General features: G+C 36.6%; 1 protein-coding gene and 1 long non-coding RNA gene across 2 annotated transcripts; both read right to left on the reverse strand.

The window, feature by feature from the left end:
- Nucleotides 1-28,499: 28,499 nt before the first annotated feature.
- LOC120548175 lies at nucleotides 28,500-36,303 on the reverse strand. The gene is made up of 4 exons (XR_005637148.1): nucleotides 35,939-36,303; nucleotides 34,285-34,750; nucleotides 33,964-34,123; nucleotides 28,500-28,664 (listed from the first exon to the last, which is right to left on the reverse strand). It is a non-coding gene; the product is annotated as an uncharacterized LOC120548175 (long non-coding RNA).
- Nucleotides 36,304-36,706: 403 nt separating this feature from the next.
- On the reverse strand, nucleotides 36,707-38,083 carry LOC120547810. Its single transcript, XM_039783505.1, has 2 exons — nucleotides 37,296-38,083; nucleotides 36,707-36,810 (listed from the first exon to the last, which is right to left on the reverse strand). The coding sequence occupies exons 1-2, from the start codon at nucleotides 38,071-38,073 to the stop codon at nucleotides 36,707-36,709; spliced, it is 882 nt and encodes a 293-aa protein (XP_039639439.1). The 5' UTR covers nucleotides 38,074-38,083.
- Between the last annotated feature and the right edge of the window lie 34,006 nt (nucleotides 38,084-72,089).

A 72,089-nucleotide genomic window follows, 5' to 3' on the forward strand; every position in this document is an offset into this window, starting at 1 on the left:
TGGCCTTCGGTCTTCTGACCCACACGCTATTCGCGGTATTTCTCTGCTACCGCTGTTCTGGCCTTCGGTCTTCTTCTGACCCACACGTTATTCTGTGGTATTTCTCTGCTACCGCGTCCCTGGCCTTCGGTCTTTCTGACCCACACGCTATTCGCGGTATTTCTCTGCTACCGCGTTCTGGCCTTCGGTCTTTCTGACCCACTAACGCTATTCCGCGGTATTTCTGCTACCGTTGCTCTGCTCGGTCTTCTGACCCACAACGCTATCGCGGTATTTCTTGCTACCGCTGCTCTGGCCTTCGGTCTTCTGACCACACGTATTCTTCGCGGTATTTCTCTGCTACCGCTCTGGCCTTCGGTCTTTCTGACCCATACCCTATTCCGTGGTATTTCTCTGCTACCGCTGTTCTGGCCCTTCGGTCTTTCTGACCCACACGTTATTCCGTGGTATTTCTCTGCTACCGCTGCCCTGGCCTTCGGTCTTCTGACCCATAACGCATCTTTATTCCGGTAGTATTCAGGGGACCCCGCCTGGCTCGGTAGTAGTAACACAGAAATGGTAAGGGAGAAAAGGGGGAAAGAGACAAACCTCATCCCCGTCCCTACTAAAACACTTTATTATAATACACACTGTTCACATCCGCCTTCTTGTTTTGTCTCTTTGCTTCTTCTTCTTCTTTGACCTTTTGTACTCTTTGTACTTTTGTTCAGCGGCCGGTTGTGACGCCGCGTACGGTCCGCCCGGTGTACTCTAAATTTGAGCTGCATAATTTCTCAAACACGCTGAACAAGAGGCAAGCGCGGCACGCCAGCACGGCGGTTTGTGCGGATGCGCCGAGGCAATGCGGTAGCACGGCTGCACGCCGGAAAGTACGCGGTAACACGATAGCACGTGAGGCACGCTAAGTAGGCACGCAATGTCCCCTAGCGGAAGAGATGGAAGAAGAAAACACAAAAGAGGAAGAAGAAGAAGAAGAAGAAGAAGAAGAAGAAGAAGAAGAAGAAGAAGAAAGAAATGATGATGATGACCACAGCGACTCTGCCGAGGAAGACGTAATGGTCATCCGGGCGGGGTGCGCCAGAAGACGCATAGAGACAAACACGCCGCGGCTGACGGAAAAAAAAGACTGCCACGGAGAAAAGCGACTGCCGCTGGCCGTCGCCACGCACGCTGGAGAAGAGGGACTACGACGCCACTGACAACCGGTGAGACTAACGAGGACAAGAACGTAGGGAGAAGACATGGCAGCAGCAGCCCAAGAGGGTGTAAGGCAAAGGGAAGAAGAAGAAGAACAAGAAGAAGAACAACAAGAAGAAGAAGAAGAAGAAGAAGAAGAAGAAGAACAACAACAACAACAACAACAACAACAACAACAAGACAAAGACAAAGAGGGCCAAGACGAGGAGGAGCAGGACGGGGAGCAGGATGAGCAGGACGAGGGAGGAGAGCGAAAGGTTCGTGGTTCCAAAACGGTGAAATAGAATGGTCCTCGACGACGACATCCCCGGACGCCGACTCGCCACGCCGCCAATACCGTAAGAGGAGGAAGAGGGACCAACAACTGGACGATGAACGACAAATAACATGACCAAGACGGGCGAACGCAGGAGCAACAACAGGCTCCAGAGAGCCCCGGACCCACCGAGGCACGCGAACGACACGGCCCGGTGACATACTTCCACGCTCGACCTGTTGGTCACGTGGCGCCATACTAGAGATCGCTGTGACCGCCACGTAACCTCGAGGGCCCCAGGAAATGCGGCTAACGACTGGAAAATGACGGACGCGACGGAGCGGCCTACCTCGGCTGCTGCCTCGCCGGAGTGTACAGGTCCCAAACGAGGCCCTGGAGAACCTGTGGCACGAGGAGAGCCGGTAGGGCCATTTCCGCTTCACAATGTCGCGCTGAAGCGATTCCACGCGCTCGCGACTGCTGCGCATTCGGACGCATCACGTAGACGAGAGGCCCCAGACGACTTCGACAAACTGGCGGCCATAACGGAGACGTGGACGCTTGCGCGGGCGGCTCCTCCCTTCTACAACCCGGCCCGTCCGGACTGTGGACGAAAGCAGCTGGTTCCCTTCGAGGTGAGTGTCGGTCCCCGCCTCTGGGAACTCGCTGGCCATCGGGCGGGGCCTCCGACCATCCGGCGCGGCTGGAACAGCAGCAGCGCAAGCAGTAGCAGCAGCAGCAGCAGCGGCAGCGGGTTGTCTTCACAGAGTGGTCGGATAGAGTGGTCGGATAGCTTGCGCGCAGCCCTCCCACGGACGCTGTACTGCTACATAATGTGGCGCTGTGGCCACCTGACCAGAGTTTGGTTTCTCCGCCGCTGCTGCTGCTGCTGCTGCTGCTGCTGTTCATCCAGCCGGGCGCTTGCTGCTCAAAAGCCTTCCAAACGGACGGGAGTTGCCCGGACTCTCGACCCTGTGTATGCGGCAACCCCCGTGAAGTTTACAAAGCTTATGTGTGTGTGTGTGTGCGTATGCGCACCCCGGATGTTTTTAAATTTTTATTGTTCTTTTGGTATCCTTGTTTATTTTATCTCTTTCTGCTTCTCATTTCGCCTTTGCACTCTGGTTCCTCCCCGGAGTCCTTTCCCTTCCTCCTTCTCATTCTCCGTTTTGACGACACTCGATAGCATCGCACAATAAGTCGATGCTCTCTTCCGCCAGTACATGCCCAGCAAGCCCGCCAGGTACGGACTCAGTCGCGGGTGGCCTGCGCGACGCGGCTCCAGCTACGCTGGAACAAACATGCTGCCTACACGGTAAAAGTCTGTGAGCGGCGAGCCCGAGGAATCGGTGATACCGCGGTGATGGACCTGACCGCGGGCCTGCGCCGCGCAACGTCACATGTGACAACTTTTTCACCTCCTACGAACGGGTCTGGCGCGGTCTCCACGAGGGGCGCCCACCGCCGGGTGGGCACGATGCGCAAAAACAAGCCTCGAGCTACCGCTTACGCTCTGCACACCAAGGGCCCGCGGCGTCTTCGTCCCAGTTTGCCTTCACGCCCACCGGCCACGCTGGTGTCCTACGTGCGCCCAAGAAAAACAGGAACGTGGGTGCTGCTGAGCACGCTGCACACGGGGACTGCTGGTCAGCGCCTCCAGGGCCGCCAGCCCCGACATCATCCTGCACTACAACAGCAATCAGGGCGGCGTGGACAACCTGGACAAGCTCTCGGGCACGCATAGCTGTCGCAGGAAGACGGCGCTGTTGGCCCCTCGCCGGTTCCACAACATTCTCGGACGTGTCCGGCTCGCAACTTTGGATACTCTGGCGGAGAGCTCAGGCCCGAAAGGAGTGGCGCGGCGGTAAGCTCAACAAGGCGCAGGGCTTTCTCGAGCAGTTGGCAGGGTTCGCCACCGGGCCATCGAGACGCCGCATCTCCCTCGACGCCAGCGTCTGCCGCGCTGGTCTTAGCGCTGCGCGCGGCGGCAGGTCAGGCGCCGGGCGGGGTGGTACCCGGTGTCACGCGACACCGTAGCCACCAGCGAGGGAGACGTAATTTAACGGTGGAGGAAGAAGACGATGAGGAGACGAGACGACGCAGGAAGCGGAACCAGAGTGCCCAGCAAGCGAAAGAGGTGTCAGCTCTGGTGCAAAGAAAAGGACCGGGAAGACACACACCGTGTGCGGTGGCTGCCAGAGATACATCTGGCAGGAGCTGAACACGGTCCTACTGCGCTGACTGTGTGAGGCAATAGCTCTCTTGAGTCGCGCGGCGGTTTGAGCTTCGTCGGTGACTTTCAAATAGTAGCCAGGGTCCCGGGACCCGGGGACGCAGGCGCAGGCGGTGACATGGAATAACATAGAACGCGTGAGGGTCCCGGGACCAGGGACAGAGGGCCAGGGCCAGTAGCAAATGCATAGAATCACAATAAGCCAGGGTCCCCGGGACCCGAAGGACGAGGCCGCGAGGCTAATACAAAACGTGAATAAACTAAACAAGTTCCCGTGACACGAAGGACAATACAAGGGTTAATATGTTCATATACCACGTTCATATTTTGATACACCAAGTCCATATTTTGATAGTGTATATTGCAATTTAATGTTTTGATACACCAAGTTCATATTTTGATACACCAATTCCATATTTTTATATTCTATATTCTAATTTAATATTTGATATACCAAGTTCATATTTTGATAGTGTATATAATAATTTAATATTTTGATACACCAAGTCCATATTTTGATAGACCAAGTCCATATTTTGATAGTGGTAGTACTATTACTTAAATGTTTTGATACACCAAGTTCATATTTTGATACACCAATTCCATATTTTTATATCTAATCTAATTTAATATATTTTGATATACCAAGTTCATATTTTGATACACCAAGTCCATATTTTGATATACCAAGTTCATATTTTGATACATCAATTTAATATTTTGATACACCAAGTCCATGCTTTTGTTAGTGTATATTGCAAATTTAAATGTTTTTATACACCAATCTCATATTTTGATACACCAATTCCATATTTTGATATTCTATATTCTAATGTAATATTTTGATATTCCATGTTCATATTTTGATAGTGTATATAATAATTTAATATTTTGATACACCAAGTCCATATTTTGATAGACCAAGTCCATATTTTGATAGTGTATATTGCAATTTAATAGCTATACACCAAGTTCCGATATTTTGATACACCAATTCCATATTTTTATATTCTATATTCTAATTTAATATTTTCATATACCAAGTTCATATTTTGATACACCAAGTCCATATTTTGATATACCAAGTTCATATTTTGATACATCAATTTAATATTTTGATACACCAAGTCCATGTTTTGTTAGTGTATATTGCAATTTTATGTTTTGATACACCAATTTCATATTTTGATACACCAATTCCATATTTTGATATTCTATATTCTAATGTAATATTTTGATATTCCAAGTTCATATTTTGATAGTGTATATAATAATTTAATATTTTGATACACCAAGTCCATATTTTTATATTCTATATTCTAATTTAATATTTTCATATACCAAGTTCATATTTTGATACACCAAGTCCATATTTTGATACACCAAGTCCATATTTTGATAGTGTATATTCTAATTTAATATTTTGATATGACAAGATAACATTTTGATACACCATGTCCATATTTTGTTAGTGTATATTCTAATTTAATATTTTGATATACCAAGTTAATATTTTGATACACCAAGTCCATATTTTAAGTGTATATTCTAATTTAATATTTTGATATACCAAGTTAATATTTTGATACACCAAGTTCATATTTTGATACACCAATTCCATATTTTGATAGTCTCTATTCTAATTTAATATTTGATATACCAAGTTCATATTTTGATACACCGTCCATATTTTGATATTCTATACTCTAAATTAATATTTTGATATAACAAGTTGATATGTTGATGCACCAATTCCATATTTTGATATTCTCTATTCTAATTTAATATGTTCATATACCAAGTTCATATTTTGATACACCAAGTCCATATTTTGATATACCAAGTTAATATTTTGATACACCAATTTAATATTTTGATACACCAAGTCCACATTTTGATAGTGTATATTGCAATTTAATGTTTTGATACACCAAGTTCATATTTTGATACACCAATTCCATATTTTTATATTCTATATTCTAATTTAATATTTTCATATACCAAGTTCATATTTTGATACACCAAGTCCATATTTTGATATACCAAGTTCATATTTTGATACACCAATTTAATATTTTGATAGACCAAGTCCATATTGTGATAGTGAATGTTGCAATTTTATGTTTTGATATACCAAGTTCATATGGTGATACACCAAGTCCATATTTTGATAGTGTATATTCAAATTTAATATTTTCATATAGCAAGTTAATATTTTTGCTACAGCAATTCCATATTTTGATATTCTACATTTTCATTTACACACAAGACTTGGTGATACACCAAGTCCATGTTTTGATAGTGTATATTCTAATTTAATATTTTGATATACCAAGTTAATATTTTGATACACCAAGTTCATATTTTGATACACCAACTCCATATATTGATAGTGTATATTCTAATTTAATATTTTGATATAACAAGTTAATATTTTGATACACCAAGTCCATATTTTGATATTCTATATTCTAATGTAATATTTTGATGCACCAATTTAATATTTTGATACATCAAGTCCATATTTTGATAGTGTATATTCTAATTTATTATTTTGATATGACAAGATAACATTTTGATGCACCAATTCCACATTTTGATATACCAAGTTCATATTTTTATACACCAATTTAATATTTTGATACACCAAGTCCATGTTTTGTTAGTGTATATTGCAATTTAATGTTTTGATACACCAATTTCATATTTTGATACACCAATTCCATATTTTGATATTCTATATTCTAATGTAATATTTTGATATTCCAAGTTCATATTTTGATACACCAATTCCATATTTTGATATTCTATGTTCTAATGTAATATTTTGATATTCCAAGTTCATATTTTGATAGTGTATATAATAATTTAATATTTTGATACACCAAGTCCATATTTTGATAGACCAAGTCCATATTTTGATAGTGTATATTGCAATTTAATGTTTCTATACACCAAGTTCATATTTTGATACACCAATTCCATATTTTTATATTCTATATTCTAATTTAATATTTTCATATACCAAGTTCATATTTTGATACAACAAGTCCATATTTTGATATACCAAGTTCATATTTTGATACATCAATTTAATATTTTGATACACCAAGTCCATGTTTTGTTAGTGTATATTGCAATTTTATGCATTTTGATACACCAATTTCATATTTTGATACACCACAATTTTATATTCTATATTCCAATGTAATATTTTGATATTCCAAGTTCATATTTTGATAGTGTATATAATAATTTAATATTTTGATACACCAAGTCCATATTTTGATACACCAATTCCATATTTTTATATTCTATATTCTAATTTAATATTTTCATATACCAAGTTCATATTTTGATACACCAAGTCCATATTTTGATACACCAAGTCCATATTTTGATAGTGTATATTCTAATTTAATATTTTGATATGACAAGATAACATTTTGATACACCATGTCCATATTTTGTTAGTGTATATTCTAATTTAATATTTTGATATACCAAGTTCATATTCTGATACACCATCCATTTTTTGATATTCTATACTCTAAATTAATATTTTGATATAACAACTTGATATTTTGATGCACCAATTCCATATTTTGATATTCTCTATTCTAATTTAATATGTTCATATACCACGTTCATATTTTGATACACCAAGTCCATATTTTGATATACCAAGTTAATATTTTGATACACCAAGCCCATATTTTGATAGTATATATTGCAATTTAATGTTTTGATACACCAAGTTCATATTTTCATACACCAATTCCATATTTTTATATTCTATATTCTAATTTAATATTTGATATACCAAGTTCATATTTTGATAGTATATATTGCAATTTAATATTTTGATACACCAAGTCCAAATTTTGATAGTGTATATTGCAATTTAATATTTTGATACACCAATTTCATATTTTGATACACCAATTCCATATTTTGATATTCTATATTCTAATGTAATATTTTGATATTCCAAGTTCATATTTTGATAGTGTATATAATTAATATTTTGATACACCAAGTCCATATTTTGATACACCAAGTCCATATTTTGATAGACCAAGTCCATATTTTGATAGTGTATATTGCAATTTAATGTTTTGATACACCAAGTTCATATTTTGATACACCAATTCCATATTTTTATATTCTATATTCTAATTTAATATTTTTATATACCAAGTTCATATTTTGATACACCAAGTCCATATTTTGATAGTGTATATTCTAATTTAATATTTTGATATGACAAGATAACATTTTGATACACCATGTCCATATTTTGTTAGTGTATATTCTAATTTAATATTTTGATATACCAAGTTAATATTTTGATACACCAAGTCCATATTTTAATAGTGTATATTCTAATTTAATATTTTGATATACCAAGTTAATATTTTGATACACGAAGCCATATTTTGATACACCAAGTCCATATTTGATAGTCTCTATTCTAATTTAATATTTGATATACCAAGTTCATATTCTGATACACCATCCATTTTTTGATATTCTATACTCTAAATTAATATTTTGATATAACAAGTTGATATTTTGATGCACCAATTCCATATTTTGATATTCTCTATTCTAATTTAATATGTTCATATACCACGTTCATATTTTGATACACCAAGTCCATATTTTGATATACCAAGTTAATATTTTGATACACCAAGCCCATATTTTGATAGTATATATTACAATATAATGTTTTGATACACCAAGTTCATATTTTGATACACCAATTCCATATTTTTATATTCTATATTCTAATTTAATATTTTCATATACCAAGTTCATATTTTGATACACCAAGTCCATATTTTGATATACCAAGTTCATATTTTGATACATCAATTTAATATTTTGATACACCAAGTCCATGTTTTGTTAGTGTATATTGCAATTTAATGTTTTGATACACCAATTTCATATTTTGATACACCAATTCCATATTTTGATATTCTATATTCTAATGTAATATTTTGATATTCCAAGTTCATATTTTGATAGTGTATATAATAATTTAATATTTTGATACACCAAGTCCATATTTTGATAGACCAAGTCCATATTTTGATAGTGTATATTGCAATTTAATGTTTTGATACACCAAGTTCATATTTTGATACACCAATTCCATATTTTTATATTCTATATTCTAATTTAATATTTTCATATACCAAGTTCATATTTTGATACACCAAGTCCATATTTTGATACACCAAGTCCATATTTTGATAGTGTATATTCTAATTTAATATTTTGGTATGACAAGATAACATTTTGATACACCATATCCATATTTTGTTAGTGTATATTCTAATTTAATATTTTGATATACCAATTTAATATTTTGAAACACCAAGTCCATATTTTAAGTGTATATTCTAATTTAATATTTTGATATACCAAGTTAATATTTTGATACACCAAGTTGATATGTTGATGCACCAATTCCATATTTTGATATTCTCTATTCTAATTTAATATGTTCATATACCAAGTTCATAATTTTGATACACCAAGTCCATATTTTGATATACCAAGTTAATATTTTGATACACCAATTTAATATTTTGATACACCAAGTCCATATTTTGATAGTGTATATTGCAATTTAATGTTTTGATACACCAAGTTCATATTTTGATACACCAATTCCATATTTTTATATTCTATATGCTAATTTAATATTTTCATATACCAAGTTCATATTTTGATACACCAAGTCCATATTTTGATATACCAAGTTCATATTTTGATACACCAATTTAATATTTTGATAGACCAAGTCCATATTGTGATACTGAATGTTGCAATTTTATGTTTTGATATACCAAGTTCATATGGTGATACACCAAGTTCATATTTTGATACACCAATTCCATATTTTGATATTCTATATTCTAATTTAATATTTTCATATACCAAGTTCATATTTTAATACACCAAGTCCATATTTTGATATACCAAGTTCATATTTTGATACATCAATTTAATATTTTGATACACCAAGTCCATGTTTTGTTAGTGTATATTGCAATTTAATGTTTTGATACACCAATTTCATATTTTGATACACCAATTCCATATTTTGATATTCTATATTCTAATGTAATATTTTGATATTCCAAGTTCATATTTTGATAGTGTATATAATAATTTAATATTTTGATACACCAAGTCCATATTTTGATACACCAATTCCATATTTTGATATTCTATATTCTAATTTAATATTTTCATATACCAAGTTCATATTTTAATACACCAAGTCCATATTTTGATACACCAAGTTCATATTTTGATACACCAATTCCATATTTTTATATTCTATATTCTAATTTAATATTTTCAAATACCAAGTTCATATTTTGATACACCATGTCCATATTTTGTTAGTGTATATTCTAATTTAATATTTTGATATACCAAGTTAATATTTTGATACACCAAGTCCATATTTTAATAGTGTATATTCTAATTTAATATTTTGATATACCAAGTTAATATTTTGATACACCAAGTTCATATTTTGATACACCAAGTCCATATTTGATAGTCTCTATTCTAATTTAATATTTGATATACCAAGTTCATATTCTGATACACCATCCATTTTTTGATATTCTATACTCTAAATTAATATTTTGATATAACAAGTTGATATTTTGATGCACCAATTCCATATTTTGATATTCTCTATTCTAATTTAATATGTTCATATACCACGTTCATATTTTGATACACCAAGTCCATATTTTGATATACCAAGTTAATATTTTGATACACCAAGCCCATATTTTGATAGTATATATTGCAATTTAATGTTTTGATACACCAAGTTCATATTTTGATACACCAATTCCATATTTTTATATTCTATATTCTAATTTAATATTTGATATACCAAGTTCATATTTTGATAGTGTATATTCTAATTTAATATTTTCATATACCAAGTTCATATTTTGATACACCAAGTCCATATTTGATAGTCTCTATTCTAATTTAATATTTGATATACCAAGTTCATATTCTGATACACCATCCATTTTTTGATATTCTATACTCTAAATTAATATTTTGATATAACAAGTTGATATTTTTATGCACCAATTCCATATTTTGATATTCTCTATTCTAATTTAATATGTTCATATACCACGTTCATATTTTGATACACCAAGTCCATATTTTGATATACCAAGTTAATATTTTGATACACCAAGCCCATATTTTGATAGTATATATTGCAATTTAATGTTTTGATACACCAAGTTCATATTTTGATACACCAATTCCATATTTTTATATTCTATATTCTAATTTAATATTTGATATACCAAGTTCATATTTTGATAGTGTATATAATAATTTAATATTTTGATACACCAAGTCCATATTTTGATAGACCAAGTCCATATTTTGATAGTGTATATTGCAATTTAATGTTTTGATACACCAAGTTCATATTTTGATACACCAATTCCATATTTTTATATTCTATATTCTAATTTAATATTTTGATATACCAAGTTCATATTTTGATACACCAAGTCCATATTTTGATATACCAAGTTCATATTTTGATACATCAATTTAATATTTTGATACACCAAGTCCATGTTTTGTTAGTGTATATTGCAATTTAATGTTTTTATACACCAATTTCATATTTTGATACACCAATTCCATATTTTGATATTCTATATTCTAATGTAATATTTTGATATTCCAAGTTCATATTTTGATAGTGTATATAATAATTTAATATTTTGATACACCAAGTCCATATTTTGATAGACCAAGTCCATATTTTGATAGTGTATATTGCAATTTAATGTTTTGATACACCAAGTTCATATTTTGATACACCAATTCCATATTTTTATATTCTATATTCTAATTTAATATTTTGATATACCAAGTTCATATTTTGATACACCAAGTCCATATTTTGATATACCAAGTTCATATTTTGATACATCAATTTAATATTTTGATACACCAAGTCCATGTTTTGTTAGTGTATATTGCAATTTAATGTTTTTATACACCAATTTCATATTTTGATACACCAATTCCATATTTTGATATTCTATATTCTAATGTAATATTTTGATATTCCAAGTTCATATTTTGATAGTGTATATAATAATTTAATATTTTGATACACCAAGTCCATATTTTGATAGACCAAGTCCATATTTTGATAGTGTATATTGCAATTTAATGTTTCTATACACCAAGTTCATATTTTGATACACCAATTCCATATTTTTATATTCTATATTCTAATTTAATATTTTCATATACCAAGTTCATATTTTGATACACCAAGTCCATATTTTGATATACCAAGTTCATATTTTGATACATCAATTTAATATTTTGATACACCAAGTCCATGTTTTGTTAGTGTATATTGCAATTTTATGTTTTGATACACCAATTTCATATTTTGATACACCAATTCCATATTTTGATATTCTATATTCTAATGTAATATTTTGATATTCCAAGTTCATATTTTGATAGTGTATATAATAATTTAATATTTTGATACACCAAGTCCATATTTTTATATTCTATATTCTAATTTAATATTTTCATATACCAAGTTCATATTTTGATACACCAAGTCCATATTTTGATACACCAAGTCCATAATTTGATAGTGTATATTCTAATTTAATATTTTGATATGACAAGATAACATTTTGATACACCATGTCCATATTTTGTTAGTGTATATTCTAATTTAATATTTTGATATACCAAGTTAATATTTTGATACACCAAGTCCATATTTTAAGTGTATATTCTAATTTAATATTTTGATATACCAAGTTAATATTTTGATACACCAAGTTCATATTTTGATACACCAATTCCATATTTTGATAGTCTCTATTCTAATTTAATATTTGATATACCAAGTTCATATTTTGATACACCGTCCATATTTTGATATTCTATACTCTAAATTAATATTTTGATATAACAAGTTGATATGTTGATGCACCAATTCCATATTTTGATATTCTCTATTCTAATTTAATATGTTCATATACCAAGTTCATATTTTGATACACCAAGTCCATATTTTGATATACCAAGTTAATATTTTGATACACCAATTTAATATTTTGATACACCAAGTCCACATTTTGATAGTGTATATTGCAATTTAATGTTTTGATACACCAAGTTCATATTTTGATACACCAATTCCATATTTTTATATTCTATATTCTAATTTAATATTTTCATATACCAAGTTCATATTTTGATACACCAAGTCCATATTTTGATATACCAAGTTCATATTTTGATACACCAATTTAATATTTTGATAGACCAAGTCCATATTGTGATAGTGAATGTTGCAATTTTATGTTTTGATATACCAAGTTCATATGGTGATACACCAAGTCCATATTTTGATAGTGTATATTCAAATTTAATATTTTCATATAGCAAGTTAATATTTTTGCTACAGCAATTCCATATTTTGATATTCTACATTCTAATTTCATTTTGACACACAAGACTTGGTGATACACCAAGTCCATGTTTTGATAGTGTATATTCTAATTTAATATTTTGATATACCAAGTTAATATTTTGATACACCAAGTTCATATTTTGATACACCAACTCCATATATTGATAGTGTATATTCTAATTTAATATTTTGATATAACAAGTTAATATTTTGATACACCAAGTCCATATTTTGATATTCTATATTCTAATTTAATATTTTGATGCACCAATTTAATATTTTGATACATCAAGTCCATATTTTGATAGTGTATATTCTAATTTATTATTTTGATATGACAAGATAACATTTTGATGCACCAATTCCATATTTTGATATACCAAGTTCATATTTTTATACACCAATTTAATATTTTGATACACCAAGTCCATGTTTTGTTAGTGTATATTGCAATTTAATGTTTTGATACACCAATTTCATATTTTGATACACCAATTCCATATTTTGATATTCTATATTCTAATGTAATATTTTGATATTCCAAGTTCATATTTTGATACACCAATTCCATATTTTGATATTCTATGTTCTAATGTAATATTTTGATATTCCAAGTTCATATTTTGATAGTGTATATAATAATTTAATATTTTGATACACCAAGTCCATATTTTGATAGACCAAGTCCATATTTTGATAGTGTATATTGCAATTTAATGTTTCTATACACCAAGTTCATATTTTGATACACCAATTCCATATTTTTATATTCTATATTCTAATTTAATATTTTCATATACCAAGTTCATATTTTGATACAACAAGTCCATATTTTGATATACCAAGTTCATATTTTGATACATCAATTTAATATTTTGATACACCAAGTCCATGTTTTGTTAGTGTATATTGCAATTTTATGTTTTGATACACCAATTTCATATTTTGATACACCAATTCCATATTTTGATATTCTATATTCCAATGTAATATTTTGATATTCCAAGTTCATATTTTGATAGTGTATATAATAATTTAATATTTTGATACACCAAGTCCATATTTTGATACACCAATTCCATATTTTTATATTCTATATTCTAATTTAATATTTTCATATACCAAGTTCATATTTTGATACACCAAGTCCATATTTTGATACACCAAGTCCATATTTTGATAGTGTATATTCTAATTTAATATTTTGATATGATAAGATAACATTTTGATACACCATGTCCATATTTTGTTAGTGTATATTCTAATTTAATATTTTGATATACCAAGTTCATATTCTGATACACCATCCATTTTTTGATATTCTATACTCTAAATTAATATTTTGATATAACAACTTGATATTTTGATGCACCAATTCCATATTTTGATATTCTCTATTCTAATTTAATATGTTCATATACCACGTTCATATTTTGATACACCAAGTCCATATTTTGATATACCAAGTTAATATTTTGATACACCAAGCCCATATTTTGATAGTATATATTGCAATTTAATGTTTTGATACACCAAGTTCATATTTTCATACACCAATTCCATATTTTTATATTCTATATTCTAATTTAATATTTGATATACCAAGTTCATATTTTGATAGTATATATTGCAATTTAATATTTTGATACACCAAGTCCAAATTTTGATAGTGTATATTGCAATTTAATGTTTTGATACACCAATTTCATATTTTGATACACCAATTCCATATTTTGATATTCTATATTCTAATGTAATATTTTGATATTCCAAGTTCATATTTTGATAGTGTATATAATTAATATTTTCATACACCAAGTCCATATTTTGATACACCAAGTCCATATTTTGATAGACCAAGTCCATATTTTGATAGTGTATATTGCAATTTAATGTTTTGATACACCAAGTTCATATTTTGATACACCAATTCCATATTTTTATATTCTATATTCTAATTTAATATTTTTATATACCAAGTTCATATTTTGATACACCAAGTCCATATTTTGATAGTGTATATTCTAATTTAATATTTTGATATGACAAGATAACATTTTGATACACCATGTCCATATTTTGTTAGTGTATATTCTAATTTAATATTTTGATATACCAAGTTAATATTTTGATACACCAAGTCCATATTTTAATAGTGTATATTCTAATTTAATATTTTGATATACCAAGTTAATATTTTGATACACCAAGTTCATATTTTGATACACCAAGTCCATATTTGATAGTCTCTATTCTAATTTAATATTTGATATACCAAGTTCATATTCTGATACACCATCCATTTTTTGATATTCTATACTCTAAATTAATATTTTGATATAACAAGTTGATATTTTGATGCACCAATTCCATATTTTAATTTTCTCTATTCTAATTTAATATGTTCATATACCACGTTCATATTTTGATACACCAAGTCCATATTTTGATATACCAAGTTAATATTTTGATACACCAAGCCCATATTTTGATAGTATATATTACAATATAATGTTTTGATACACCAAGTTCATATTTTGATACACCAATTCCATATTTTTATATTCTATATTCTAATTTAATATTTTCATATACCAAGTTCATATTTTGATACACCAAGTTCATATTTTGATACATCAATTTAATATTTTGATACACCAAGTCCATGTTTTGTTAGTGTATATTGCAATTTAATGTTTTGATACACCAATTTCATATTTTGATACACCAATTCCATATTTTGATATTCTATATTCTAATGTAATATTTTGATATTCCAAGTTCATATTTTGATAGTGTATATAATAATTTAATATTTTGATACACCAAGTCCATATTTTGATAGACCAAGTCCATATTTTGATAGTGTATATTGCAATTTAATGTTTTGATACACCAAGTTCATATTTTGATACACCAATTCCATATTTTTATATTCTATATTCTAATTTAATATTTTCATATACCAAGTTCATATTTTGATACACCAAGTCCATATTTTGATACACCAAGTCCATATATTGATAGTGTATATTCTAATTTAATATTTTGGTATGACAAGATAACATTTTGATACACCATATCCATATTTTGTTAGTGTATATTCTAATTTAATATTTTGATATACCAATTTAATATTTTGAAACACCAAGTCCATATTTTAAGTGTATATTCTAATTTAATATTTTGATATACCAAGTTAATATTTTGATACACCAAGTTGATATGTTGATGCACCAATTCCATATTTTGATATTCTCTATTCTAATTTAATATGTTCATATACCAAGTTCATATTTTGATACACCAAGTCCATATTTTGATATACCAAGTTAATATTTTGATACACCAATTTAATATTTTGATACACCAAGTCCATATTTTGATAGTGTATATTGCAATTTAATGTTTTGATACACCAAGTTCATATTTTGATACACCAATTCCATATTTTTATATTCTATATGCTAATTTAATATTTTCATATACCAAGTTCATATTTTGATACACCAAGTCCATATTTTGATATACCAAGTTCATATTTTGATACACCAATTTAATATTTTGATAGACCAAGTCCATATTGTGATACTGAATGTTGCAATTTTATGTTTTGATATACCAAGTTCATATGGTGATACACCAAGTTCATATTTTGATACACCAATTCCATATTTTGATATTCTATATTCTAATTTAATATTTTCATACACCAAGTTCATATTTTAATACACCAAGTCCATATTTTGATATACCAAGTTCATATTTTGATACATCAATTTAATATTTTGATACACCAAGTCCATGTTTTGTTAGTGTATATTGCAATTTAATGTTTTGATACACCAATTTCATATTTTGATACACCAATTCCATATTTTGATATTCTATATTCTAATGTAATATTTTGATATTCCAAGTTCATATTTTGATAGTGTATATAATAATTTAATATTTTGATACACCAAGTCCATATTTTGATAGACCAAGTCCATATTTTGATAGTGTATATTGCAATTTAATGTTTTGATACACCAAGTTCATATTTTGATACACCAATTCCATATTTTTATATTCTATATTCTAATTTAATATTTTCAAATACCAAGTTCATATTTTGATACACCATGTCCATATTTTGTTAGTGTATATTCTAATTTAATATTTTGATATACCAAGTTAATATTTTGATACACCAAGTCCATATTTTAATAGTGTATATTCTAATTTAATATTTTGATATACCAAGTTAATATTTTGATATACCAAGTTCATATTTTGATACACCAAGTCCATATTTGATAGTCTCTATTCTAATTTAATATTTGATATACCAAGTTCATATTCTGATACACCATCCATTTTTTGATATTCTATACTCTAAATTAATATTTTGATATAACAAGTTGATATTTTGATGCACCAATTCCATATTTTGATATTCTCTATTCTAATTTAATATGTTCATATACCAAGTTCATATTTTGATACACCAATTCCATATTTTGATATACCAAGTTAATATTTTGATACACCAAGTCCATATTTTGATAGTTTATATTCTAATTTAATATTTTGATATACCAAGTTCATATTTTGATACACCAATTCCATATTTTTATATTCTATATTCTAATTTAATATTTTGATATACCAAGTTCATATTTTGATAGTGTATATTCTAATTTAATATTTTGATATACCAAGTTCATATTTTGATACACCAAGTCCATATTTGATAGTCTATATTCTAATTTAATATTTGATATACCAAGTTCATATTCTGATACACCATCCATATTTTGATATTCTATACTCTAAATTAATATTTTGATATAACAAGTTGATATTTTTATGCACCAATTCCATATTTTGATATTCTCTATTCTAATTTAATATGTTCATATACCACGTTCATATTTTGATACACCAAGTCCATATTTTGATATACCAAGTTAATATTTTGATACACCAATGTCCATATTTTGATAGTATATATTGCAATTTAATGTTTTGATACACCAAGTTCATATTTTGATACACCAATTCCATATTTTTATATTCTATATTCTAATTTAATATTTGCATATACCAAGTTCATATTTTGATACCCGTGTATATTCCAATATTTAATATTTTGATACACCAAGTTCATATTTTGATAGACCAAGTCCATATTTTGATAGTGTATATTGCAATTTAATGTTTTGATACACCAAGTTCATATTTTGATACACCAATTCCATATTTTTATAGTCTATATTCTAATTTAATATTTTCATATACCAAGTTCATATTTTTGATACACCAAGTCCATATTTTGATATACCAAGTTCATATTTTGATACATCAATTTAATATTTTGATACACCAAGTCCATGTTTTGTTAGTGTATATTGCAATTTAATGTTTTGATATACCAATTTATATTTTGATACACCAATTCCATATTTTGATATTCTATATTCTAATGTAATATTTTGATATTCCAAGTTCATATTTTGATAGTGTATATAATAATTTAATATTTTGATATACCAAGTTCATATTTTGATAGACCAAGTCCATATTTTGATAGTCTATATTGCAATTTAATGTTTTGATACACCAAGTTCATATTTTGATACACCAATTCCATATTTTTATATTCTATATTCTAATTTAATATTTTGATATACCAAGTTCATATTTTGATACACCAAGTCCATATTTTGATATACCAAGTTCATATTTTTATACACCAATTTAACATTTTGATACACCAAGTCCATGTTTTGTTAGTGTATATTGCAATTTAATGTTTTGATACACCAATTTCATATTTTGATACACCAATTCCATATTTTGATATTCTATATTCTAATGTAATATTTTGATATTCCAAGTTCATATTTTGATAGTGTATATAATAATTTAATATTTTGATACACCAAGTCCATATTTTGATAGACCAAGTCCATATTTTGATAGTGTATATTGCAATTTAATGTTTCTATACACCAAGTTCATATTTTGATACACCAATTCCATATTTTTATATTCTATATTCTAATTTAATATTTTCATATACCAAGTTCATATTTTGATACACCAAGTCCATATTTTGATATACCAAGTTCATATTTTGATACATCAATTTAATATTTTGATACACCAAGTCCATGTTTTGTTAGTGTATATTGCAATTTTATGTTTTGATACACCAATTTCATATTTTGATACACCAATTCCATATTTTAATATTTTATATTCTAATGTAATATTTTGATATTCCAAGTTCATATTTTGATAGTGTATATAATAATTTAATATTTTGATACACCAAGTCCATATTTTTATATTCTATATTCTAATTTAATATTTTCATATACCAAGTTCATATTTTGATACACCAAGTCCATATTTTGATACACCAAGTCCATATTTTGATAGTGTATATTCTAATTTAATATTTTGATATGATAAGATAACATTTTGATACACCATGTCCATATTTTGTTAGTGTATATTCTAATTTAATATTTTGATATACCAAGTTCATATTTTGATACACCAAGTCCATATTTTAAGTGTATATTCTAATTTAATATTTTGATATACCAAGTTAATATTTTGATACACCAAGTTCATATTTTGATACACCAATCCATATTTTGATAGTTCTATTCTAATTTAATATTTGATATACCAAGTTCATATTTTGATACACCATCCATTTTTGATATTCTATACTCTAAATTAATATTTTGATATAACAACTTGATATTTTGATGCACCAATTCCATATTTTGATATTCTCTATTCTAATTTAATATGTTCATATACCACGTTCATATTTTGATACACCAAGTCCATATTTTGATATACCAAGTTAATATTTTGATACACCATTTAATATTTTGATACACCAAGTCCACATTTTGATAGTATATATTGCAATTTAATGTTTTGATACACCAAGTTCATATTTTCATACACCAATTCCATATTTTTATATTCTATATTCTAATTTAATATTTGTAATACCAAGTTCATATTTTGATACACCAAGTCATATATTGATATACCAATTTAATATTTTGATACACCAAGTCCAAATTTTGATAGTATATATTGCAATTTAATGTTTTGATACACCAAGTTCATATTTTGATACACCAATTCCATATTTTTATATTCTATATTCTAATTTAATATTTTGATATACCAAGTTCATATTTTGATAGTGTATATAATAATATTACTATATTTTGATACACCAAGTCCATATTTTGATAGACCAAGTCCATATTTTGATAGTGTATATTGCAATTTAATGTTTTGATACACCAAGTTCATATTTTGATACACCAATTCCATATTTTTATATTCTATATTCTAATTTAATATTTTTATATACCAAGTTCATATTTTGATACACCAAGTCCATATTTTGATAGTGTATATTCTAATTTCATATTTTGATATAACAAAATAATATTTTGATACACCAAGTCCATATTTTGTTAGTGTATATTACAATTTAATATTTTTATATACCAAGTTCATATTTTGATACACCAAGTACATTCTTGATAGTGTATCTTCTAATTTAATATTTTGATATTCCAATTCATATTTTGATAGTGTATATTCTAATTTAATATTTTCATACACCAAGTTCATATTTTGATACACCAAGTCCATATTTTGATAGTGTATATTCTAATTTAATATTTTGATATACCAAGTTCATATTTTGATACACCAATTCCATATTTTGATATTCTATATTCTAATTTAATATTTTGATATAACAAGTTCATATTTTGATACACCAAGTCCATATTTTGATACACCAAGTTCATATTTTGATACATAATTTAATATTTTGATACACCATCATTTTTTTGTTATATCAATTTAATGTTTTTATACACCAATTTCATATTTTGATACACCAATTCCATATTTTGATATTCTATATTCTAATTTAATATTTTCATATACCACGTTCATATTTTGATAGTTATAACTAAGTCAATATTTTGATATACCAAGTTAATATTTTGATAGACCAAGCCCATATTTTGATAGTATATATTACAATATAATGTTTCTATACACCAAGTTCATATTTTGATACACCAATTCCATATTTTTATATTCTATATTCTAATTTAATATTTTCATATACCAAGTTCATATTTTGATACACCAAGTCATATTTTGTAACCAAGTTCATATTTTGATACATCAATTTAATATTTTGATACACCAAGTCCATGTTTTGTTAGTGTATATTGCAATTTAATGTTTTGATACACCAATTTCATATTTTGATACACCAATTCCATATTTTGATATTCTATATTCTAATGTAATATTTTGATATTCCAAGTTCATATTTTGATAGTGTATATAATAATTTAATATTTTGATATACCAAGTTAATATTTTGATACACCAAGTCCATATTTTAATAGTGTATATTCTAATTTAATATTTTGATATACCAAGTTAATATTTTGATATACCAAGTTCATATTTTGATACACCAAGTCCATATTTGATAGTCTCTATTCTAATTTAATATTTGATATACCAAGTTCATATTCTGATACACCATCCATTTTTTGATATTCTATACTCTAAATTAATATTTTGATATAACAAGTTGATATTTTGATGCACCAATTCCATATTTTAATTTTCTCTATTCTAATTTAATATGTTCATATACCACGTTCATATTTTGATACACCAAGTCCATATTTTGATATACCAAGTTAATATTTTGATACACCAAGCCCATATTTTGATAGTATATATTACAATATAATGTTTTGATACACCAAGTTCATATTTTGATACACCAATTCCATATTTTTATATTCTATATTCTAATTTAATATTTTCATATACCAAGTTCATATTTTGATACACCAAGTTCATATTTTGATACATCAATTTAATATTTTGATACACCAAGTCCATGTTTTGTTAGTGTATATTGCAATTTAATGTTTTGATACACCAATTTCATATTTTGATACACCAATTCCATATTTTGATATTCTATATTCTAATGTAATATTTTGATATTCCAAGTTCATATTTTGATAGTGTATATAATAATTTAATATTTTGATACACCAAGTCCATATTTTGATAGACCAAGTCCATATTTTGATAGTGTATATTGCAATTTAATGTTTTGATACACCAAGTTCATATTTTGATACACCAATTCCATATTTTTATATTCTATATTCTAATTTAATATTTTCATATACCAAGTTCATATTTTTGATACACCAAGTCCATATTTTGATACACCAAGTCCATATATTGATAGTGTATATTCTAATTTAATATTTTGGTATGACAAGATAACATTTTGATACACCATATCCATATTTTGTTAGTGTATATTCTAATTTAATATTTTGATATACCAATTTAATATTTTGAAACACCAAGTCCATATTTTAAGTGTATATTCTAATTTAATATTTTGATATACCAAGTTAATATTTTGATACACCAAGTTGATATGTTGATGCACCAATTCCATATTTTGATATTCTCTATTCTAATTTAATATGTTCATATACCAAGTTCATATTTTGATACACCAAGTCCATATTTTGATATACCAAGTTAATATTTTGATACACCAATTTAATATTTTGATACACCAAGTCCATATTTTGATAGTGTATATTGCAATTTAATGTTTTGATACACCAAGTTCATATTTTGATACACCAATTCCATATTTTTATATTCTATATGCTAATTTAATATTTTCATATACCAAGTTCATATTTTGATACACCAAGTCCATATTTTGATATACCAAGTTCATATTTTGATACACCAATTTAATATTTTGATAGACCAAGTCCATATTGTGATACTGAATGTTGCAATTTTATGTTTTGATATACCAAGTTCATATGGTGATACACCAAGTTCATATTTTGATACACCAATTCCATATTTTGATATTCTATATTCTAATTTAATATTTTCATACACCAAGTTCATATTTTAATACACCAAGTCCATATTTTGATATACCAAGTTCATATTTTGATACATCAATTTAATATTTTGATACACCAAGTCCATGTTTTGTTAGTGTATATTGCAATTTAATGTTTTGATACACCAATTTCATATTTTGATACACCAATTCCATATTTTGATATTCTATATTCTAATGTAATATTTTGATATTCCAAGTTCATATTTTGATAGTGTATATAATAATTTAATATTTTGATACACCAAGTCCATATTTTGATAGACCAAGTCCATATTTTGATAGTGTATATTGCAATTTAATGTTTTGATACACCAAGTTCATATTTTGATACACCAATTCCATATTTTTATATTCTATATTCTAATTTAATATTTTCAAATACCAAGTTCATATTTTGATACACCATGTCCATATTTTGTTAGTGTATATTCTAATTTAATATTTTGATATACCAAGTTAATATTTTGATACACCAAGTCCATATTTTAATAGTGTATATTCTAATTTAATATTTTGATATACCAAGTTAATATTTTGATACACCAAGTTCATATTTTGATACACCAAGTCCATATTTGATAGTCTCTATTCTAATTTAATATTTGATATACCAAGTTCATATTCTGATACACCATCCATTTTTTGATATTCTATACTCTAAATTAATATTTTGATATAACAAGTTGATATTTTGATGCACCAATTCCATATTTTGATATTCTCTATTCTAATTTAATATGTTCATATACCACGTTCATATTTTGATACACCAAGTCCATATTTTGATATACCAAGTTAATATTTTGATACACCAAGCCCATATTTTGATAGTATATATTGCAATTTAATGTTTTGATACACCAAGTTCATATTTTGATACACCAATTCCATATTTTTATATTCTATATTCTAATTTAATATTTGATATACCAAGTTCATATTTTGATAGTGTATATTCTAATTTAATATTTTCATATACCAAGTTCATATTTTGATACACCAAGTCCATATTTGATAGTCTCTATTCTAATTTAATATTTGATATACCAAGTTTGTATTTTGATACACCAATTCCATATTTTGATATTCTATATTGTAATGTAATATTTTGATATTCCAAGTTCATATTTCGATAGTGTAATAATAATTTAATATTTTGATACACCAAGTTCATATTTTGATACACCAATTCCATATTTTGATATACCAAGTAAATATTTTGATACACCAAGTCACTATTTTAATACACCAATTCCATATTTTGATATTCTATATTCCAATTTAATATTTTCATATACCAAGTTCATATTTTGATATACCAAGTTCATATTTTGATACACCAAGTCCATATTTTGATGCACCAATTCCATATTTTGATATTCTATATTCTAATTTTATATTTTGATACACCAATTTAATATGTTGATACACCAAGTCCATATTTTGATATACCAAGTCCATATTTTGATATTCTATATTCTAATTTTATATTTTGATACACCAATTTAATATTTGATATACCAAGTCCATATTTTGATAGTGTATATTCTAATTTAATATTTGATATACCAAGTTCATATTTTGATACATCAAGTCCATATATTGATATTCTATATTCTAATTTAATATTTTCATACACCAAGTTCATATTTTGATACACCAATTTAATATTTTGATACACCAAGTCCATATTTTTATAGTGTATATTCTAATTTAATATTTTGATATTAGATAATATTTTGATACACCAAGTCCATATTTTGATAGTGTATTTTCTAATTTAATATTTGATATACCAAGTTCATATTTTGATAGTGTATATTCTAATTTAATATTTTCATATACCAAGTTCATATTTTGATACACCAAGTCCATATTTTGATATACCAAGTTAATATTTTGATACACCAATTTAATATTTTGATACACCAAGTCCATATTTTGATAGTGTATATTGCAATTTAATGTTTTGATACACCAAGTTCATATTTTGATAAACCAATTCCATATTTTGATATTCTATATTCTAATTTAATATTTTCATATACCGAGTTCATATTTTGATACACCAAGTCCATATTTTGTTATACCAAGTTCATATTTTGATACACCAATTTAATATTTTGATACACCAAGTCCATATTTTGTTAGTGTATATGGCAATTTAATGTTTTGATACACCAAGTTCATATTTTGATACACCAAGTCCGTATTTTGAAAGTCTCTATTCTAATTTAATATTTGATACACCAAGTCCATATTTTGATAGTGTATATTGCAATTTAATGTTTTGATACACCAAGTTCATATTTTGATACACCAATTCCATATTTTTATATTCTATATTCTAATTTAATATTTTCATATACCAAGTTTATATTTTGATACACCAATTTAATATTTTGATACACCAAGTCCATATTTTGATAGTGTATATTGCAATTTAATGTTTTGATACACCAAGTTCATATTTTGATACACCAATTCCATATTTTGATATTCTATTAATTTAATATTTTCATATACCAAGTTCATATTTTGATACACCAAGTCCATATTTTGATATACCAAGTTAATATTTTGATACACCAATTTAATATTTTGATACACCAAGTCCATATTTTGATAGTGTATATTGCAAAATATGAACTTGGTATATAAAAATATTAAATTAGAATACAGACTCTAAATATGGACTTGTATCAAAATATGAACTTGGTGTATCAAAATATTTACTTGGTATATCAAAATATTAAATCAGAATATACATTATCAAAATATGGACTTGGTGTATCAAAATATTAACTTGGTATATCAAAATATGGACTTGGTGTATCAAAATATGAACTTGGTACATCAAGATATTAAATTACAATATAGAATATCAAAATATGGACTTGGTGTAACAAAATATGAACTTGGTGTATCAAAAGATTTACTTGGTATATCAAAATATTAAATTATAATATAGAATATCAAAATATGAACTTGGTGTATCAAAATATTTACTTGGTGTATCAAAATATTAAATTAGAATATACACTATCAAAATATGGACTTGGTGTATCAAAATATTAACTTGGTATATCAAAATATGGACTTGGTGTATCAAAATATGGACTTGTTATATCAAAATATTAAATTAGAATATAGAATATCAAAATATGGACTTGGTGTATCAAAATATTAACTTGGTATATCAAAATATGGAATAGGTGTATCAAAATATGAACTTGGTATATAAAAATATTAAATTAGAATACAGACTCTAAATATGGACTTGTATCAAAATATGAACTTGGTGTATCAAAATATTTACTTGGTATATCAAAATATTAAATCAGAATATACATTATCAAAATATGTACTTGGTGTATCAAAATATGTACTTGGTGTATCAAACAATGAACTTGGTATATCAAAATATTAAATTAGAATGTAGAATATCAAAATACGGACTTGGTGTATCAAAATATTAACTTGTTATATCAAAATATTAAATTAGAATGTAGAATATCAAAATATGGACTTGGTGTATCAAAATATTTACTTGGTATATCAAAATATTAAATCAGAATATACATTATAAATATATGTACTTGGTGTATCAAAATATGTACTTGGTGTATCAAACAATGAACTTGGTATATCAAAATATGAAATTAGAATATCAAAATATAAAATTAGAATATCAAAATATTGACTTGGTGTATCAAAATATTAACTTTGTATATCAAAATCCCAGCCAACATTCTTATGTGGGGCCCATTGGGGTAAAAATTGGGCAGATTGTCCGCGGGTTCCATGTCGGCCCCAAGCCAATTGCCCACGTGAGTTTAAGGCAGGATTACACCAGATTTTAGATGGGCCCCACCTGGGCAAAACAGACAAGACCCATCTTGGTCCCAGCATTAAAGCGCCCATATTATGCTCATTTTCAGGTTCATAACTGTATTTTAAGATTGTACCAGAATAGGTTTACATGGTTTAATTTTCAAAAAACACCATATTTTTGTTGTACTGCACAGCTCTCTCTCACTGCTGCAGATCCTCTTTTCACATGGTTTCTGTTTTAGCTACAGAGTGAGACCTCTTTTCTTCTTCTGTACTATCTTTGATTGCACTCGCACATGCTCAGTAGCTCAGATGTAGAGCATGTCAGCTAGCTAACTCTAGAGACAGTAAAAGAAAGCCTGTTTCTCCAACTTTGGTCAGTTACAAGGCAGGATTAGCTGGGAGACTTCTAAATGAGGGCACACATGTAAGTAGTTCTTTTGTAGATTATGGTGAACTTGTGTGTGTTGTAGCAGTGCTTTGCTATTGAGAACGACGTAGCATGCTAGCGTTAGCATGCTAATGCTAACGGTTAGCATGCCAGCTCATTTCGGACTGTGACATCACAGTCCGAGCCGATTTTGAACAGCTCACTAGGAGACTGAAAGCAGGACACATTCAGAAACCGTATCTCACTCAAAACAGCATGGATGGATTTTTTTCAAAGTTTGTATGTGTGTGGAAGCACCAGAGACACAAAAGAACACCCCAAATCCCAGAAAAAGTTTTTTTCATAATATGGGCACTTTAAGTCCTACATGGGGACAGTGTGGACTGAAATATGGGTTGCAAGTGGGATTGTCCGTGGGTTCCATGTTGGCCCCAAGCCAATTGCCCATGTGAGTTTAAGGCAGGATTACACCAGGTTTTAGATGGGCCCCAGCTGGGCAAAACAGACAAGACCCATCTTGGTCCCAGCATTAAGACCTATGTGGGGCCTACATGGGGACAGTATGGACTGAAATATGGGTTGCAAGTGGGATTGTCCACAGGTTCCATGTTGGCCCCAAGCCAATTGCCCATGTGGGTTTAAGGCAGGACTACACAAGGTTTTAGATGGGCCCCAGCTGGGCAAGATATGCTTTAAAAAATCCTTATTGAATACTGAGTATAGTATGAATAAACATCCAACTTAGAGCTGCAACAATTAATCAAAAAAATAAAATTATTAATCAACAAACAGTTTGAGTCAGGCTCTATATAATTTAAAAAATTGCCACATTCTCCGATTTCAACTTTGTATTTATGAATATTTTGCTGATAAAACAAAATGATCAACAAATTCATTCATTGGTAATGAAAATAATTGTTCCAGAAAAACAATGTGACAGTGTGTCAACATTTTGTCTTGTAACTGAGTAATATTTTAACAGTTTAACTGTACTTGTAACTGAATACAAATGTTCTGCACTCACTCATATTCCACCACTGCTCAGTACTGTTTAATTTGGCACTGGCTGTCTGGATGCCCTTTGTCCTCCTCTGTCTCTTGCCCCAGTGAACCATTTCGACAGTGCCCTCTCTGCCTCCTGTTGGTTCACCTGTGCTGTCAATGAATTATTCTTAAGAGCCTCTGTAAAACAAATTTGGTTGACAGTATGAGCTAACATTAAAACATTCTCTTTAAATACCATTAAGAATTAAACAATGGCCAACTTCAGGGCCATATTGGCAAAAGTATGGGGGATATGATGGATCATCGTTATGGATTTTTAGCACAAGAAAATATTTATTAAAAGGGGTGATAGAATGCAAAACCGATTTTACCCTGTCATAGTTGAATGAGGACAGTTCGGTGGGTAAATAGGACATACATAGAAGCTCAAAATCCCATTGACACCCCTTTACTATGAAAATCTCATATTTTGAAACTGCCGCTGAAAACGGGCGAATCCCAACAAAGCTGGAAGTTGACGTCAACCTCCCAAAAACCGGAACCTTTGTCAGCCCATGGGTGTATTAAGAGAACGGTCACGCCCCAACATTTACATAGGCTACACAACAGACCTGAGATCAGGTAGTTTTCTGAATCTAGCTAGGTCACGCAGATCTCTGCTATTCCATTACAAAATTCACTTCTGAAACTGTTTTATGCGAGAAATCAACCATATAAAGCTCAAATATGGGCCGCTTTACGAAAATGGATGGCTAATTGCAAATTTTCTCCGACTGTGTGTCGGAGTTTAGTGCCGGTGTTGGTGCTGCCTGGGTTGCTACATCGCCGCCCTGACCGCAGTGTCAGCGAGCTTGTTACGCCCGCAATCTTTTACCGCAGCCCGCAGGTTCCAGTTAAAGCCCATGTTGCAAGTTAACCACCACTGTTGATTAACAGGTACATATAGCACTCAATATATGTATATCATTGTTAAAAATGTCTCCAAATAGTGTTAAAGGACAGTTTTTTGTCATTTTTGTCAGGTTTTTGGTATTAGTGTTTTTTCTTCCGCAATTCGGTGATGACGTCACGTTGGGGAGACGTGTATCAGCTTGGTACTAGAACTATGGTGACTGACTGGGATGAGGAAGAGGGTTTTTACTGTCCGTGAATAGCACCAAGTGAAAGTCAATGTTTAATTTATATCTAGTGACAGTGACCATGTCGTTAGTTCAGATAAGTACCGGTAAACTTATCTAGATCTAGAAAATACAAGGCATCATGCTAGCTATGTGCTAACTTGCCAGTCCCACCTGTGAAATCCCCCGATGGTTGTAAACACATAGATATGATTGATATCTCACGTTTTGATGGTAGCCTACTAGCAGTATCAACATATTTGCCTGGTGTTTATTTATTACTTGGACTGGGATGCTGTTCAGCTTTTCTCAAGTTTAGACAGCTAGCTAACGCTACGCCGACGTTTCGCTAACGTTAGCGCAACAGCGTTAGCCTAGCCGGCTAGGTAAATATTACAACTGCCTTCGGAGTTTCCTATATCTGCGTCCACGTTTTTAACCTAAGACCTGTGGCGTTAGTGCTCCTTTTGTACCATAACTTTATTGAATGAAACGTTAAACTTCGCTCCTACGAGATGGGTGAGTTTTTGTTAGTTACACACAAAGCTAACTTAGCCTGTACGTATGCTAGCGGACATTAGCTAACGTTGCATAGCCAGCAAGCAGCTTTGGCGAGCTAACCTCGACAGCTAACACATCCATGTGTCTCCATTTCAAACATCACTGCAGATTGACTGCTTTTAGCAGCAGAGGTTGATTGTGGGCAACATACTGTCGCGGTTAGCTTGCCGAAACTACTGCCAATTGCCGAAGTTGCTGGCTGGCTACGTAACGTTAGCTAATCCCGCTAGCATACGTACAGGCTAACTATAGCCAGTTAGCTTTGTGTGTAATGTTACAAAAACACCTATTCCTGTAGGCCAGCTTTCTAATATTCAATCAAGAAATATGGCACAAAAGGAGCACTAACGCCACATGTCTTGTGTTGACAACGTGGACGTAGCTCCAAAGGCAGTTGTAATAACTGTATTTAACTAGCAGTCCAAGCTAACACTGTTGCGCAAACGTCGGCGTAGCGTTAGCAAGCTGTTTAAACTTATAACAAGCCGAATAGCATCCCCGTCCAAGCTGCCTTTCACTTCCCCCCAATATTATTATACACATAATAAAGACACATTGACTCGGTCGAGACCAAAAGCCATATTTTGCCACACCAGCGGCAGAAACCGTAACCGGGACAGTGAACCGAGACGGGGCTTTCGCCTGTCGTCTCCCCAACGTGACGTCATGCAATGCATTGTGGGGGAAAGGAGAAACCACTGTAAAAAAGTACAACTTTTTTGTATTTTATTCCGTTTTGTGATATCCATTGTATTTGATGTTGTTGGGTAACAGTTTAAATGTTTATTACCAACAAGCAAATTGCAAAAAATCGTTAGAAAATAAACCTTGCAACATGGGCTTTAATCTTATAATGGGTATGTGTGTTGAGTTATTTAAACAAACAATCGGGGAAATAAACGCCTCTTGTCCGCGAGTCTCATTGATAGAGCCGCGGTGAGATGGAGTCCATCAATGAGAGCTAGCTAGCCTCCTCCTAACTCTGACATTCACAAAAATACATTCAATTGAAATCCGAAATCGGACAAGCGTTAGCTAAGCTTTGTAAGACCTTGAGGAACCTGTAATATTCATGCCGTGACGAAATTCAAACTGTAAATATACTTTAGTTATGTGAAAGTGAGCAAGCTGCGATATTTCCCCATTGTAATGAATGGGACATATAGCAAGCAGCTGCTCGTCCTACAAAGACGCCTCGCGTTCATAAAAATGCCTTAAAATCAAATCGGACACAACGGTTAGCTTTATAAGACATTGGGGAATGATGTTATATAAGTGGCGTGACGAAATTCAAACTGTAAATATAATTTAGTTATGGCGACAGTGTAGCTAGCTAGCTGCGGTATTTCCCCATTGTAATGAATGGGACATATAGCAAGCAGCTGCTCGTCCTACAAAGACGCCTCGCGTCCGTAAAAATGCCTTAAAATCAAATCGGACACAACGGTTAGCTTTATAAGACATTGGGGAATGATGTTATATAAGTGGCGTGACGAAATTCAAACCGTAAATATATTAGAGTTATGCCGGCAGCGGAGCCCCGTAGTGCAGTATCCACAAAGGGTGACTTTGCGCTGGGTATGGAGCCCAGCAGGCTGCCGCTTTCTCGTCAGACTGTGTGGAGCTCCTAAAGTCCGACACGTCTTACCAAATTTGCAATTAGCCATCAATTTTTGTAAAACGGCCCATATTTCAGCTTTATATAGTTGATTTGTCGCTTAAAAAAGTCTCAGAAGTGAATTTGGTAATGAAACATTACAGTGTCTGGAATATGAGATTCTGTCGCTTCTCTAATGTATGTGTATTGGGGATTCGCTCAACCAATCAGCGCGCGTCTCTAATGTCTGCGTATGGCAAGTCGCTCAACCAATCAGCGCGCAGCTCATCTAAATATTCATGACAATACCATATTTGGATGAAAAGCTCTTGTTACAAATAGGGCCAAAACACAGGGATGCATAAGGGCCAGTAAAATATCAACCAGGCCATTTTCAGCCCAACCAATGTTACATACCCCATTAGGAGACCATAAGGAACAGTGTGAAATACCCTATATAATCATTCTATCACCCCTTTAAGTACTTGAACTTAAAACATTTTATTACTCTCTCATAATCATATTATATAATAGCTTTGTGAGGTGTGTACAAATAATCATAAAATAAAATGATTAAAATGTTTTCACATTAAAATGCCAAAATGCACTAAAAGCAATAACTGATGCACAAGGCTTCAATGGTACAATGCAGGCTTCAGATTTGAAGTTGTAAGAAGGCTTTTAACCTACACAATCTAAATACTTCAGACCAAGAGCATTTTTAAAAGGAAAAGGGTGATTTTGAACAGCTTTTCTATTGTCAATTTGCTTTTATGTAAAGTTTTCAATCTATTAAGCTTAAGACTTTTATATATATATAAAAAAAAAAAAAAATCAACCATCTACTTAAATTTTCAGTGCAGGTTTTTATTTATCTTACACACCCAATGCTGACAGGGAGTCTAACATTTTGATATAGGCTTAATGTCTATCTTAAAAAATGAACATTTCTATTCTGCCCCTCAGCAGGTAGCATCTCTGTGCTTTGTCCTCCGGTTGATTCAGTAGCACAAAATAGACTCTGCAGGTTACAGGTTAAACTTAAGTTTACTTAAGTACTGTCCTTAACGACAAGTATGAGATAGTTGTACTTTACTTGAGTATTCCTATGTGATGCTACTTTATTTTACCACTCCACTACATCTCAGACATAAATATTGTACTTTCTACTCCACTACATTTATTTGACAGCTTTAGTTACTTTTCAGATGAAGATTTGACAAAAAAGAATATATTTTAATATTCTATTCTATTATTTTGTTTAAATTCTCTGCTCTTTCCTTTTCTTTTAAGATTTGCTATGCTATGAAAGGTGCTATACAAATAAAGTGTATTATTTAAAAAACATTTGATACACTTACAGTATATGGTATGATGCAGTAGTTAATTATTTACCCAAAGTATATATAAAGGGGCCCAACACTGATGAACATTCAAATCTCTCACGTGTTAGTGACACAAGCAAACAATAAAATATACTTTAATAATATAACACTGCTGCACAACGAGAACTTTTACTTTTGTTACTTTATGTACATTTTGCTGCTATACTAAGGTATTTTTACTCTTGTAAAATCTTTAATTCAGGACGTTTACTTGTAATTGAGTATTTTCAGACGGCAGTATTTGTCTGCTTTTACTTAAGTAGCCTAAAAAGGATCTGAGAAACTGTTACTTTCATCACTGTTACTTTCATCACTGTTACTTTCATCACTGTTACTTTCATCACTGTGTGACTGAAATCGCTGCAGTGTGGTCAACGGTCATCTCGGGGTTGACAGCCTTCCCTGCTTTCTTCACAGCCACTGTGTCTGTCCTGCAGTGGTTTGACTGCAAGACAGATGCTTTTTAAAAAGGTTATAAAAAAAATAAATAAACCTGCGGACCTTGAATCCTTGGGTCTAGGGGCACTGCCGCAGAGGAAATGCGCCCAGCGAAAAAATAATCCGCTTCAGCTGAATTGTATTACACTTTTCATTCGCACACGTGCCCCTAAATACATTTTACAGTTCGCACACATCTATTTTTAGTCTCAAATACGAGTGAAACACTTGAACTGTCGAGCCCTGCACAATATAAGCGCACATTGTAACTTTTTTCCTCTCATTTTTCAGGGCGATGGAGAACTTTAATCCCTGCAGATGGAATGTACTTCAACAAATGATTTTCATTAGTTGAAGAACTTCTCTAATTTACTTACCATACACAACGTTGAAAAGACACAAGTCCTTAAACTTCTTTTTCCCGTGACGGCCAAACATATTATAGTCCAATGCCAGCTCGTTTGACAGTACGTATTTCATCATTCGCCTCGTTGCATCATCTACATTTGTGCCCCCTATATCTGCAACCATGGCAACCTAGGGATGAGAGCCAAAGGGAGAAAAATAGGCTTACATTAACTGAAGTTGTAGCCTTTGTGTAATTTACCGCAATGTAATACATATTTTTATTTTGTAGGCTAATGCAAATCAATTTGGAAAAAAAGTAAAAAAAATAAAAAATAAATAAATAAACTTACAACAGCAGACACTAGACTGCGGTCCCCCAGTCGCTCCTCAAGCGCCTCAACATCTGCTTGAGTTTGTAGCGGGAAGACCACACCATCAGGAACCTACACTGATGTATCTTGCTTCTTCAGCAGGACATTTAGCATCTTACCATGAACCTTCTGGGTCTCCTTAATTTCTTCTACAATTTTAAGAAGTTTAGAGAACATGGCTTCACAACTCGGGCTTGCAAACCTCTGGGCAGTGGGGCTGGCGATCTGCTGGACAGTGGAACTGGCGACTCGCTGGGCAGTGGGGCTGGCGATCTGCTGGACAGTGGAACTGGCGACTCGCTGGGCAGTGGGGCTGGTGATCCGGCTGGTCATTTTATTTGCTGCTGGTTTTTCTGGGGGAGTGGGTGGAAGTTCATCCTCCGAATCAGAATGCTCACTTGATTCTAGTTGCTTGCTCTGACTCTGGAAGAGTTTTGACCTTGTCCTAGAGAGGTTAATATGAAGATATAAAGGTAAACAATACCTACTGCCTCTATATTATGGAAATTACTTTCAATACCTTTTCATACCATTTTTAATACCTTCTCAATATTTTTTAAAACCAACACGCCAGTGAGTTGCAGGTTAATAAGGCAACACGTTTTCTAACCATTAAACAGTGTTTGAGATTTATAAAAACTACACCCTCTAGGCCAATAGAACAACGCAGACAGGGAAAGTCAACAGAATAAATTAGACTCACTGACTTTGGATACATCTTGCAACCCTAACCCATCTTGCATTCATTTCACCTTTAGAATAAAATTAATAGATGAAATAAAATGATAAATTAAAGCAGTTCAAAGAAACATGCATTCACTAATGCCATTATAACCACTTCAAACTAAGTGAACCTTCTTCTGTATGTACAGACACGCAAATGAGTACACATAGAAAATATTCCATGAGGCAAGTGAAATACAAGAAAACAGACAGACCGACATACATACAGACATGCATGTCATTCTAACCATTTGAAACTAAGTGAACCTGTGATCTCATGCTAAGTGCTTCAACTGAATTGCTTTTTCTTCCCCACTAGGGGTGCATACCGCTCAAAACCAACATGAAAAACGTAGCTAGTAATGTTCACTCAGCGTTCTGTTTTGTTGTTAAACTGTGTAAAATGAGCGGTGACGTTAATCACCGGTTTCAGGTAATGGCACCGTCTATTTGCTGGATGGTTAAGCTAACGGTCGGTAGCTAACATTAGCAGATAAGCCCATTGACAGAGACGTTATTGTTCATATTTTGGCACAATCAATGTTTCTGACCGTAGTAGTAGTGGTCATAGTGACTGAAAGTGTAGCTAGCTAATGTGAGATGCTAAAAAGAATCTACGTACGTTGTTTTCAAGTAACGTTACTTTTTGACGTTCAACACCCCCACCCCCGCTGCAGAAAACAATTCTAGAGGAAACACTGTCAACCATCACAGCATCTACATCGAGAGCTAGGAGTAGATAGTAGAGCTTTTCAGAACTTGTTCAAATAAATTATTTACGTAAAAGCAATGACACTTCCACACTGTTACGAGAATGCACAAACCCACCTTGCACACTGACCGCTAACACGTCATTAATCAATCTGAATAACCGATCCACTTCTACTGTCCCTATACAATATTTTCTTACCAGCTGAGATGCCACCTGCTTGCCCTGGAGGAACGTTTGCACTATACTCTTCATCTGTGTGATGCACCACTCAGGATCTCGGTTCATGTTTGTGGGATACAAGAAGAAGATATGTTTATTTATATTAGGACAATGCACATTAATCAACATTTCTGTAAATGCGCCAGTGTTAGCCAGTGGGCTAATTTTCAACTGTAGTCCTAGTTGCATGCATGTCTTTGTGAAACAACTTGAAAACAAAGAAGAGCTGCTGCTTCTGGCTAACAGTGGTCTTTGGAATCGGTTTTGGCCGTGACTCTGGAAGACTTGGAGTTCAACTTTTCTTTGAGAAAAGAATGGCACAGAAGTCCTTCTTAAAAAAGGAAGATGTGTTCAGAGTTTTGCCGACCCAATACGGCAAAAGTTTAATCTATCAACTAGCTCCGCTATCTTCTTCGTTGCTCTGCCTGGTTGTAGCGTGCAGAGGGAATTTGAAAGACGACCGTTTATCCCGTCCCTCGGATTGAGGCCTGCCAATGGTGTGAACCCAGACCCTACACCTTGATGTGGGTCTGGATTGTCGGGCTAAAATAGGCTATCACCCGATGCGGGATAGGATATAATATCAAACAAACTTTACAAGATTAACTTAAATAGACATAAAACAAATGGACAACTCATAGTTTGCAAAAAAAGTCATTCAAAAAATTAATACCTCGTAAAATGGCAATTAACACCATTTAATACCTTTTAATGGCCTTAATTTTTACTAATTTGATTTACTACCTTTTAATACTTTTTAAAACCCTGCGGACACCCTGCATCTTCGATGTCTGTCAGGTCTGATGTATACTCAGCTTGATGTAGCTTTACCCTGGCCTCCGCATAAGTAGCTGTAAAATACAATGACAAATGCAAAGTCATGGTCAGAAATTCACTTGATAGAAGTGTGACGGCTTTTAAACAAGTTAGTCTTCCTCTTCCTCTGCTGTCACACAGACATGAGCTGCAGAGAATCACAGTGCACATCTGTATGTAGCAGTATTAATTGAAAAATACATGCACATACAGTATACATAATATGAAGCATATGTCTAATCTGCAGAGGGATAGTGTGGTTGCATGTATCCAACCAATAAGAGCACACCTACAACTATCATATGTGTGAGGACTGAAATCAATTTAACTGAATGAATTAAATTTGGTGTGATCCTGCTTGTTTGGAATGATGATGTGCGGCTACACCAGCCCTTGACCAATTAGCTCAGAGAACCTTCTAGAGAAAAATCAACACAAAAAAGACTGAGTTGGGGAACACAGGGGCTTTAAAGTAAGTAAAGGAAATAGAGGAGTAGTTAATAAGGAAAATTAAAGTTACCTGCATTTCCCATCACATGCACATTACACAGAATCCAGTTTTGAGCTGGTGGTGTGCCCTCTTTCACAGCCTTGGTCACATTGAGCAATGTGGCTGGTGGCCACCAGCATAATTTTCCGTCAGTGCCCTCGAACCATGCTGATGGAATGATGTCCACCTTCTTGCAGCCATCAGGGTCAATTTCATCCACAAACTCCACCACACTGAATGAGGGCATCCTGCAAAGTTCATCATGTTCTGTGCGGTGTAGCTGAGGCAAAGCCACAAAAAATTTCTGAAGAGGCAATAACAGCAGTGGTTTTGTGAAGTCTGTTACTGGAGCACTGGCAAGCTGACCAGACAGTTTTGATAGTAAACAAACTCCAAGACATGTCGAATCAATGGGGTAGTTGAAAAAACATGCCCCTGTCTCAAAAAGTTCATACACTACATGTGTTTCTGCAGTTGAATGCACAATATTCCTCACAATTGCAACTCTGCCCCCCAGTTCAAAGCAATTGGAACCACTGGAGTTTGAGATGATTGTGTCTTTGAGTTTATACATCTTATATTGAACACCCTGATGCATGGAAAAATCTGTTGGCAGTGGTCCAGATGCATGGGGCTGTTTCAGTTCAACACCTTCAGGCATGTCTCTCGACATGTGAGGAAATAATTGGCTTTCATAGACACGTCTGACAATTTGTTGCACAGGACCCTGTGGTCTTCTCACCATTTTTTTCCAACTGTCCCAAATAATTCTCAAAAGGAAAACATGAAACTGAATCCAGAGGGCCATATTTTTCAGCATCATCTGCTAAATGTATAAGACTGTGTGTATTGTTAACCAGAAATTTAGTCCCCTATATCTTAGCAAAGTTGGTAACAAAGAATCTTAACAATTTCCTGGCAAAACCACAGAACTCTCTACACAGAGGAGACAGAAGTATTCTCATGGCACATGACAAAACCAGGAAGTTTTTGTAATGTTGATTGGGCAATCTTTGAAAAAGCACAACTGGCCCTGTATATAATAAGAACTGCCTGAATTCTGTAGCCTTCCACTGGCTGTACTCAGACAAAGATCTTGGTTTTCTGGAGAAGCTCCAGGGTAAGCTTTGTCTACACAGTTTCAAGTGATCAGAGATGGCGGAAAGGACAGAAGATGGAACCCGACATTGCAATGGCCCTTAAACCACAGAGCAATCAATTTACGCACAATGCCCAAGCAAATTAAATGCATGTAGTCCAGAGGAAAAGCAGAAACCATACCAATGCCTAGCCCCTGGAGAGGTGATTTAGAGTGATGGTGGTCTTCATCAGACATTTGTTCAAACTGAGTGTCTGTCCTCAGGCTGGAATCCATGTCTGGAAACACAACTCTATTGTCAACATAAATGCCATACTGTGTGCAACGCTCACAAGAACTATAGCCACCATGACCTTTGATACATTTTAAAAAAGCTCTTGCTGGAGTGTCACAAATAAAAGCATCTGGAAGTGCGACATTGTACTGTTTCCCACTTAACATTACACCAGTTGTTGTGATGGCTTTTACATCTTCAATAAAATCATGCATGTAGTCGTTCACAGATTCAGGTTTACAGGGCCTGCATATACACCTATGATAAACACTTTTGCTTTTGGTAGTTCAACCATTTTACCTCAAATAGGCCACAGCTGCATATTAGAGCTCCTTGAAAGAGGCAGCCCATCAACATTCACACAAACAGTCAATGTGTCTGTTGTCAGTTCATGCTCACTTGTCATTTTCAGTTCTGACAGTATTGCACTTGCGAGCCCAAAGTGGTAGTAACTTCCCTGTCCCATCTCTTTGACCGTACAATCTTTCACTGTACTGAGGAGAGTTCTGGGATCCTTGGGTACATCCAGACCCAGCTCCAAGAGTATTGCTAGTAACTCTGACAGTGCAGAATGAGACACCAGACGGTTAGCTGCCCATTCAGCTAGTTTCCTCTTCGCATCAGAGTGGGGTTCCTCTTCAGTAAAATCACAGGCAGGATCATCATCACAGTCAATACACATGTACAAGTCATCAACATCACTGTCAAAGTCCAACTGCAGATTTATAGCCTCATCAGCATTGTTCTCCATATATTCCTCAACCTGCACATATGGATCCACTGTCTGCACTGCCTGGTCCACCACCTGATCTTCCTTGTCCACCGCCTGATCTTCCTGGTCCACAGCCTCCATGGCAAGGGTCATTAAATGCTGCTGCACTCTAGCTTTGATTATCCTCCTCCTTGTCCTTGAATTGCCATGAAAGTAATCCATTTCACTACAATACACAGGAGACAATAGTGTTTCCCACATGTAAAATGGCTTGTACTTCATCATCATTTCGTTTGATTGTTTTGAGGAAACTGGTAGGCCTCCCATGTAAACAAAGCCCACTGAACAAAAATAAAATGTAAACTGTAGGTCTAATAATCTAAAATCAAATTCAACTCTTAGCCTTCTTTGAAGTGGTTCAACTTAACATCACTAAGTGGGAAACTTAGAAGAAAACTACCCACTACTCAGTGGCGGAAATATTTTGTGTTTATTTCACAAGGAAATCTGGTTTTATATTCCATAAATGGCATTTAAAATGATAAACAAATTTTTGAAATTAATTAAAATTAGGGCTGAAACGATTCCTCGAATAACTCGAATAATTCGATTACAAAAATACTCGAAGCAAAATTCTTTGCCTCGAAGCTTCGTTAAATCACTGTAATTAAGGTTGTACGGCTCACTGCTAGCGCACAAGAGGTTTGCGCTTCTGCGGACACAAGCATAGACAGTATATAAACACAAGACTGACGGCCCAGATTACAAATGAAGGAAGACGAAAATAGCGAGGGTCTAAGAGAAGAGACAGGCGAGAGAAAACGACAGAAAGTTTGGGATCATTTTAAGCTGCAAACATGCTGCTACATCACCTCTGTAACAAACATCCAGTGTACTCATCCCTTCCACGGAGCCAACACGACACAAGGTAGCTAACGTCTGCTGCTCTCGTCCTCGGCACTGTTTACACAACTAGCCTACAGCATGCTACTCTGCTAATAGCTATGTTTTACACAACTAGCCTACAGCATGCTACTCTGCTAATAGCCATGTTTTACACAACTAGCCTACAGCATGCTACTCTGCTAATAGCCATGTTTTACCAACAAGCTAAAACGAAAGCTGTCGGTTTGTAGTCTAACTGTTTATTAGTTTGCTTCTAATCTTTGGAAACTTAGCTGCTGCCAGAGACAAACCGGCTCCTCCCCCCAGCATGGCCACTTAATATGCTCATGAATGACGTCATCATGCATTCTTTATTCTTTCTTCTCACCATAGATATATCTATGCTCCTCACTGTGTATTAGGCTTCTGAAAATGTGTCCCCCAGAACAGTGTAGTTGAACAGCCCTGCTGTAAGCTTCGTACAGTCACATTTACCCTCTGGTCAGTGAACAGCTCTTTTGCATATCCAGTGTAAAGAGCCAGAGTCAAGAAGGGGAATGGGGTGAAAAAATATTAACATTTGGGCCACCAAAAATGTACTATTTTTTTTTTAAGGGTCTTGGAATTTGGCAATAATTTTTTTTGCTTTTTCTAAAAAAGGAAACCTGTCTTTTGTATATATACAAGCGACCGGTTTCCTTTTTTTTTGTAAACAGCAATAATAAATATTTACTATTGCTGTTTACTAAGGATTTCTTACAAAGTATTTCTTATCCAATTACTCGATTAATCGATGGAATAATCGGTAGAATATTCGATTACTAAAATAATCGATAGCTGCAGCCCTAATTAAAATATAATAGTTATGATCAGGACTTCAGTTGATGAAAAGATCTGACTCAATAAAAATGGAAAAAATATTCATAAATAATATTTTTACAGCACTTTTAGGAGGAGAACATTTTTTCAGAGAGGGATCTCTACATTACTTTTTTAAAGGGGTGTGCACAAGGGTTAATATTTCAGAAGTAAGCTTAAACAAACAAAACTATTCTATCTAATTTAATCCAATTCTGTGGTCATCAATCAAAACACTAGCACTAGAAAGTCTGCTGACCCTGTTCTTTCCTTCCTCATCTTACACACACACACACACACACACACACACACACTTAAAGAATGAACGAAACTGAGCAGAGGGAGGCAGCGACTGTCCACCATCATGCACTTCACGTGGCCTACTAAAATTTGAGCTTGCAAGTGCAATAATATCAGAACTGAAAATGACCAATGAGCATGAACTGACAACAGATACATCATGCATATATGGCAAACTATTACATTTAAATTACTTACGTGGCAAAGAAGAACACTTTCCCACAGTGTTTGAATAACTGATCTGGACAAATCTAAATGTGACAGGTGGTTGAGAGAAGTCAACAGGAGGATAATTTATGTTTTTGCACAGGTAAATACTGTGTGGTTAACATTCACCCACCAAATTCCAGGTTAACACACATATAACCGGCCTAGAAATAGAACAATGGGAGAGTTTGGATTTGTCATATTTGTTCTTAGTAATTATGTCAGGTGCATGCACACATTAATGGCACTCTCATAAATAAGAGCTAGGACACCGATGTACTACTGCAGAATAATGCTTCTGGACTTGAACTAAACTGTACGATTAGTTTTAACAAAGGGCCAGCATGGCTGTTAGATGTCAGTCTAGTTAAATTGCCAGAACTATCCATTAAATCATTCTTTCTCAAAACTTTTTCCCGGGAACCCATTTTAACAAAAATGACAAACCATTGTGACCCTATAGACCTTTTCACGGCAGACATGTTGACATGTCATAATAGGAAAAGCACAGATGTATTCAAAACCATTAATGATGGCTGTATTCCACTTAGGAGAGGCCCTGGTATTGTGCATGCTGACTCACTGAAATAGCTTACTGGGACACTTGATGGAACTGAGCCATCGTTAAGGTTATCAATTTCAGCTGTGCTTTTCCTACTATGACAAGTCAATATGTCTGCCGTGAAAAAGGTTCATCATAATGGGCCTTATCTAAAAATCATGAGAAAAGCGAATTTGTGCAGAAATGTAACATTCCTGACCGTTTTTACTGCCATTTCCACACCATCTTATATTAACCTGAATAAGTAAATGAGCGATTTTGAAGAAATATATGTTTGATAAATCACAACTTTGTTTCATGCACGTGAAAAACATAATAAAAAGTGAATGTATTGCATTTGGGGATTATTTGCAGCAGCGCTGTTGATTGCATAACGTTTTGTGGAGACACTGTCATTGCTCCACAGCGGGACCGCAACACACATTATGAAGTACACAAACAGGATTCCAGTAATAAAATTGAGCCTTCTTGTGTTTGCACTGAGAAAGACAGCATTTTCTTAAAATGCATACCTGAACTCTGGGGAAAAAAAACTGCAATCAATCATACAATTGCAGCTGAAACGGATATAGCTTAAACAATTAATTTAATGTAACACTAGCTTCATCACTGCTTACACAGCTTGTTTTGTACAAGATTACCAATGTCTTTTAACTCATTCACACAAAACTAAAAAGGAAAAAAGCAGCAGAGGCAACAAAAAGAGCCAAGCTAATTCAGCTTGCATTTTTGTATTCGAAATTGTTTAATATACTACCTCGAAATTGTACTGCCTCGAAATTATTTATTCTGCCTTTAATTTCGAGAGGGGCTGTATAAAACCAGTAATGTTATGTCGACTTATTAGGTTGATTAGGCCTAACTACGAACATTAGCCCTTGTGTTGTCTTCCCATCAACCTTGAAAAAAACACTTTTTTTCGACGTTTTTGACGCCTTTTTTTCAGTTTGTTTTTGCTTTTCCCAACATTTTAAATTGTTATATTTTTCTTCTGCACATTTTCAGCATTTATTTCTACGTCCCATATTTTCTGATACAAAACAAAACTTTAAAATGGGTCAAAGTGACCCGAAGTCAACACAAGGTTAGCTAAAGTTAGCTAAAACACTCAACATTAGCGGAGTTCAAACAAGCATTTTTTCAAATTCCCCAGTGTCTTAGCTCACAATACTTTGATAGTAAGATGGTTTAATACAAGAATTTTACATAATTTTACATAATAGAGAGACAGGTATGTTACTCACCGGTGTTGAAAGCGCGCTGCTACTGCTGCAGACTGACGCTGCTCTATTCTGCTGCAGTCGGCGCTGATCCGTAGAAATTCAAAATAAAAGCGCGCAGAGTGACCGTTACGGTACAGATCCACTTTTGCGACACGACTGTCGGGTGGTGTCGCGACGTCATATAGCCATGGTTGATGCTCCACGCCCCTAACCAGCAGCTGATTGGACGAACGCGTGACGTGTGTGTGGCTACTCGAGAATTTCAACAGAGTGTCATGGCGGCTCGTTTTACAAAAATAGTTCACCGAAATGTGTTTCTGAAAACATTTTAAGCGAGAAATAGGCCATGCAGTTGCTGAATATGTCTTCATTTCAGATCAACAAAGGTCAGTTTGAAAGATTTTCGTCTACTTCTACTGGATAGTCGCGTCGCGTTCAACGCGATTCATTTGCATAAAGCTGGGCATCGGCAAGCTTTTTGACGCGCATCATTTTTTCAAATGTAGCGCTGCCTTCCCGGAATGCTTTGCAGGAGCGTTGAAACGTAGCGTCACCCATAGGAATAAGAGTAGCGGCGGCGACAGTAGCCGACGGACAAATGGATCTGCACCGTTACGGTACAGATCCATATTTCCGAACTACTGTCGGGTGGTGTCGCGGCATCGTCATAGCCATGGTTGATGCTCCGCCCCTAACCAGCAGCTGATTGAACGAACGCTGACGTGGGTGTGTCTACCTCGAGAATTTCAACAGAGTGTCGCGGCTGGTTCGAGGAATACGATCTCGTATTTTACAAAAATAGTTCACCGAAATGTGTTTCTGAAAACATTTTAAGTGAGAAATAGGCCGTGCAGTTGCTGAATATGTCTTCATTTCAGATCAACAAAGGTCAGTTTGAAAGATTTTCGTCTACTTCTACTGGATAGTCGCGTCGCGTTCAACGCGATTCATTTGCATAAAGATTGGCATCGGCAAGCTTCTTGACGCGCAGCATTTTTTCAAATGTAGCGCTGCCTTCCCGGGATGCTTTGCAGGAGCGTTGAAGTCGCTTGACGTCACCCATAGGTATAGAGCGGGGAGCGACGCGACAGAAGCGTCGCACGGACAAGTGGATCTGCACCGTTAGGCCGGTTACACACTGCACGCGTCTCGCGAGCGTGGCGTTTCTGTTGCGTCTCAGCTGCGTGGATTTTTCTGTGTCCTACATACCAGAAGCGTGTCTGACGCGGCGCTGCTCCTGCTGCTAGGTACAGGGAGGGCTGATCTCGGGACATAGTGCCGACAGATTCAAACTCTGATAAATGGGAAGTGGGCTGTCTGAACAACTTTGTGTAGCTGTAAAGAGCCTATACCCAGTAAGCACACATACGTCGCCACGACGTATGCAAAAGATCGCTTCATCTGCAATTGATCGCGGGTCATTTAGAAGCGTCGTTTAATGAGCGTCTGGACGTCTTATTATGATGGAAATCTATACATCGCAGCAACGTATTAACTATGTCGGTTAGATGTATTACAAGCTCCTCAGTTGTTCACGGGTCATTTGGAAGCATCGTTTATTAACAATCATATAATTATTACTATGTATTGTAGCGAACTACGTGGAAGAAGTTGAAGAGCCAGAGATGTAGAACTCTGTGGAAGTTTATTCAACCCCTACACATAAACGATACACAGAGGTCATTAACCTAACCCAGTGTTTCAGTCATGGTAACAAATGTAACAAAAGGTAATGTAAGTAAACATGAGCACATTATCAAGACTAAAACCTAGGTAACGTAAATGCATAATGAAAACACTAACAGAACATCATTTACCCACTTAAACTAAACACTTAAACAACACTAATAACCTAGTCCCATGATGCTTTGCACTGCCATTCAGAACAGTCAACACAATGGCATCCTGTCGGCCGTTACATAGCCCCCATCTGAGGGGTCAGTCGTCCTCGGCGACCCCATCACCCAAAACATAGTCCCTCAAAATGTCCAGGACGCCGTCGCTGACGAGTAGGTCTCCCAGGACTCAGAGGGGCGCGACTGGGGGACACACAACTGGGGGGTCCCACCCAGGTTGGGGGTGTGTAGTGCTGCCATCCTCAACCCCACTGTCCACAGGTGGAGCAAGAGGACGGTATGGTGCGAGTCTGTCTTTTTGGTGACACTACACCACCATTCGTCCCTGGCAAGGCATGGCCAACCGGTACACCACCTCTGACAGCTGACTCACAATCTCGCCGGGCCCCTGCCAGTGACTGCAAAGCTTAGGAGAAACCCCCTTCTTACGGACAGGGCAATACACCCATACCTTGTCCCCTGGCTTGAAGACTTTTCCCCGACAACGGGTGTCATAGGCCCTTTTCTGCCGCACCCCTGAGTCGGCTTGGGCCTGGCGGCTGTAGTCGTGTACCACCTGTAGGCGTTCTTTCAGCCTACGGTAGTAGTCCATTTCCTTACCTCCCGCAATCTCAGGCTCAGGAGGGGCCCCGAACACCAAGTCCACCGGTGTACGCAGTTCACGGCCAAACATGAGGGCAGCAGGTGTGCACTGACTGGACTCCTGGACAGCAGTCTGGTAGGACCACAAGACCAGGGGCAGGTGACGATCCCAGTCCCGCTGATGTTGGCTGGTGAGGATGGCGAGCTGAGTGGCTAGGGTACGGTTAAACCGTTCCACCAGCCCATCACTTTGAGGGTGGAGAGGTGTAGTCCTCGTCTTGCTCACCCCTAACCTCTGGCAGACCTCACGGAAAACATGGGACTCAAAGTTCCTCCCTTGATCACTGTGAAGCTCAGCGGGGACACCGAAGCGAGTGAACATCTCCTCAACCAGCTTCTCTGCTGTCATGGTGGCGCTCTGATCTGCCACCGCATATGCCTCAGGCCACTTTGTGAAGTAGTCCATGGCTACAATGACGTAACGGTTCCCAGAGTCTGTGACAGGGAAGGGCCCCAGAATGTCCACTCCCACTCGCTCCATTGGGGCCCCCACCAAGTACTGCTGCAGCGGTGCATGGGAGCGCTGGGTAGGTCCTTTCCGGGCAGGGCAGGGGTCACAGCAATGCACGTGTAGCTCCACATCCTGTCGACAACCAGGCCAGTAGAATCTACCCCTGAGGCGTTGGAGGGTCTTGGCATTTCCATAGTGCCCCACCCCCGCTGCGCCGTGGACAACCTGAAGGACTTGGGGACGAAGTTCACGGGGCACCAGTAGCTGCAGGATGTCATTTCCCCGTCCGGGAGCCTGCCACCTCCGGTACATCAGCCCATCATGGAGTTCGAAGTTGCCCCACTGGGAGTGGTAGGCCTTGACCTCAGGCCCCAGCGCCGACACCTCTGACCATTTGGGTCGACGTCCTGTCTCCAGCCAACCCCCCACCAGTGCCAATGTCCTGTCCGCCTCCTGCTTCTGTTTCAGTTGTTGTGTCGTCAGTGGGAGCCATCCCTCCTCATCACTGGCAGTCTTGGCAGTCGCCACTGTTGGCACCGTTTGGTCCCGTGCCTCTTGCCGCAGGCAGTAGCGACACTCCACTGCCGCACAGGGACGTCGGGAGAGCGCGTCGGCGTTGCCATGTTGTCGCCCCGCCCGGTGCTGGATGTCAAAGTCGTACTCCTGCAAGGCCTCCAGCCAGCGGGCCACCTGGCCCTCGGGATGCTTAAAGTTCAGGAGCCAGGTAAGGGAAGCATGATCAGTGCGAATGACAAAGTGGCTGCCATGCAAATACGGCCGAAAGTGCCGTACTGCCTGGACCACAGCCAGCAGCTCACGTCGTGTGACGCAATAGTTCCTCTCTGCCCTACTCAGGGCGCGGCTGTAGTAGGCCACAACCCGCTCCCCATCTCCTGGCTGTTGGGAGAGAACAGCACCAATCCCCACATTGCTGGCATCGGTGTCCACAATGAAGGGTTGCTGGGCATTGGGGTAGGCCAGGATGGGGGCTTCGGTGAGGGACGCCCTGAGTCGAGTGAAGGCTGTAGCACATGCGTCATCCCAGATGAACGGGCGGCCCAGGTCAGTCAGGCGGTTGAGTGGGCTGGCAATGGTGGCAAAGTCTCGGACAAAACGGCGGTAGTATGATGCCAGACCCAGGAAGCTCTTTAGTTCGCTGGCACTGGCAGGGGTTGGCCAATCCCGGACGGCAGCCACTTTTTCCGGGTCAGTGGCTACACCAGAAGCGTTGATCACATGACCCAGAAACTTTGTCTCCCTTGTCAGCAGGCAACACTTTGTAGGGTTTAGCCGCAGCCCGGCCTGGCGGATAGCAGTAAAGACCTCAAGCAGGTTGGACAGTGCTTTGTCGAAATTGTTGGCGTGTACCAGCAGATCATCGAGGTACACGACACAACGACTCCGGGGCACGTCTGCCAGCACCCTCTCCATCAGTCGTTCAAATGTAGCCGGGGCATTGCAGAGCCCGAACGGCATGACGCGGAACTGCCACAGCCCCTGCCCAATGGTGAAGGCAGTCTTTGGTCTTGCTTCTGGGGCCAGTTCTACCTGCCAGTAGCCACTGCGCAGGTCGAGGGAGCTGAACCAGCTGGACCCTGCGATGTAGTCCAGAGCATCATCGATGCGAGGAAGTGGGTAAGAGTCCTTCTTCGTGACGCTATTAAGGCGTCGGTAGTCCACACAGAACCGCCAACTTCCGTTCTTCTTCCTCACTAAGACAACTGGCGCTGCCCATGGACTGTTGGAGGGCTCAATTATCCCAGCGGCAGCCATCTCCCGGATCTTATCCTCTGCCACCTGACGCCTAGTGAGGGCCAGCCGGTGGGGACGCAGTCGGATGGGCTGGGCATCACGGGTCTCAATAGCATGCTGGACCAGCCCTGTCTGCCTGCAGTCTTCATCCCTGGCAGCAAAGATATCCATATAGTCATCAAGGAGGCGTTTCAACTGGAGGCGCTGCTGCGGGTCGAGACCGTCGCTGCTGCGTTGCCACAGGTCGTGCATGGCCTCCTCCAACTCAGTCAGGGATGGGACGGCCGGCTCTTTGGTTGGGACAGGAGCAAGCTGTGGCTGGGCAGGGCCACTGATGGTGGGAGTGCTGATGACAGGCACGCTGGTAGTGGTCGTGCTGGTAGTTGGCGTGCTGGTGGTGGCCGTGCTGATGGTGGGCGATGGCACACAGAGGCTTGGTGCCCGTTTGACAGCGGCTGCCGGATGATCGGCCCGTTGGGCTCTGGGCCTCTTCTTCCCCCGACCGCACCGAAGTGCAATGGTCTCTGTGCCAAGAGTGATGACAGCCCTTGCAACATTGACACAGGCACCCCAGCTGGCCAACAAGTCCAGCCCAATAATGCATGGGTCCTGGATGTAGGCTAGCCAGAACTTGTGTGACAGCTCCTGGTTCCCAGCTCGGACTTGCAGTAGCTTTGTTCCACTCATGCCAGCAGTTTCCCCTGTCACCGTCATCAGCTTGATATCCGTTGGTGACCATGCCACAGGAAGTGGGCCAGTAGTACCTGGAAGGACGCCCGGTCGCACCAGGGAAATGGTGGACCCCGTGTCAACTAGGGCCCAGCAGGGTTGGTTGTCCAGATGGCAGTGCAGGTACAGCCCTTTGGCGTGGCCTAAACGGCCAACCAGCGTGCATCGGCCTTGGAGGGGGTAGAAGCTGGAGTGGTGGTCCCCTCCATTAGACCACTCCGCGTAGTTTTCCGCGGCTGGGTGGCGTGGATTTTGGAGTTGGTGCTGGGCAGTTGCGAGCTCTGTGGCCAGGCTCGCCACACCGGTAACAACAGTCGGTTTTTCGGGGTGGGCGATGTCTTGGTGGTGGTGGGCGAGCAAGGCAGACTTCTTCAGCCTCTTCCTCACAGTCAGCCATCCTAATGTGTGGTTGGAAGGTGGAGGTTTTCTGCTGGGCAGGCTGTGCAGAGAGTATCACCTCAGCTTGTTCAGCTTCGCAGATGGCTTCGTTGAGGGTCATGGGCCGGGCGAGGCGAACATGCAGGCGCAGCCGCTCCGGCATGAGACCTTGCAGGAAGGCATGAAGAGCCAGTTCCTCTTGAGCTGCTGCATTGAACTGTGGGTATCCTTGTTGAGTGTGTAGCCGAACATCTGCAGCAAAGGTGCCCAGGCTCTCCCCCTCTTGGCGGCGGCGATTGGCTAGTTGCTCTCTGCTCTGCTCAGTGAAAAGTCTCTGCCCAAATCGCCTCTCCAGTGCTGTCGTCAGGGCTTGAAGGTCCCGTTGCTCTGCTGGGGCTAGGTCAAGGAGCACCTGCAGCGCCTTTCCTTCCAATGCGAGCGCCAGATGTACAGCAGCTTCCTCATCACCCCAACCGCTATGCCATGTTGCTAGTCTGACTTGGGAGAGGAATGGCTTTAAGGGTGTCATCCCGTTGTACTTGGGCAGCTTGGCTGGGGTCTTGGGCACAGCTGCGGGGTAATGTACACTTTGTAAGGGGGCAGGTGGTGATGGCTCATAGACAGCAGTGGCGGTGACGGGCAGTAGATTGGCATCGGTCATCTGCAACAGTGTATCACTGACAGGGGCACTCCCAAACTGTAGGGGGCGATGGCGTGACATGCTGACACTGCCAGGGTGTGTAGTGGTACTCCCGGCCTCCAGGGGGCGATGGCGTGGGGTGCTGAAACCTTCAGAGCGTGTAGTGGCATTCCCGGCCTCTAGAGAGCGCTGGTGTGCCACGCTGAAACCGTCCGGGCGTTTAGCGGCAGTCCCGGCCTCTAGGGGGGTGCGCGCGGCGCGCTGGAGCCGTCTGGGTGTGCGATGATACTCCCGGCCTCCAGGGGGCGTTGTCGCGCCGCGCTGGAACCGTCTGGGCGTGCGATCATACTCCCGGCCTCCAGGGGGCGATATCGCGGCACGCTGGATCCGTCAGGGAGGGTCGGGAGGAGTCTTTCCTGGTCAGTGTTGAGACGGTCCAGGCTGCGACGGGTCAGCTTGATTGCTCTCTCCATCGACTGGATTTCAGCTTCCATTTGTTGTACCATTTCTTCAACGGATTCTTCCATTTTCAAAATGTGCTCAATCCCACTTCTGACACCAATGTAGCGAACTACGTGGAAGAAGTTGAAGAGCCAGAGATGTAGAACTCTGTGGAAGTTTATTCAACCCCTACACATAAACGATACACAGAGGTCATTAACCTAACCCAGTGTTTCAGTCATGGTAACAAATGTAACAAAAGGTAATGTAAGTAAACATGAGCACATTATCAAGACTAAAACCTAGGTAACGTAAATGCATAATGAAAACACTAACAGAACATCATTTACCCACTTAAACTAAACACTTAAACAACACTAATAACCTAGTCCCATGATGCTTTGCACTGCCATTCAGAACAGTCAACACAATGGCATCCTGTCGGCCGTTACAGTATGTTAGATGTTATATAAGTTCCTCAGTTGTCCGCACCGTGGTAAAGTTGGTTTTATATTGGACGTTGGATATTCGACACATTCGAAAAATCTATTATGCAGCTTGCCCTTTCAACCTATTCATGTCAAACCACTTTTGATGAACTCAGCTAACCCCCATACACATTGCACAAAGCTTTTTTTTTCAAAAAAAAACATCCTTTAATCTTTTAAATATTTTTTTATGTAAAAAATGCTTTAAATCTATTATGTGGCCTGACCTTTTGACCTATTCATGTCAAACCACTTTTGATAAACTCAGCTAACTCCCCTACACATTGCACAAAGCTTCTTTTTAAAAAAAAAAACATACTTTAATTTTTTAAATATTTTGTAATATTACAAAATGCCATAAATCTATTATGCGGCCTGACCTTTTGACCTATTCATGTGAAACCACTTGTGATGAACTCAGCTAACCCTACACATTTCACAAAGCTTCTTTTTAAAAACAAAACATCCTTTAATTTTTTTAATATTTTTTAATGTAAATAAATGCTTTAAATCTATTATGCAGCTTGTCCTTTCAACCTATTCATGTCAAACCACTTGTGATGAACTCAGCTAACCCCCCTACACATTGCACAAAGCTTATTGTTTAAAAAAAAAATCCTTTAATTTTTGTATATTTTTTAATATTAAAAAATGCCATAAATCTATTATGTGGCCTGACCTTTTGACCTATTCATGTCAAACCACTTGTGATGAACTCAGCTAACCCCCCTACACATTGCACAAAGCTTCTTTTTAAAAATAAACCCATCCTTTAATTTTTTTAATATTACAAAATGCCATAAATCTATTATGCGGCCTGACCTTTTGACCTATTCATGTCAAACCACTTGTAACCCCCCTCCACATTGCACAAAGCTTCTTTTTTTTAAAAAGAACATCCTTTAATTTTTTATTTTTTTGAACAAAATCGTAATTGAAAACGGGGGTAGGAAGTAAAGAGAGGACAGCATAAAATGGCACCTTTGGTATCAAAAGTATATTTATTATTTATAATATATATATATATATATATATATATATATATATATATATATATATATATATATATATATATATATATATATATATATATAAGTTTGGAGGGAATATCTGTCGGCTTTGTTGAGTGCATTAAGTGCGGCACGCTGTCGCCTATAACAGCAAATAAAAAGGGGACTTGGATGATGAACAGACACATGAAGCAGGCTCGCCGTGGCAGAAAAGATGATAGTCAGCCTTCAACGTCCTCATTTGTTAATTCTCCAAGCGTGATGCGAGGCAAGCCCTCACAGAGAAATACGTTGAGTTTTTTTTTTACGTTTCTTCATTCAGATCCATTTGCGATCCGTTCCATTCTGAAAAAACAAACAGCGCAGTTTACATGCTTAGTCGTTGTTGCATTATTCATTAAGATCATTTTAAACAGATGTCTACAGTTCAAATAACTCTGAATTGTATGAGAATGTCAGTTATAACGGCCCACGTATGAAAAAAGTGTCGGGTTGAAATCGGGCTCATAATTCCAGTTAACGTGTCGGGCCGGGCTTGGACACAACGCGCATGGGCTCGGGTTGGGTCGGGCTTACTCTAAAGACATTCATGGCTAATAACTGTGAAACAGTTTGTGACACAATGCTATCCCTAACTTCACCACCAGATGTCCTCATAGAGTTCTGAAGCTTCGAGTAGTGAACCTTTTTTCGATACAATTGGATTGAAAGCTTCACTGCTTCAGAAAGCTTCAGTTCGCCATCACTAGGAAGATGTACCGAGGAGGGGCTGGCTGGATGGGGAGATGGAGGCAGGATGGAATGAGGTGCCGTGGTAGGAGGACTGGATGGTGAGGCCAGCTGACTGGATACGGGAGACGTGGAGATGGATACTGCGGAAAACAAAACACAAAGAGGGGTAAGACAAGAAATTGTACAAGGACAGGTGAAAACAGAGTAGGTTGCGTGATCAAAAACCAGCGAGTGTCACCGGTGGCGCTGAAGCAACAATTCAGCGGAGATGATATGCTGGACTGGGGTTGAAGTACTGTGCTTGATTGTAGATGGCTGGCAGGTGTGTGTGGCGGGAGAGCAGTGATAGTTGATTGGCAAAAGGTGTGTGTAGTCAGCTGGCAGGCAGTAGGCAGGAGGGAAAGCGAAAAGAGACACAGGGAGAGAGACAGAGCAAACAGAAAAACAAAACAACAACAGAGGAAAATAAACAGAGACTCACAGCCAGCCGACCCCAACCATCACAACTCCATGTTTTTAAGCTTACCATCTTGTTCTTTTTTGCTAAAGTAGTAGTAAAACTAAAAGAATTGGGGTGTTCTAAAACTTTTGACCGGTAGTGTATATATATATATATATATAAATTATTCTTATTTTATTTTTTTATTTTGTTTTATTCTTCTCTTAGTAAGGTAATACAATTATTACTGTGAAAATCTATAGGCTATCCAGTGGCTTAAGGATATGTTGTTGTAGACAATTGTCAGCTACAACCTGCCTGGCCCTTCCATTCCATTCCGCTTCGGCCCCACAGACCTGCAACTGCTTACTTGTTTAACTTGTATTAACTTGCTATATCAAAAAAATTAAATTGCAATATACAATATCAAAATATGGACTTGGTGTATTAAAAAATGAACATGGTATATCAACATTTTAAATTAGAATACAGAATATCAAAATATGGATTTGGTCAATAAAAATATGAACTTGGTATATCAAAATATTAAATTAGAATATACACTATCAAAATATGGACTTGGTGTATCAAAATATGAACTTGGTGTATCAAAATATTAACTTGCTATATCAAAATATTAAATTAGAATATACACTATCAAAATATGGACTTGGTGTATCAAAATATGAACTTGGTGTATCAAAATATTAACTTGTTATATCAAAATATTAAATTATAATATACACTATCAAAAAATCTATTTAGTTTATCAAAATATGGATTTGGTGTATCAAAATATGAACTTGGTGTATCAAAATATTAACTTGGTATATCAAAATATGGACTTGGTGTATCAAAAAATTAACATGTTAAATCAAAATATTAAATTAGAATATAGAATATCAAAATATGGACTTGGTGTATCAAAATATGAACTTGGTGTATCAAAATATTAACTGGGTGTATCAAAATATGGACTTGGTGTATCAAAATATGAACTTGGTGTATCAAAATATTAAATTAGAATATAGAATATAAAAATTTGGATTTGGTGTATCAAAATATTAACTTGGTATATCAAAATATTAAATTAGAATATACACTATCAAAATATGGACTTGGTGTATCAAAATATGAAGTTGGTATATCAAAATATTAAATTAGAATATAGACTATCAAAATATGGACTTGGTGTATCAAAACATTAAGTTGTTATATCAAAATATTAAATTAGAATATACACTATCAAAATATGGACTTGGTGTATTAAAATATTAACTTGTTATATCAAAATATTAAATTAGAATATACACTATCAAAATATGGACTTGGTGTATTAAAATATTATCTTGTTATATCAAAATATTAAATTAGAATATACACTATCAAAATATGGACTTGGTGTATCAAAATATTAACTTGGTGTATCAGAATATTAACTTGGTATATCAAAATATGTACTTGGTGCATCAAAATTTGAACTTGGTATATCAAAATATTAAATTAGAATATAGAATTTCAAAATTTGGACTTGATGTATCAAAATATGAACTTGGTGTATCAAAAAATATACTTGTTATATCAAAATATTAAATTAGAATATACACTATCAAAAAATGTATTTAGTGTATCAAAATATGGACTTGGTGTATCAAAATATGAACTTGGTATATCAAAATATTAAATTAGAATATAGAATATCAAAATATGGACTTGGTGTATCAAAATATTAACTTGGTGTATCAAAATATTAACTTGGTATATCAAAATATGGACTTGGTGTATCAAAAAATTAACATGTTAAATCAAAATATTAAATTAGAATATAGAATATCAAAATATGGACTTGGTGTATCAAAATATGAACTTGGTGTATCAAAATATTAACTGGGTGTATCAAAATATGGACTTGGTGTATCAAAATATGAACTTGGTATATCAAAATATTAAATTAGAATATAGAATATAAAAAATTGGACTTGGTGTATCAAAATATTAACTTGGTATATCAAAATATTAAATTAGAATATACACTATCAAAATATGGACTTGGTTTATCAAAATATGAAGTTGGTATATCAAAATATTAAATTAGAATATAGACTATCAAAATATGGACTTGGTGTATCAAAATATTAACTTGTTATATCAAAATATTAAATTAGAATATACACTATCAAAATATGGACTTGGTGTATCAAAATATTAACTTGTTATATCAAAATATTAAATTAGAATATACACTATCAAAATATGGACTTGGTGTATCAAAATATTAACTTGGTGTATCAAAATATTAACTTGGTATATCAAAATATGTACTTGGTGCATCAAAATTTGAACTTGGTATATCAAAATATTAAATTAGAATATAGAATTTCAAAATCTGGACTTGATGTATCAAAATATGAACTTGGTGTATCAAAAAATATACTTGTTATATCAAAATATTAAATTAGAATTATACACTATCAAAACATGTATTTAGTGTATCAAAATATGGACTTGGTGTATCAAAATATGAACTTGGTATGTCAAAATATTAAATTAGAATATAGAATATCAAAATATGGACTTGGTGTATCAAAATATGAACTTGGTGTATCAAAATAATAACTTGGTATACAGTGCCTTGCGAAAGTATTCGGCCCCCTTGAACTTTTCGACCTTTTGCCACATTTCAGGCCTCAAACAAAGATATAAAACTGTAATTTTTTGTGAAGAATCAACAACAAGTGGGACACAATCATGAAGTGGAACGAAATTTATTGGATATTTCAAACCTTTTAAACAAATAAAAAAACTGAAATATTGGGCGTGCAAAATTATTCAGCCCCCTTAAGTTAATACTTTGTAGCGCCACCTTTTGCTGCGATTACAGCTGTAAGTCGCTTGGGGTATGTCTCTATCAGTTTTGCACATCGAGAGACTGACATTTTTGCCCATTCCTCCTTGCAAAACAGCTCGAGCTCAGTGAGGTTGGATGGAGAGCGTTTGTGAACAGCAGTTTTCCGTTCTTTCCACAGATTCTCGATTGGATTCAGGTCTGGACTTTGACTTGGCCATTCTAACACCAGGGGCCTCATTTATAAAACCTGTTACGCAAGAAAAAGTTGCGTGAAGCAGGGTGAAATTTTTCGTCGCAACATTCCTCGCAATAGTCGGGATTTATAAAGAATTTCCATGCGTAAAAATGTTCCCAGTTTTCCGCAAACTTTTGACCACACGTGTGATCGTGCGTAATGCTCCCAAGGTTTTATTGACTGCGTTTTAGTGAACTCCGATGGTATGCCCGTTTCCGAACCCTAACCCAGTTTTTGTTTTCCTGAACCCAACAATCCTGTTCTTGCTAAACCGACCCAGAGCCGGTCGCGGCCGCCGAGGGCTGCCAGCAACGGGAGAGAGGCAGGGCTCCTCCGACACCGAGCAGCGGAGGAAATGCGCTTTCCTCCGCTGCTCTCCCCTCGCCCGGAAATGCGTTGTTTGTTTGATGTGTATCTGTGTGTGTGTGTGTGTGTGTGTGTGTGTGTGTGTGTGTGTGTGTGTGTGTGTGTGTGTGTGTGTGTGTGTGCCTGTGTGTCTATGCGTCTGTATGTGGTCGTGTCTGATTGTAGGTGTCTGTTTGTGGGAATGTTGTCTTTCTGCACCTGCTATTCCCAAACAGTTATCATACAAGTTACCAAATTGTTACATTTCAAGCACTTTCACCTGTTTTGCACCAATAATGATCCAAAATCTTGTTTCTATTTTTACCTTTATAATAACTGAATTTCCTTTCTCACAAAAAACGAAAATGATCATATGATCATAAATGTGATCTCACAGGGGTAAATGGCAAATATGAACAATAAATTATGTATATCATTGGTAATTGAGCTAAATCTGTTAAGTATTAAGGCTGCGTAACAACAATATGAACACTAGGGTTACGGTTTCCAAACAGGATTTTGTTTGGATGTTCTACCTCTGTTAGGAGCACATAAATCTCACAATCACTGAATCGTGTTTTTTCCCCATTTTCCCGTTTCGTGATTGGTGATCAAGGGCTCCTTTCAAGTCTGGAATATTCATTGATTGATTAACATGGACCTTATTAGGACAAATATGGGACGACCTTGGGAGGAGCGTGAGGCTCGTGCAGGACCGCATAAGGTAACGCACGTCCGTATTTATAACGAGAAGAGTGCGTACCGGTGTGCGCCGCAAGGTGTTATAAATCAGAATATTGTTTTTGCGTACGAAAATTCTGACTTTTTTGCGCACGAAATCTTTCAGAATAGAATCTACGCACAGTTTTATAAATGAGGCCCCTGGATATGTTTATTTGTGAACCATTCCATTGTAGATTTTGCTTTATGTTTTGGATCATTGTCTTGTTGGAAGACAAATCTCTGTCCCAGTCTCAGGTCTTTTGCAGACTCCATCAGGTTTTCTTCCAGAAAGTTCCTGTATTTGGCTCCATCCATCTTCCCATCAATTTTAACCATCTTCCCTGTCCCTGCTGAAGAAAAGCAGGCCCAAACCATGATGCTGCCACCACCATGTTTGACAGTGGGGATGGTGTGTTCAGGGTGATGAGCTGTGTTGCTTTTACGCCAAACATAACGTTTTGCATTGTTGCCAAAAAGTTCGATTTTGGTTTCATCTGACCACAGCACCTTCTTCCACATGTTTGGTGTGTCTCCCAGGTGGCTTTTGGCAAACTTTAAACGACACTTTTTATGGATATCTTTAAGAAATGGCTTTCTTCTTGCCACTCTTCCATAAAGGCCAGATTTGTGCAGTATACGACTGATTGTTGTCCTATGGAAAGAGTCTCCCACCTCAGCTGTAGATCTCTGCAGTTCATCCAGAGTGATCATGGGCCTCTTGGCTGCATCTCTGATCAGTCTTCTCATTGTATGAGCTGAAAGTTTAGAGGGACGGCCGGGTCTTCGTAGATTTGTAGTGGTCTGATACTCCTTCCATTTCAATATTATCGCTTGCACAGTGCTCCTTGGGATGTTTAAAGCTTGGGAAATCTTTTTGTATCCAAATCCGGCTTTAAACTTCTCCACAACAGTATCTCGGACCTGCCTGGTGTGTTCCTTGTTCTTCATGATGCTCTCTGCGCTTTACACGGACCTCTGAGACTATCACAGAGCAGGTGCATTTATACGGAGACTTGATTACACACAGCTGGATTCTATTTATCATCATTAGTCATTTAGGTCAACATTGGATCATTCAGAGATCCTCACTGAACTTCTGGAGAGAGTTTGCTGCACTGAAAGTAAAGGGGCTGAATAATTTTGCACGCCCACTTTTTCAGTTTTTTATTTGTTAAAAAAGTTTGAAATAGCCAATGAATTTCGTTCCACTTCATAATTGGGACCCACTTGTTGTTGATTCTTCACAAAAAATTACAGTTTTATATCTTTATGTTTGAGGCCTGAAATGTGGCAAAAGGTCGAAACGTTCAAGGGGGCCGAATACTTTCGCAAGGCACTGTATCAAAATATGGACTTGGTGTATCAAAATATGAACTTGGTATATCAAAATAATAAACTAGAATATAGAATATCAAAATATGGACTTGGTGTATCAAAATATGAACTTGGTGTATCAAAATATTAACTGGGTATATCAAAATATGGACTTGGTGTATCAAAATATGAACTTGGTATATCAAAATATTAAATTAGAATATAGAATATAAAAATTTGGACTTGGTGTATCAAAATATTAACTTGTTATATCAAAATATTAAATTAGAATATACACTATCAAAATATGGACTTGTTATATCAAAATATTAAATTAGAATATACACTATCAAAATATGGACTTGGTGTATCAAAATATTAACTTGGTGTATCAAAATATTAACTTGGTATATCAAAATATGGACTTGGTGTATCAAAAATTAACATGTTAAATCAAAATATTAAATTAGAATATAGAATATCAAAAAATGTATTTAGTGTATCAAAATATGAACTTGGTATATCAAAATATTAAATTAGAATATAGAATATCAAAATATGGACTTGGTGTATCAAAATATGAACTTGGTGTATCAAAATATTAACTTGGTATATCAAAATATGGACTTGGTGTATCAAAATATGAACTTGGTATATCAAAATATTAAATTAGAATATAGAATATCAAAATATGGACTTGGTGTATCAAAATATGAACTTGGTATATCAAATATTAAATTAGAATATAGACTATCAAAAAATGTACTTGGTGTATCAAAATATGGACTTGGTGTAATAAAAAATGAACATGGTATATCAAAATATTAAACTAGAATATCAAAATATGGACTTGGTGTATCAAAATATTAACTTATGTCAAAATATTTAAATTAGAATATACACACACAAGGGTATAGCTTAAACGGTTGAAATGTTATGAAAGGGGGCGTGGCTTAAGCATAGGGGCGGGCCAAACCATCACCAATGGAGAAGGAACTCTCTGCTGAGTTCAATGACACCTCACACAAGACTCTACCTTAAACGGTTCAAATGTTATAAAAAGGGGCGTGGCCTGAGTAAGTGGGCGTGGTCATATTATAGGGGGCGGCTCAGTATCACATGTAGACCACACATTCTAAGTTTCATGTAAATCGGATGATGTTTGTCATATAAGGCAGATTTCCTGTGGCCAGGGGGGGGCGCTATGACCAAAAGTCAATTTTGGCCTGTAGGTGTCCTCAGGCCTGGACCCTTGTCCATCGTGACAAATTTGCAGACAAATACGACAACGCATACACTCAAGTTACAACAACTTCTTTGGTCATCGATAAACACTCAAAATGGCCCGCCACGCCACGCCCACCGTCTGCCGAAAAGTTTTTTCTTTAATAACTTTTCATCGTTAAGGTGTTGGGGATTGTACAGACCAAGTTTGAAGTCCATCGGATGAAATCTCTAGGAGGAGTTCGTTAAAGTATAGCACCTTGACTTTTAGGCCTACTTCCTGTTGCCACTAGGGGGCGCTATGACTTTAAGTAAATATCGGCCTTTATTTGCCCTCAGGGTTGGACTCTTATGAATCCTGAAAAGTTTCGGAGGTAATCGGACAACGCGTACACTCGAGTTACACCCACTTCCTGTTTGCGGCGGAAATGCACAAAATGGGCCGCCCCGCGCCACGCCACGCCCTATGACGAAAAGTTTTTCTTTTAACAACTTTTCATCTTTAACATCTTAAGATGGCACAGACCGAGTTTGAAGTTGATCGGATGAAATCACTAGGAGGAGTTCGTTAAAGTACGACATGTGGAAATGGCCAAAATCGCACTAATTTCGAACTTTGAGATCAAAATGGCGGACTTCCTGTTGGGTTTAGGGTATGGCTGTAATGACGTTTTTTGTACATCTTGACATGTTACATATGTGTACCAAGTTTGGTGAGTCTACGTTAAACGCACTGCAGGGGCTCAATTTCCTTAACTTTCTAGGGGGCGCTAGCGAGCCATTTTTGTGCGCCTATTCCCGAAACCCTTAAAATACGTAAATCTTCACCAGACTTGATGCGACCGCCAAATTTGGTGAGTTTTTGAATATATTAAGCCACTCAAAAAGCCAATTCATTTGACGGGAAAATAATAGAAGAAAGAAAGAATAATTCCTTCAGTTTCAATAGGGCCTTCGCCGCTGTCGGCGCTCGGGCCCTAATTAAAGCTGCGAGCAGCGATGGACGGGCCGGAGCGCCTCTGCGCGTGTCGGGGTTACCGGCGGACGCCACTCATTGCAACCGTGCATTCGTGCAGCACTCAGACACTGCAAATCGTCAACAATGAAAAGGCAACTCTCCGTCGAGTTCAACGATAGCTCACACAAGACTACGTCATACGGTTCATTAGCTGTGAAAAGGGGCGAGGCAAAAGCTTAGGGGACAGGTCAAACCATCACCAATTAAAAAGGAAGTCTGTGCTGAGTTCAATGATACCTCACATAAGACTCTACCTTAAACGGGTCAAAAGTTATGAAAGGGGGCATGGCTTAACCATAGGGAGCGGGTCAAACCATCACCAATTAAAAAGGAACTCTCTGCTGAGTTCAATTATACCTCACACAAGACTCTACCTTAGATGGGTAAGGTTTTATGAAAGGGGGGATGGCATAAGCATAGGGGGTGGGCCAAACCATCACCAATGAAGAAGGAACTCTCTGCTGAGTTCATTGATACCTCACACAAGGGTCAACCTTAAAGTGTTTAAATGTGAAAGGGGGCGTGGCTTAAGCTTAGGGGGCGGGTCAAACCATCACCAATTAAAAAGGAAGTCTGTGCTGAGTTCAATGATACCTCACATAAGACTACCTTAAACGGGTCAAAAGTTATGAAAGGGGGCGTGGCTTAACCATAGGGGGCGGGTCAAACCATCACCAATTAAAAGGAAATCTCTGCTGAGTTCAATTATACCTCACACAAGACTCTACCTTAGCCCTTGTGTTGTCCTTCGGGTCCCAGTGACCCGAAGGACAACACAAGGATTATGTACTTCTGTTTACTTTGTTGAGAATTGCTCTCTAAACCCTGTTTCTTGTAAAGTAAGTAAGTAAAGTTTATTTCTAGAACACATTTAAACACAGTTTAAGCTGACCAAAATGCTGTACAAACAAGAACTAAGGTGCTGTATTAACCCTTGTTTTGTCCTTCGGGTCACTGGGACCCAAAGGACAACACAAGGGTTAAATGGGTAAGGTTTTCTGAAAGGGGGCGTGGCTTGAACATAGGGGGCGGGCCAAAAAATTACCAATGAAGAAGGATGTCTCTGCTGAGTTCAATGATACTTCACACAAGACTCTATATTAAACGGGTCATTAGTTATAAAAGGGGGCGTGCCTAAACATAGGGGGCGGGCCAAACCATCACCAATGAATAAGGCAGTCTCTGCTGAGTAAAATGACACCACACACAATACTCTACATTAAACAGTTAAAATGTTATGAAAGGGGGCGTGGCCTGAGTAAGTGGGCGTGGTCATATTATAAGGGCTGGCTCAGTATCACATGTAGACCACACATTCTAAGATACAGATACAACAACGTACACTCAAGTTACAACAACTTCTTTGTTCATCGCTAAACACTTAAAATGGCCGCCACGCCACGCCCACACCGTCTGACGAAAAGTTTTTCTTTTAATAACTTTTCATCGTTAAGGTGTTGGGATGGTACAGACCAAGTTTGAAGTCCATCGGATGAAATCTCTAGGAGGAGTTCGTTAAAGTATAGCACCTTGACTTTTAGGCCTACTTCCTGTTGCCACTAGGGGGCGCTATGACATTATGTAAATATCGGCCTTTATTTGTCCTCAGGGTTCGACTCTTGTGATTCCTGAAAGGTTTCGAGGTAATCGGACAACGTACACTATGGCTAGCGAGCCATTTTTGTGCGCCTATTCCCGAAACCCTTAAAATACGTAAATTTTCACCAGACTTGATGCGACCGCCAAATTTGGTGAGTTTTTGAATATGTTAAGCCCCTCAAAAAGGCAATTCATTTGACGGGAAAATAATAGAAAGAAAGAAAGAAAGAAACTATAATAATTCCTTCAGTTTCAATAGGGCCTTCGCCGCTGTCGGCGCACGGGCCCTAATAATTCCTTCAGTTTCAATAGGGCCTTCGCCGCTGTCGGCGCTCGGGCCCTAATAATTCCTTCAGTTTCAATAGGGCCTTCGCCGCTGTTGCTGTCGGCGCTCGGGCCCTAATTAAAGCTGCAAGCAGCGATGACGGGCCCTCGCTTCTTGCCCTGGGGGGTACTGGCAAATGCAACATCACATGTAGACCACACATTCTAAGTTTCATGTAAATCAGAATAACTTTTGCTAAGATAGAACCGTTCATGTTTCGACACCCACCTACAGGAAGTTGTTCCTCCATAACTTGCGCATTGTGTTAGCTATCAAAATTCTTTTGATAACTTTTAGTTACGAGGGTCCATCGAGTCTATATCCAAGTTTTCGTGCAGATTGGACTCACGGCCCAGGAGGAGTTAGACAAAGTAGGTTTCCCATATATTGCAATGTGAATAATTAATAAAAAAAATTCTAACAGCGCCATCTAATGGCCGATTCACTCTAAATTTGGCTTGGATGGTCAATACCCCTATGCGGAACAACTTTGTCATGCTTGGTGGCAATCGGAATAAGTCTTGGTAAGATATGCAACTTCCTGTTTCGACAGCCCCCTACAGGAAGTTGGTCCTCTGTAACTTGCGCATTGTGTTAGCTATCAAAATTCTTTTGATATGTTTTTGTCATGAGGGTCCACCGAGTCTACGTGCACATTTTTGTGCAGATGAGACTCACGCTCTTGGAGGAGTTAAAAAAGGAGGTTTTGCTCAAAGCGAATTTGCTAATTAATTACAGAAATTAAAACCGTGTCATCTAAAGGCCAATTGACGCCATATTTGGCAGACAGCCTCATTGGCACATGAGGAACAACAGTTTTAAGTTTTGTGTCCATCGGAATAGCCATTGGCAAGATACAGCCATTCCTGTTTCCACACCCACCTACAGGAAGTTGGTTCTCCATAACTTGCGCATTGTTTTAGCTATCACAATTCTTTTGATAGCTCTTTCTCACGAGGGTCCTCCGAGTCTGTATGCAAGTTTTTGTGCCGATCAGACTCGCGCCTCAGGAGTAGTTAGACAGAGTAGGTTTCCCATATATCAATATTTTGCGGATTAATTAAACAAAATTAAAACAGCGCCATCTAATGGCCGATTGCCGCCAAGTTTGGCAGAGATGCAAATTCTACCATGAGAAACGACCTTGTCAAGTTTCGGGCCAATCGGAATAATTGTTGCCAAGATAATGCAACTTCCTGTTTAGACAGGAAGTTGCTATAACATGCGCATTTTTTCAACTATCAAAATTCTCTGGATAACTTTTCGTCATGACGGTCAACAGATACTACCTGCAAAGATTCAAGAAGATTGAAAACACGGCCTAGGACAAGTTCGAAAGAATGTAAAACACCTGAAAAATGCATAATTAAAAATGGCCGCCTTCCGGTTGGGCGGAGCTAATGAATGTAAATGAGAAATATGTCCGCAGTGATAAGAGCAATATGTGTATTAAATCTGGTGAAGATTGGAGCAACTATGTCCAAGTTAAGGCCTTCCGCGCATTAGTGGGCGCTATGGAGCCCGCTTACAGGTATGAGCCAAATCGCTGTACAGTCTCGCAAAGCTCCCAGGTGTTTATTTGGGGCGCCAATTTTTGTGAGTTTTCGTGTATATTGAGGCCGTCAAAAATGTTCCCAAGGGCTAAAACTAATTAGGGGGCGCTATAGAGCAACCATACCACTCTCAAGCCTAAATGTGTATTCAGATGAAAGAGTTTAATATTGTGCACATAGCTGCAAAATTTTAAGAGTTTTCGTGCATCCTAAAGTCCTCAAACAAGTTCGTATAATGAAGATTTTTGCACGAAAACCAAGATTTTGGAAATTTTTGAATTTTGTAATTTTTTCTAAAAATAGCTCCATGGAGTTCAAGATGAGACCTATGTTCCCTCAAAAGTTGGTATTGATACTTAGTTTTTCTAACGTTAGGACGCTATGGGCCTGGCACCTGGCAACACCCGAGGCCAAGCACTACAGATCTTTGCAATTTTCACCAGTTGTGACAGGTGTGAACATTTTTGTGAGTTATCGTGCATGCTAACCCCCCACAAAAATGCGACAAAGGACTCGGAAAAATAATAATCTGATGAAAAACAATAGGTTCCTTCGCACTTTCAGTGCAAGGCACCGTTGGGGCCTTGCACTTTCGTGCTCGGGCCCTAATTAAAGCTGCAAGCAGCGATGACGGGCCCTCGCTTCTTGCCCGGGGGGTACTGGCAAATGCAACATCACATGTAGACCACACATTCTAAGTTTCATGTAAATCAGAATAACTTTTGCTAAGATAGAACCGTTCATGTTTCGACACCCACCTACAGGAAGTTGTTCCTCCATAACTTGCGCATTGTGTTAGCTATCAAAATTCTTTTGATAACTTTTAGTTACGAGGGTCCATCGAGTCTATATCCAAGTTTTCGTGCAGATTGGACTCACGGCCCAGGAGGAGTTAGACGAAGTAGGTTTCCCATATATCGCAATGTGAATAATTAATAAAAGAAATTCTAACAGCGCCATCTAATGGCCGATTCACTCTAAATTTGGCATGGATGGTCAAGCCCCTATGCGGAACAATTTTGTCATGCTTGGTGGCAATCGGAATAAGTCTTGGTAAGATATGCAACTTCCTGTTTCGACAGCCCCCTACAGGAAGTTGGTCCTCTGTAACTTGCGCATTGTGTTAGCTATCAAAATTCTTTTGATATGTTTTTGTCATGAGGGTCCACCGAGTCTACGTGCACATTTTTGTGCAGAAGGGACTCACGCTCTTGGAGGAGTTAAAAAAGGAGGTTTTGCTCAAATCGAATTTGCTAATTAATTACAGAAATTAAAACCGTGCCATCTAAAGGCCAATTGACGCCATATTTGGCAGACAGCCTCATTGGCACATGAGAAACAACAGTTTTAAGTTTTGTGTCCATCGGAATAGCCATTGGCAAGATACAGCCATTCCTGTTTCCACACCCACCTACAGAAAGTTGGTTCTCCATAACTTGCGCATTGTTTTAGCTATCACAATTCTTTTGATAACTCTTTGTCACGAGGGTCCTCCGAGTCTGTATGAAAGTTTTTGTGCCGATTGGACTCACGCCTCAGGAGTAGTTAGACAGAGTAGGTTTCCCATATATCAATATTTTGCGGATTAATTAAACAAAATTAAAACAGCACCATCTATTGGCCGATTGACGCCAAGTTTGGCAGAGATGCAAATTCTGCCATGAGAAACGACCTTGTCAAGTTTCGGGCCAATCGGAATAATTGTTGCCAAGATAATGCAACTTCCTGTTTAGACAGGAAGTTGCTATAACATGCGCATTTTTTCAACTATCAAAATTCTCTGGATAACTTTTCGTCATGACGGTCAACAGATTTTTGTGAGTTTTCGTGTATATTGAGGCCGTCAAAAATGTTCCCAAGGGCTAAAACCAATTAGGGGGCGCTATAGAGCAACCATACCACTCTCAAGCCTAAATGTGTATTCAGATGAAAGAGTTTAATATTCTGCACATAGCTGCAACATTTTAAGAGTTTTCGTGCATCCTAAAGTCCTCAAACAAGTGTTCGTAAAATGAAGATTATTGCACGAAAACCAAGAATTCGGAAATTTTTGAATTTTGTAATTTTTTCTAAAAATAGCTCCATGGAGTTCAAGATGAGACCTATGTTCCCTCAAAAGTTGGTATATTAACTTATTACTTTTTTCGGAATTAAGGCGCACATTAGGGGGCGCTATGGAGCCCCCTGGCAACACCCGAGCCCAATCACTACAGAACTTTGCAGTTTTCACCAGTTGTGACATGTGTGCAAATCTTTGTGAGTTTTCGTGCAATGCTAACCCCTTCAAAAATGCGACGAAGGACTCGGAAAAATAATAATCTGATGAAAAACAATAGGTTCCTTCGCACTTTCAGTGCAAGGCACCATTGGGGCCTTGCACTGAAAGTGCTCGGGCCCTAATTAAAGCTGCGAGCAGCGATGGACGGGCCCTCACGCCTCGGCGCACGTCAGGGTTACTGGCGGACGTTGCTCCTTGCGACCGTGCATTTGCGTGGCATTCAGACATCGCAAATTGTCAACAATGAAAAGGGAACTCCCCGCCAAGTTCAACGATACCTCACACAAGACTCTACGTCATACGGTTCATTAGCTGTGAAAAGGGGCGTGGCTAAAGCGTAGGGGGCGGGTCAAACCATCACCAATTTAAAAGGAAGTCCCTGCTGAGTTCAATGACACCTCACACAAGACTACCTTAGATGGGTCAGCATGTATGAAAGGGGGCGTGGCTTGAACATAGGGGGCGGGCCAAACCATCACCAATGAAGAAGGAAGTCTCTGCTGAGTACAATGATACTATACACAAGGGACTACATCAAACGGGTCATTAGTTATAAAAGGGGGCATGGCTAAATCTTAGGGGGCGGGCCAAACCATCACCAATGTAAATGGACTGTTTTTATATAGCGCTTTTCTAGTCTTAACGACTACTCAAAGCGCTTTAACATAGTACAGGAACCATTCACCATTCACACACATTCATACACTGTGGCCGAGGCTGCCATACAAGGTGCCACCTGCTCATCAGGTAAACATTCACACACATTTACAATCCGATGGCGCAGCATCGGGGGCAACTCGGGGTTCAGTGTCTTGCCAAGGACACTTCGGCATGGAATTGCAGGGCCAGGGATCAAACCACCAACCTTCCAAATGGCAGGCGACCTCTCTACCACTTAGCCACAGCCACCCCTGAAGATTGAAGTCTCTGCTGAGTTCAATGATACCTCACACAAGGGTATACCTTAAACGGTTGAAATGTTATGAAAGGGGGCGTGGCTTAAGCATAGGGGGCGGGCCAAACCATCATCAATGAAGAAGGAACTCTCTGCTGAGTTCAATGACACCTCACACAAAGGTATACCTTAAACGGTTGAAATGTTATGAAAGGGGCGTGGCTTAAACATAGGGGGCGGGCCAAACCATCACCAATAAAGAAGGAAGTCTCTGCTGAGTTCAATGATACCTCACACAAGGGTTTACATCAATCGGGTCATTAGTTATAAAAGGGGGCGTGGCTAAATCTTTGGGGGCGGGCCAAACCATCACCAATGAAGATTGAAGTCTGTGCTGAGTTCAATGATACCTCACATAAGGGTATACCTTAAATGGTTCAAATGTTATGAAATGGGGCGTGGCTTAAGCATAGGGGAGGGCCAAACCATGACCAATGAATAAGTGGCTGACGAAAAGGTGGAAGCTGTGCGACAGGCATTGCAGTTGTGTGCAGTAAGTATTGTATTTGTGTTGTGTAATTTGTTTCTTGATAAGTCAAATTAAATATTGTCATACTAGACAAAGGAAATGAAAACATTCAATTAAAAATACCATACACTTTTTTACTAGGTTATAATGCAGTTATTTTTTCAGTGCTGATAAACTGTATTGAATTTATATGTAGCAAGTGTAAATGTATTCTTTATATGTTTTTTTGTCAGTTGTTCTACACAAGAATGTTGACAAGGCATTAGTTTGTTTAGTGCAGCGTAATATTTTCTAAAAATAATATGTTGCAAATGGGTTTGTTTCTACAGTCATTTTAATGTTGAATTCCATTAACAGAACATAATTCTGGCAGTGTTTTTTATGTGTGGAAAGGTTTATGGTGTTATTGTATTGTTTTGTGTGTTTGTGTCTGTGTGTGTATATGTGTGTGTATTTGTGTGTGTGTCTTTGTCTGTGTTTGTGTGTGTGTGTGTGTGGTGGGGGTGGGTTGTTGAAAATAAAAATTACGACAATAAAATAATTAAATATTAAGACTTATGATTAGAGTAAAATTAATGAAATGAAATTAAATATGTATTTCAAGACCAGGAATTTTAATTTAATTTAATTTTGTGATATTTCTTAGGGTTTTGGTATTCTGCCTTTGTATTTTGTTTTATTTCTGTAGTCTTGTTTGTGGAATTCTGTATGTATCCTGTTTTTTATATTTGTGTGTGTGCATATTTCTATTCCTTATTTTCCTGTTCACTGTGTGTTTCTGTTTATCCTGTTTTCACTGTGAATTCTCTGTGTTTCTCTTTGTGCCTTGTCAGGTTGTTTTGTGCTTCGTCCTGTCTGTTTGCATCCTGCTCAGCATTTCTCAGCCTTTGGTTTGCCTGCCTCCTCTGGACACCTTGTGTTTCCCTCTGCCCTTTTGGATACCTTAGTTTGTTGGAACTTTGCCTTTTTTCTGTTGTGAATAATTTGTTGTGTTCAAACTTCTCCTGCCGGCTGGCCTCTCCCTGCATTTGAGTCCGTTATCCCCTGCTCGTCACAACAGATATTGTTCCTTGTTTTAATGTTAACTGTCTAAAGTATGTTTTTCTTGTAGTTTAATGTAATTATTGTGTTTGTTTTCTGCAGTATATTGTGAAGGATGAAAAGGTGTCACGTGAAGACCTCTACATTAGAATGACTTCAGCTATATCTGATGTGATGGCTGTGTTGTGCAAGGAATATCGTCTGAGAAAGGCATCTGAGCGGCAAAACAGGTGGTTACGGTCCGACATGAAACGGGAGAGGGAACGGAATTGCCGTGAGGAGCAGCGGTTGTTGAGAAAGATTTCGGAGCTGGAGAATCAGTTGATTGCAACAACTGAATTTTTGATGATGGTAAGTGTTTGTGTATAGTTTTTGTGTAGTTGTGGATGCATGTTGTTTTAGTAATAACTGTTGTTATTGGTTGACTATAGTGTTAAACTGAAGTGATATGTAATCTTGTACTAAAGTACATTTAAAGTGATGTTATTAGGATTAGTTAGTGTTAGTAAATTAGTAAACATTAATAGAATTTATATTTACATGTGTTTAAAAAAAATGCAACAATTGATTTATTTAATTATTTAATTTAAATAATGGTTAATCAGGACAATTACATATGCAGCATTCATACTTTAATGAGTTATTACAAAGAATAACAGTAACCAATGAGAAACAGCTAGAATTTTATTAAATCATTTTTCTAATGGTAAACAAGGTGGCATTTATCAAGTGGTAGTCAAGTCAGCTTTGTCAGATGTGCTATACATGCATGGCATACGGCACAAATGAAATTTCAGTCCTCTTTGACCCTTGGTGCATAATGCAATAAAAATAAAGTTTCTATAAATAGAAAAGACAAAATAAGAAATCAATTTAGCAGGACATAAAAATAAACAACTATCAACAAGACATACAATCAACACTCAGGCTCACAATCAAGGCACCTGCGTATTTTAAATAAAAAAAAAAAGTATTTCAAATATTTAAACAGGTGAGGTAGAGCAGTGTAGTGCAATAATAAACAAGCAGGTGGAAGTGAAATGTGCAGTCCCTGAGTTCAGAGTGTATGAGTGGTGTTGGGGAGGGGAAGTGGTGGGGGTGCAGAGACGGCAGGCTGGGCAGAGGAAGAAGTGAGGGAGGGAGTTGAGTCTCCTGACAGCCTGGTGAAAAAAGCTGTCTTTGAGCCTGCTGGATTTGGCCCAAAGACTGTGCAGTCTCCTCCTTGATGGTAGCAGACTGAAGAGGCTGTGAGATGGGGGGGGTGGGGGTCACCGGCAATGCTAGTTGCTTTGCTGGTGAGGGGGGTGTTAAAATGTTTATTTTTAAAGGCCAGTTATTTCATGGATCCAGGATACTATACATCGTGATGAAGTTATCTTGGCCTCCATCTCATCACATAACCTTCAGCATACCTAGAGTTTGGCATGGGGTACTTCCCATAAAATCATCTCTCTATGCATATCAAACCAGGTAAGGGTAACTGATATAAAATCATATTTATTTCAAGATATGCAAGTGTATCATCCTAACTGAGGGCAGTTGGTGATGTACAGTAACAGGTGAGGGTATGCATTTTGGTCATCTGAAGGCAGAGCGCTGTGACTCGTAGACGACACTGGAACACAACAATTAAAACATTAGTTACACTCATGTTTACTGTTAACTGTGCTATATGAGGAACAGGAAGAGAAGATATGTTTCTGTCTGAGTAACGTTAAAATAACGTAACAAATGTAAAAATCTTTGAACATTTGTAAGTTTGAACTAACTCACTAGAGACAAACAGACAGAGTGATAGTATGGCAGACAGTTGAACAGACAGAGAAAGATAGACAGTAAACCAAACAGATACGCAGCCAGATAGACAGACATATAGAGAGAGAGAGGGGAAATGATATGCAGCAAAGAGTTGTAGGTTGAAGTTGATCCTTCAACCCCTGTGTTGAGAAGTAAGTCTTTGTATATGTACACTTACTGTACTAAGCGAATTAAGCTGGCCACAATAATTAGTACTTTTATTAATGTTAAACACATCCCATTTAAAGTGGACAGATATAAATTAGAATTTCAAAAGCTGTCTTGGTTCATCTTTCCACTGTTTTAACAATCACGACTGTGGTTTGGTTGAAATAAACCCTTAATTCACCCATTTACATGTGGAGATATGCTGGCTACATGTGGAGATATGCTGGCTACATGTGGAGATATGCTGGTAAAAGTCCTGATTATTTACATGGAGTCTGGTGGGAATATTCTGGCTCTATACACGCTAAAAGTCCTGATTATTTACATGGAGTCTGGTGGAGATATGATGGCTCTATACTTGTAAAAGTATTGATTATTTACATGGAGTCTGGTGACAATATGCTGGCTCTATACACACTAAAAGTCCTGATTATTTACATGGAGTCTGGTGACAATATGCTGGCTCTATACACGCTAAAAGTCCTGATTATTTACATGGAGTCTGGTGGAAATATGCTGGCCTCTATACACGCTAAAAGTCCTGATTATTTACATGGAATCTGGTGGAAATATGATGCTCTATACATGCTAAAAGTAGTGATTATTTACAAATTTGGGGCAGAAACAATATTGGCTGGTGATGCGTCTGTTGTTTAGTCTTATATAACGGAGATTGTTGGTTTTATCGGTTTCTTGATGAGTGCAATGATAGTGTTAGCTAGCCAACGGTAGAAGCTAGTGTGGCTAACGTTATATACTAGCTAAACTACGCTAGCTAGTTAGCTAGCTAACTATTTAAGTTATAACACTGATTGTATTAACGTTACACTTTAACGTATCATTACAGTGATGACCCCAGATAGCAAAAAATATCCGCAGGGCTTCTTTTTGCCGCCGGCCCTAAACTGTCGGCTATAGGTGCGTCCCGCTGGCGGGGATGAAACGTTTGCCGCCAAATACGTCACTCCCATTTCTTGCGAGATGCCGCCGGCGAACAGCTGGCGGGCCGACTGCTTCACTTTCTCTGGCGGTTGCCTCTGTCTAATGGACCGCGGCCGGCTGGTGGCAAGCCGCTTTGAAATACAAGGCTACTCTCAGAATCGACCAGCCATGTTGGTTTGGCATGTTGGGAGTTAGAGTGGAACTGACAGCGTTTTAACTAATTTTCACATTTGAAGCGATTATAAAATCATAATAGCCTATATGTGAATTACATCAAATAGTTTTTTTGCTCCAAAGCCATTAGGGTTTATA

This window comes from Perca fluviatilis, chromosome 19 (assembly GCF_010015445.1).
Source record: "Perca fluviatilis chromosome 19, GENO_Pfluv_1.0, whole genome shotgun sequence".
Lineage (NCBI taxonomy): Eukaryota > Metazoa > Chordata > Actinopteri > Perciformes > Percidae > Perca > Perca fluviatilis.

Excerpts from the sequence above, each read along its gene's own strand:
- LOC120547810 (XM_039783505.1), bottom strand. The coding sequence starts at position 38,073 with ATGGCCCTCTGGATTCAGTTTCATGTTTTCCTTTTGAGAATTATTTGG. Across the intron at positions 36,811-37,295 it reads GCATGTGATGGGAAATGCAG|CTACTTATGCGGAGGCCAGG; the intron begins GTAACTTTAATT and ends TGTATTTTACAG.